The following is a 58,828-nucleotide window of genomic DNA, read 5'->3' on the forward strand; positions in this document are numbered from 1 at the left end:
ACCCACCCAATCAACCCCACCCCCAAAATTACTCTAGGAGGGATTTTTTGGTGGTTTCTCCATGGCACTGTCATACCACTTAGCACACACTACTGGAGGGTCTTTCTAGACTTGGGGACCTTCCAAATGCACTATCTATGAACTTCTAAACCATCTTCCTAATCATCACTGTTCGTGTTAGATCTCCTTCCAAAACTCATTAAAACACCAGATTCTTCATCCTCACCGTCCATATCCATTGGTTTTAGTTCTGATTCAACAGTCTCCACTTAGATGGTCCACAACTGTCTTCTACTCACATTATAGGTTCTTGGACCTACAATACATGTTTCAGGTTAGGATTCCAGGGGGATTTCACGGGTTTTGGTTGGATCTTCTTTTGGTTCCAAGTAAACCAAGTTCTTCACCAACAATATTTAGATCCATGGGCTTTGGGGCCAAAACATGGGCCTCAATCCGGATAGCTCACAACTTCTTTTTGCTAGAGCTTTAGGTATTCGAACCTACAATACGGATTTTGGGTTAGGATTGTGGGGGTTATTACTAGTTGGTGGGGTGTGACATTTAGTGTGCTAGAAATAGGTGGTTGAACTTACAAGTTATAATTGACCATACTAAGCAACCCCCCCCCTTCCATAGATACCCCCATTAACATAGACTGACCCCCCCCCTTTTGAATAGTAAGCTATCCTATATTCCTAAAGGTGTCAACATAGTAGTAGACACTCTAGCACATAAGGCCCTATGTAATTTTGAAGCTTTGGGGCTCCTTCATTGAATGAATTCATGTTAACTCAAAAAAAAAAAAGGAAAAAAGGAACATCAACACAAGATGGACTCCTATTTATTTGGTAGACTTCATAGATAGATATGATTGGGGCTAATACCAATGCAATCAAAACCAAATTGCGAAGAGACAATCGATCTCATTCTCAGCCTAATAACTGCCCCCATACTCCACTCTTCATCTTTTTGTTTGTGGTATTAGAAGCCTTTTGGCTTTTCTATATCTACTACGAGCTTTTAATGCAATTGCATATACTTTGGTTGGGAAGGTCTTGTTACTTATGTGTGCATATACTTTCTTTTAAGATAAGCCACAACAAAGCTATTATAGCACTAAACAAGTTAGTTTGAACTTGTGATGCGCAAAAAGAATCCAAATTATTTTTCCACATATTCACTAAAGTAAAAGAAAAGGAACATCTAATTCATTCAAAACTAAAACAGGAAGAACATGTACTAATAAACAAAGATAAACCATACGAAAATGTTATTAGTGTAGAAATATCCAGTCTCTAGCGAAAGAATAAAAGAGCTAAGTTATGAGAAGTCAAACCTAATCCTTCTTAAACCAAAAAAAAAAAAAAAACCAAACCTAAATCCTTCAAAGAGAAACTAGGCAAGAGAAAAAGAGAAAGGGCCTCATCTGTAAATTTAAGGAATAAGACGAATTAGATATAGAATTCAGATAAAATCTTACCCAAAAAAATATTCAGATAAAATATTTTTACCATTGGATCAATTATGTCGGCTGTCCCGATACGTCTATCGGGCTACCGCAAAAAAGTCAAAGTCCAAGAAAGTAAGAAACTATGGCCGTTACCGCTTCACCGTATCGAACAATGACAATTTCCTCCAAAACATCTATATGTTGTTTACTGTAGTTTTCTATTTCTACCAGATTCGAGGAAAAGAAAACAAAATTTGAGAATTTCTTCTTCTTAATGCGTGGCAGTTAATTGTCCTGGTTCTCCCAAAAATTCTTATGAGCGCCTGGTTTATTTTCCCTTTTAAATTTTCCATTTCGACGCAACGAGAAGAACGAAGTTTATAGCTTACTATGTAATGACTGTAGACGGGGTTAGAGATTCAGTTATATTTCTATCTTCAATTTCTTCCATGGTTACGACAGAGTTCGAGTTTGCAAAGTTCCTGATGGGTTAATGCTATCTCCTTAGGGTTTCTATTTTTATACCTCTACTGGAAGTTGTCAACAGGGTTTCCAGAGATGGGGATCTCTTTCAAAGTAGCAAAGACTGGTACGCGGTTTCGACCAAAACCTCTTCCCGAGATTCTTCCTGATGACGGAGGTGATAATTCGAAGGAAAATTCCCGGGCTTTCGTCTGTAATGATTCGAATTCGATTACCAATCGAAGGACAGAGGTAATAAGAGCAGCTGTGCTGTTCTTAACTTACTGTCAAGTTTACTTTTTATGTGTTGCTTTTATAATATTTTTCCTGACGGTTTATCACGGGTTGGAGCTCCGGGAAGTAATCGTAATTCTTCTTTTAGCTGCTTCATGGTGTGGAGTATTAAAGCTTGAAATCATATTCTTCAATTTGTTGGGAAATTTGGCTCTCCTGTGATGCAAAATCCCAAGCAACCCACCTTTGCTTTTACTATATAATTTTTTGAAGTGGAACAGCCTATCTTGGGTTTAAAACTTATTCATTTTCCTCTCTGACACCATTTTCCTTCTAGGTTGAAACCACCATTGAAGCGACCGAGGAAGATGTCTGTGTATCTGGTTCATCCATGAGTTCCAGAGGAGGTCTAAGTTCACCAGGTTCCTCCTCAGCTGCCTCAGCTGCCCTTGCCACCCAAAAGTGATAGGATCAGCTTTAACGGACATATAGGAAGGTCTTGTATGGTATTAATCAAATATTCCCTTTTGTCGCAGGTGAAGAAGTATCCTTCACATTGAACCTCTATCGAGATGGATACTCTATTGCAAAACCCTCGGAAGTATGCTGGCATGATGTTTAATTTTATGTTGAGATAGAGAAACAAGTTATTTTAATCAATGAATTAAGCTTAATGATCTGAGTGTTTTCTGAATTTTTGAAGGGGACAATGATTCCAGCTTCACTGCAAGATACTACCAAGTTGTTGCATCCATATGACAGGACATCTGAGTCTCTCTTCTCTGTAAGTTATGGATTTTTTCCCTGAAATTTAGTTGATATGTATTGTTGATGCGACAAAGCATAGACCAACACTTAACGAGTAATCAAGCTTGGGACGATAGGAAAACTCTGATGAGTCAATAAGGGCTCATGGTTATCTACCACAGGCAGTTAATGTAGCCTTGAATGAGGGCTTCAAACAGGAGCCATGTTGCCAGGAAAATGGGAAAGCAGGACCAAACAAGGGACTTCCGAATAGGGTCTGGAAAAGCTGTTTTAGGATATCTAGGGTTCAGCTTGTGTGTGATCTTAAGGATAAAAACTGAAGTTGTATGAAATATTGGTGAAGTTTTAGCCTTGAACTGTTGTGCCGCTGCAGCTAGTTTGGTAATCATCTCAGCCAACTCCCTATTAGTTGGTTCAGCCATAGCTTTGATAACATACTGATGTAACCTTGAATGAGGGCTTCAAACAAGGGCCTATGCTGCTACGAAACTAGGAACAGAACCAAATTAGGGACTTAGGAGTAGGGCTTAAAAGGCTTATCTAGGGTTCCAATGGTGCAGTGGCTCTAAGATGAGGGCTGCGTGGGCTACTATAGGACTGATATGAATTTGGGCTCCAATGGCAAACTCCTAAAATTTAGGAGTCAATTAAGCAGTTGATCCAAGGTAGTAATCATATTGGCTGCAATTTGGATCAAATGATGGGGCTTATAGAGAGTGTGTTCCTCAAAGGGAGGGCTGAAACTAAGTGAATCTCCCTCCCCCCCCAAAAAAAAGAAAAAGAAAAGGGGAAACAAATAAAAAATAAAAAAATACTGCAGTTGCAGGTTTCTCGATGTTGAAGCTTTTTAATGATTTTTATGGGTTGTGATGGCATGTAACAACAACAATAAGCGTTGTCCCAACTAAATGGGTCTGACACAAATCATTGCCTTTCAATCAGTTCTATTGGAGGCCATACTAAATACAAGGCTTGAGCTATGCAAATAGAGAACATTCGTGGAGATCTTTTTTTGATTCCATGAGGTTGTAACCTTTCCAATGGAGTCCAACATATATTACTAGCACAAGTAATTTTTATGATATTTTAATTTTAATTTCTTACCAACTATTTTTTTAAATTTAAAATTTCAAAAAATAACTGAAAAATAATTTTGTCTCCATGAAAGTGTAGGTCGGACAAAGATGTGCAACATATATATAATCCATGTTCAAACGCCTAATGTAGAACATGTTTTTTTGGGGGAAAAAATGAAATTTAAGAACATTCTCCTTGCTTGAGGGATTTTGGCTTCAAATCACTGGATCCTTGTTGATTAGTTGTTTTAAACGAGCTAAATGAAGCGTTGATGCAGCCTAAGGGGAGATCTGAGCACTTTTCCACTGGGAATTCTAGTTGAAGGATGAAAAACAGCAAAGTGGGTAGTGTTAAGTCAAGAGAAGTGAGACAATCGAGTTATCTCCTCTTGACACAAGATTTAGCATTAAAGAGGTGGTTGAACCAAGATCTCGACTTGAGATCTCGGCCGAGATTTAGCATTCATTAGATCTCTTTTCAAGTCTTCTCTCGAGGTCTCACGAGATTGAGATCTTGCCGAGATCTCGTGAGACCTTGAACCGTGGAAGCAGGTGGAGATCTAGGCTGTGGTTCTAGAGAGGATTCTTGTAATGGTAAGGGAACACTAGTAGTGGTTTTTGTCAATGTTTGCGAACGCATGACATTTGTCAGGTACCTCTACTAGTAGCCTATGGCTCTCCCTCACTATCTATGTCAGGTTGATCTATTGATGGTTGTTAGGATGGTAACTGTTGTGTATGTCATGTAGGCTGCTCTGGTTGCTGTTCCATCTCATCTTCAATTATTAGGAAGACTCCAGATTGGTTACCGCATCTTCACTAAAAATATTCTCCCCCTAAAGAGGTGTGGAGGTATAATAGGATGAAGCTTCATAAGAGACAACATTCATGGAAACAAAGTATTTATGCGATGGAGGATTATAGCAGCAGTAGCCCTATTGAAGGAGAATAGCTCACAAAGATACCTCTAATGCTTTGTGAGTTTAGCTTGCTAGGACATTGATGATTGCGGACATAACAAACACAATGGTACACCCTTGGAGGTACAAAAAAGGGTTCTTTCCAAGAAGTACAGCTATAGTGCATTGGAAATCAAGAATGCGAGAAGGCATATGGTTGATCGGATAGGCAACAACGAGAATAACATCACTCTAATATTGGATGGAACATTATTTGCAAGCATCAGAGCACGAGCAACTTCTAACAAGTATTGCCATGCCATTCTGAGTATGGGTAGCAAAATAGATATTCTAAAGGGGTGTATAATGATTTTCCAAGCATTCTTGAAAAGTGTGTATCCATATAGTCTTTCTCTGCCATTATTAGTGTGAAGTGCTTTTGATGTGAACCAAGGTGACCTGCATTGGCCGAAACCCTGGCTTGGCCCCCAAGGTCCCAATAAGATGGTTGCATTTAGGGCTGGCTGAATCCTAAAAGGGGTAATTTGGTCAATTTCAGCCCTAATTATTTGCTGGAATTTAATTTTCAGAGTCTAATCTTATCTAAAAGTCTTAGTTGATTTGTTAGTTGAGTTTTCACTCAGCTCCTTGTTGTTTGAAGAAATCCTCCACTTCAATTGGTCTTTTTTCCCCCCACAAAAAGCAGACATGAGATAACAAACCCAGTGTTTCGCTAAGACTTCGAATAGTTGTCCCGAATTCAAGTTGATTATGTTTCGCTTCTTTTAGGAGAAAGACAATCTAACAATTCCCAATCATGATCCATTTTACCGTCTGATTGTCCCCAATTTTTAATTCTTGCTGACTGGGTCATACAGGAATCATCAAATCTATAGCAATAAGCCCCGTAGGAGTCTTTCTATAAAGTAGGACTCCTATACATAAGTTAGTCTTTTATTTCAAGAAGAGTTCCTTTAGTTTGTGTGGTTATTATTTAGTTTTAAACAGGGTATGCTAAGTTATAATGGAAACCCTAATTAAGTTGATCTCAAAGTCTTATTGAGGCAAGATAGTCTCCCAGTTAAGAGTAAAGTTTTTTCTTTTGATGTAAGGGTATAAATAAGCCAATCTGTGGTTGTAGATTTTTGTCTGAATTGAATAAAAGTTGAATATTGTTTGTGGGAAACAGGTTGCGGTTGTCTTTGGAGGGCCACAGCATATTCCGAGGGTCTGGATTCAGTTTGCAGCAACCATTCTTCAGCAAATCAGCAAGCAATCATCCATTACAGAGTATCCCCTACCTTGCTATTCAGTAAGAAACCCCTTCTACCCCCTGCGATCTTCCCTATAGCCCTTCCCTACCCCTGCGTCAGAACCCCCATCTCCCTTAACCCGTTTGGCACCCCCTCCCCCTTCTTTTCTCCCTTGGCCCCCTTTCTTTCCCTTTCTGAGTCTTGCAGCAGATCTAAAAACCAGAAAGAAAAGAAAGAAAAGGGAAGAAAGAAAAGAAAGAAGAGAAGAAAGAAAAAAAGATCAAGAAAGATTGCCCAAGAACTTACCAAGTAACTTCCCTTCTCTTTATCCATCCCTTTTTCATCATCCCTAAATCCTCCCACACCCAACTGTAGACTTCCTAGGAATCCTTAACACATCCTATTTTTCTTTGATACAACCATACTGATTTTGGAACATCTCTAGATCATCCCACAAGGATATGTTTAAACCCTAATCCTTCCCGTACCAGCCCTTATATTTTGATAAACCAAATCCAAAATCCTAAAATCTCCTTTATCTTTTTTCCATTTTAAGAATCCACCAATTTTTTAACCAAACCTTTCCTCATAAAACCCCTCCTCTCAGCTCTATGGTAATTTTGGGAATCTCAAACCAGTCCATATAGATTTTGTTAAAACCCTAACAACCTTGAGGATCCCAATTTTGTTGCCTAATTTTTCTCTCCAATTTCCATCTAGATCAGAACAACCCATACTTCCCTAAGAGTTTCCCACAACTTTCCTATCAATCTATATCACTCCTAAGAGATACCCATAGGCATCCCTTATTCTTTATAATTTATTGCTTGAAGATTATGGGCTGACCCTTAATTTTAGGGAATCCATTGTAGAAACCCTATCCCCAAAATTGGGTTTCCATCAACTTTTATCTTGATGTCGAATGGTGTTTGTATCATCTTGTTGAATACTTGGAAGCACTGGAAGACTTCATCTTGTGGGGTATTAGATATACCCAAGTGAATGAGTGTGATAGCGAATGAAGGTTACAAACTACCGGTGACTAGAAATAGAATTACTACCAGTAGGACTCCATGTATCAGAATGAATTAAATCAAAGGGAGGATCTCTTTTCTTATACGATGGGGAACAAGTACGAATTTGTTTAACAAAATTACATGTTTCACCCAAAAAAAAAATTCATCTTTATTCCAATGCTTAACTAAATCTGGAAAAGGAGAAAATAGGGTTAATAGGAGGATGACCAAGTCTTTGATGGAGAAGGTGAATATCTTAGGAGACTGAATGAACTCTGTGGTGTTAGTGAAGAAGTTGCTGCAGTGGAGGAGCCACATTGTCGAGCAAGTACAGAATTTAATAACATTTTCGATTTTTGGAAGTTTCATTGTCCAACTGTTGACCAAGGTCAAGGATGCAGATGGGTTTAGGGACAAGGATAGGGCCATGGGCAAGAATAAGAATATAACCAATCAGGGATTGGGATAAGGCCAGTAAGGGACAATGACAAGGACAGGGCAAGAATTTTAGGCCCTAAATTAGGATTAAGGCAGGAATGGGCTTAGCTAAGAGTATGAAGGGCTAGGATTGGGCTTTGTGAAGCCCGGCCTTGCCCATTCTTGCTGCAACCTTAGGACAGGCAGTGGTAGATGTAGTAGTGGATCTCGTGGTAGTGGGGGCAGCTTGTATTAACTGACGAAGAGCTTGGGGTTTCTTATTGGAGAGATTGGAGAGCGTGTCAGTAGAAGATGCAAAGTCAGCTTCAGTTTGGCTGGCCCGAGTCTTTCTCTTATTCTTTCCACGACTAGCCTTTCTTTTTGCTTCAAATTCTGCAGGTTTCTCATCCAGCTTCCAATATTTTGTTTTGTATGCCAGGGTTTACCCCATTGTTCACACTTGAGGATTTCCTTTGGTGTTTATGTACTATTTCCGGTCTAGGTTTGGAGGGATGACCTGTTTGGTGTAGAGGATGGAAGCATTGCAACATGGTGTCAATCTTTGGTGTGAACAAAGGCTTATATTCCTCCAAAGTGTGGAAGGGATCATGGCTGAGAATCTGTAGCCAAATAGGATGAGGTTCTAGATTAAGTCTAGCTAGGAAATCATTATCAAGGTGTTTGCAGTGGGTTGCAATGTTTTTTTTTGGATGAATAAATAAATGTATTAAAAAAAGAAAAGAACATGGCCTATAAGCAGAAGGCCGAAAAGAAGAACTAAGCCCCAAGGAGACAACAATGAGCCTGTTCCTTGGGGTATCATCAACTGGGGGATGGGGAATAGCTGCAATTTAGAGGAAACATAAAAATAGATGGCATTCCAAATCCTGTCTATGGAGCGGGATTTGGAGGTCCATCTTCTAAGATTGTGCTCCCACCATAGGTGATGAATGGAAGTACAAAACACTAGCTTACCAATCCGATCGCAAATGGACATGCCTGAAAAGTTTCTCAAAATCCAAGACCAATCCTGAGTAAACCCAAAAGATGCCTTGAACGGGGCCAAATGGATGTCAAGGCTTTTCCCCAGATGGATCTGGAGAAAGAGCAAGAAAAGAAAAAGGTGCTTAAGGTCTTCTAAACCATTCTAGCAGAGGGTGCAGTTGGGGTTTGTGGGGATGTGTTGACCAATAAGGAAGGATTGGGTGGGGAGAGCAAAGTGAAGGGCTCTCCAAAGGGTAAGGGAGTGTCGGGGATGAAGCCTTTGAACCAAACCAAAGGGGGCTTAGGGTTGAGGGGTCTAAGGAGGTTCCAAGCTGATGATGTGGAGAAGGTTTTGGTGGGGGATGGAAGCCAAATAGTAAGGTCACGGACATCAGAGGAGCAAGAGAAGGGGGTGGGGGAGATTCCCAATCTGTGTGAGAATTGGGAGGGGAACACGGGTCCAAGTGCCATTAGAGATGAAAGAGGATAAGGGGGTGGCTTTGGGGATATGGGTATCATAGACAGTGCGGGGATTGAAGAGGTAGAGAATGCCCATTGGATGCCACGGGTCAAGCCATAAGGAGGTGGAAGAGCCGGTGGAGATGGAGGTAGAAATAACAGGGATGGAGTGGGGCGCAATAAGAGGATTTTCCTCCAAACCAAGAAGGGTTGGAGGGCATAGGAGCAGTCCAAAAGAATTCCTAACGGAGAAGGTAAGAGTAGACCCACTTAACACAGATGGAATCATGCTTCGAGGAAATTTTCCAGATGAGTTTGAGAAGGCAAGCTAAGTTAACATCTAAGATCTAACGAATACCCAGGCCTCCTTCAGAAGTAGGACGGCAGATGGAAGACCAATTGACCGGGTGGATGAAGCAAGAGTTTTCCTGTCCATTCCAGAGGAAGACACAAAACAAGGATTCCATAACATGGATGGTCAATTTGGGAATGGAAAATATTCCGCCCCAATAGAGATAGGAAGATTGAAACACAGAACGAATGAGAACCACTCTGCCTGCAAAAGACAGAAGCTTGCCCTTCTAAAGCTGGAGCTTCTTATGAATATGATCTAGTATTCGGAGGCAGTGGTGGCGGGTAAGCTTTCCAGGAATGAGCGGAAGACCAAGATAGACCATAGGAAAGAAACCAGGCTTAAAGCCCGAGAGCTGGAGGAGGGAGCTGTGAAGTTGATTAGAGACTCCAAAGAGAAAGATGGTAGATTTGTCAAGGTTTACTCGAAGACTAGAGAGACTCAAATTGTGAGAAAGCTGAAAGGATGGAAGATATGGATAGGTGATCCGCTATAGAGAAGATCATGAGATCATCAGCAAAAGCAAGATGAGTGAGATTTAGGGACTTGCACTTGGGGATGAGGGAGATTAGGAGATGATTCGTTTTGGATTGGAGGATGGGGTAGGGGGAGAGAGGGCATCCTTGGTGAATGCCAATCCAGGAAGGGAAAAAACCCGCCGGGGAGCTGTTAGCGATGATGGAGAAGCGGGGAGACAAGACGTATCTCAATCCAGTGGATGAAGGGAGAGGGAAGCCCATAGAGGAGAGGACATCGCTAATGAAATCCCAAAGGATAGAGTCAAAGGCTTTATGGAGATCGACCTTCAGGAGCACAGCCGGGGAGTGAGCGGATCTATCAAAACCGCGGACAATTTTCGCACAAAGGAGAATGTTGTCAACAATGCTCCAGCTCGAAATAAAAGCCAATTGATTCGAACTCACAAGAGAAGGTAAAGCCATTTTGAGCCTATTCGCTAGGACCTTAGCGATGAATTTGTAGAGGAGGTTACAGAGGGAGATGGGACTGAAGTCAGAGAGAGCAAAGGCTCCATACTTCTTGGGGATGAGGTAGAGGAAAGTTTGGTTGATAGAAGAGAGCTGAGAAAGGTTGAAGAAGAAGCTACAGATGGCATGAACAAGATCATTCTCAATAAAGTCCCAAGAGGCAAGGAAGAAACCCATACTGAAACCATCAGGACCCGATGCCTTGTTAGGCTTTTGGGATCGGATGGCAAGAAGGATCTCATCCGAGGAGGGGATCACACAAAGAGAGGAGATGATGGAAGGGTCAATGAATTTATTAATGAGGTTGGAGGGGAGGGGGGGGTGCGGCCAGGAAGACAAGGAGGATAGAGGAGATTGGAGAAGAAGGAGACGATCTTCGCCTTGATGCGAGTAGGGTCAGAAATGCAGGTACCATTATTAGTAATAAGGGAGGGGATGGAATTGAAATTATTCCGAGCTTTGAGGGATCATTGGAAATAGGCGGAATTGGAGTCTCCGAGCTCAAGCCACTTAATTCTAGCTTTCTGACGGAGAAAACTCTCCTCAAAGGAGAGTAGGGAGGAAAGGGATTTTTTGGCTTCAGCAAGGAAGGGCTGCAATGTTATCAACATTATTTGGCTAAAATGTATTGCAATGGTGAATCTTTTGTCATAATGTGCATTATGCGCTAAGGGTGTTGTGGTGCTGAGAGAGTGTCATCTCCTCCTGTTTGATTTCAGGAAAGTTTGATGTAATTTTAGTTTTGTAAATCTAATTAGGAATGCTATCAGAGAATCATGTGCAAGCCATGATCTTGAGCTAATCCAGGGTTTTTGTTGTTGTGGTAATACCTGCTGTGTGTCCTAGAAGTACTTGATTAGTGATAGTAATATAGGCAGATCTCGACCACATTAATTACTTCGAACCATCTAGGTTTGTAAGTGGAGAACCAAGGGGTTGCTAGTCTTTCTTATCATGATTTTCAGCTGTTGTAGTTGATCCTGATGTAGTCATCTTCTTCACAATTTTAGGGTTCCAGACCTAGAAGTATATGGGTAACAACTAGGGCAGATTACTAGTTTAGGGTAATAAACTAGGGCAAAAAAGAGAAAAAAATTACACTGTTAATAAACCTTAATTGTTTACTTAACTTGTCCAGAATACTGCCATAAAAAGAGATTGCTTAAATAAAGAGAAAAATACAGTCACGGTCCTGAACTGTTGTTGGATACAGCCCTAAAAACAGATTGCAAAGGAGGCAAAACACTGTCACATGAGGACGTCACACGTCCACCCAACGTTCACTATTACCAAAGATAGAGGTGAACCTCGGAATCTTTCGGTTTGGTTCGGCAAGTCATATGAGGAGATCTACTAGTAGAGGGTCACCTTGGCCCTTAGGACCATGGTCCACACTTTTTTTTTTTGGGGGGGGGGTTTACATTAGTTCATGTTTTGGGTTTTATTTTATTTTATTTTAACGGGAGTATTGGAAATTTTCCTTTATTTCATTAAGGTCATTTTAGGATTGGAATTCTCTTTATTTACTAGCATCTAAAGCACCAAAGGGGATTCAAAATTTTGGAAAGAAAGATTGCAGATTCAGTCTTGGAATTTCTGGCTGAACTCTCCCCTCTCTTTCACTGGTAAGCTCTCTTCTCCCTTCTCTTGATCTCTTTGCATCTGAAAATTCCTGCATTCTTCTCTCTATCCAGTGCGGGCAAATCTCCTTGCCTGATTCTCCTCCTTTATTCTGCTTTCTTTCTTCTCTTCTTCTAATCTTCTCCCAGATCCTCACGGCAGAACTTTATTTTCTGCCGATAGTCCTCTACTTGGTTTCCTGGTAGACTGAAAATTTCCTCCACTACTTCATCTCTTCAGTTTGGATTCTACTTGCCTGTCGTCTCCTTCTCCTATCCTTATGGCAGTCCCTGTTTCTGCCGATATTAATTATTATTATATGTTTTTTCTCTGCTTCTTTCTTCTTCTATCCTGCTTACCTTGCGACAGTCCTGCTGTCCTTTATTTCCTCGTTTCTTCTACCAGTCGATAGCCCCATCTGTCTCTTCTTTGCTTCTCCTTTTCTTTCTTCTTCTATCCTTTCCCCATCCACATCCTTGCGGCAGTACTGTTTTCTGCTGCTTCTGCTTGCTGTTTCTCTTCACTTTCTCCCCTTCCCCTTTTCTGTTTGTTTGATTATTGTTTTGAGACTGCTGTACCATTATTACATAATTAATTCCTGCTTGTTGCTTGGATAGATGCTACTGTAGGTTTGGTATTGGTATTGAACATTGTCTATTTATGTTATTTCTTATTGAATGGAATATCATTGCATCTAAATTGTTGCTGTAATTTATTTTAGCCGTTTTGAATGCAATGCCCTATTCCCCCCTTGTCTAGCTATATGTAATGATTGAGTAAATCTGATTTTACACCCCCACCCCCGAACCCAAAAAAAATAAAAATTTAAAGGTAAATCTGATTTGTTCTTCCATAAGCCTTTGAATTTTATTTATGCATGTTATTATATTTTTCATTGCTGAATTTATATTCCATAGTGTTTCTTCTATTGTGGGTCTAAGTATGTGTTGTGCAAACCCCTCCCCTAACCCCATCTGGTATCCTAGTTAGCCTGGATCCTGTTTCCTTGTAGAACACTCTACTTCATAGGAATGTCCTACATCACACTGCTACAGTACAACAACAACAACAATAAGCCTTGTCCCAACTAAATGGGGTCGGCTACATGGATTCTTGCCCTCCAATCAGTTCTGTTCGAGGCCATGCTAGATACAAGGCCTAAGCTATACATATCCTTTCTCACCACTTCTCCTAAGGTTATCTTAGGTCTACCCCTAGCTCTTCTAGTTCCTTCAATATGGATTATATCACTTCTCCGAACAGGAGCATTTATAGGTCTCCGTTGAACGTGGCCGTGCCACCTCAAACGACTTTCTCTAAGCTTATCACTTATGGGAGCAACTCCCAGACCAACTCTAATATTATCATTTCTTATCTTATCCATCCTAGTTTTGCCACTCATCCATCTTAGCATCCTCATTTCTGCTACACTGAGTTTATCTATATGATTCTTTTTAACAGCGCAACACTCTGCACCGTACATCATAGCTGGTCGAACAACGGTCCTATAAAATTTTCCTTTAAGCTTTAATGGAATGCGCCGATCACATAAGACCCCGAACGCACCTCTCCACTTCATCCACCCTATTTTAATTCTTTGGGAAACCTCATCCTCTAAATCACCTCTTTTACTTATGATTGAACCTAAGTACCTAAAACAATCACTCTGAGGAATCTCTTTATCGTCAAGTATCACCACCTCATCATCTGCCCGATCATGACTAAAGTTACAAACTAGATATTCTGTCTTCGATCTACTAAGTTTAAAGCCTTTTGATTCCAAAGCTACTCTCCATGATTCTAATTTGATATTAATCCCCACTTGGGTTTCATCAATCAACACAATATCATCCGCAAAAAGCATACACCGGGGGACCTCATCTTGAATGTCTTTGGTTAATTCATCCAGTAACAGTGCAAATAGATATGGGCTTAAAGTTGATCCTTGATGTAACCCAACTGTTATCGGGAATTCATTACTTTGTCCCCCCACTGTTCTAACACTAGTCACCGAACCATCATACATATCCTTAACTATATTTACATATTTACTTGCAACACTTCTTTTTTCTAGTACTTGCCAAATTAACGCTCTAGGGACTCTATCATAAGTTTTTTTTAGGTCAATAAATACCATATGAAGGTCTTTCCTACATTCTCTATACCTTTCCATAATTCTCCTAATTAAGTAAATAGCCTCCGTTGTAGATCTTCCCAGCATAAACCCAAATTGGTTCTCCATAACTGTAGTTAAGTGTCTCAAACGGGTTTCAATTATTCTCTCCCATAATTTCATCGTATGGCTCATCAATTTAATGCCTCTATAGTTGTTACAATTTTGAATATCTCCTTTATATTTGTAAATTGGAACCACAACACTTCTCCTCCAATCATCTGGCATTTTCCCTGTGCTCATAATCTTATTAAACAACTTAGTCAACCAAACTAGTCCATGGGTTCCTAAGCTCTTCCATACCTCAATTGGGATTTCATCAGGACCTTGTGTCTTGCCGAGTTTCATCCTCCTTAAAGCTTCTTTTACTTCGAACATCGAAATTCTACGTATATAAGTTCGGACATTGGTGCCTTGGTGAAAAGTGTAATCGTTCGAAACAAAAGTGCTTGAAGAATGCTCATTTAGTAAACTAGAGAAAAGATGAGATTTTTCAAATCAAAAAATTTCCGTGTATGGCAAGAAAGCTCCAGGGCTGGAACTGGTTTAGGTGTATTTAATTTTAGACCATGGAAACAGAAGTAATAGAGCATTGATATTGATCCATTGATTTCCCTTTGGTAATTCCGAAGATTAGGTAAGACAAGGCTGCGGCTGGGTTTAAATCTCCAAAAAAACTATAATGATTTACTTGGTAATCGAATGGCAGAAGTGGCTTTCAGTCTTCAAGTGAGTTGAAGAAGACCAGGCAGCAACAAGGAGCCAATTCAGAGGACTGCCTGCGATTGGGTTTTGAGAAGATAGCGTGTGATCTAGGGTTTGAGGAGAATCTGACTACTAGCAATTCAGCACCATACCTTTAGCAATAGAGATCTAAATTGGAGCCTTTCCTCTGATGCCATGTTATAGAATAGAGGGATAACTGCTCTGAGCATGTCAATTTATTCATTGCTCCGATGGGAAATTTATAGGTTTACAAGATACAAGTAAGAACTAACTCAGAGAAGGCTGAGGAGTGCAAGACTCAATAAGATTCCAATTTAGGATATTTTAGAAACTAAAAAAGACTTGAAAATGATTAAAAGGAAGTCCTAATCCAATTAGGAGTTCCCCAGATCGAGAGGAGTCCCATCTCTCACAACAAAAACACCTAGGTTCTCTAGGGACCCAAGGCCAAGGTCCTCAAGGAGTTTGGATGCCATGGCATCATCTTGATATTTCAATGTACTAATGCATCTAGGTTCCCCACGGACTCAAGGTCGAGGAGTTTGGATGCCATGGCATCATCTTGATATTTCAATGCACTAATGTTAATGTTGAAAGATTGTTAAATACCATCTTACTTTCTGGACTAAAGGCTTCAACATGTGTGCCTTCACTGTCTTTCCATTTCTATGTTTTGATTATCATACTGTGGTTTACTTTGATGTGTCTATGACTTGTAGGCAATTGAGTCGGGCCAGTTGCCTGGGGATATTCTGGATGACATACCAAGCAAATATTTTGATGGGACACTTGTTTGTGAGGTGAGACAGGAATATGAGTTTTAGCTTCTTATCTATTTTTTTATTTTTTTGTTTGATGTGTATACAGTTATATCGTGTACATAAAAGAATGGAAACTTGGGGTGTGTAGTCGACTTGAAGGCGTTCTAAACAGTTGTCCATTCTGGTGGATCATAGCAGATGATCTTCAGGCAATCAATAACCTGACTAATTAATGAAACCATTATACATGAACTTTCATTGTTTTTTGTTTTTTTTTGACTGTCCAAAAGGTTTCTGCAGTCCAAATTATTGCAACTTCGGTAGTTATCATTTCATGATATTCTAATTTGGTGTTTTGGCAGGTACGGGACCATCGGAGCTGCGTATCTGAGCCTGGAAGTAATGTTTCTTCTGTTGATAGATCACCTGTTGTTAATAAAGTACGCCTGAGGATGTCTTTGGAGAATGTCGTGAAGGATATTCCGCTGATCTCAGATGATTCTTGGACATATAGCGATCTGATGGTCCTTATTTCTACTTCTATTATCACTCATCCTGGAATTATTTCATTCCTCAGGAACAAAGTCATGTATGAATGTTTTCATTTTGTAGGAGGTAGAGTCTCGGATATTGAAAGCTTTGCAACCGCAACTTTGTTTACATCCTACTCCGATGTTAGATAGACTTTGTACCAACCCAGTTCCAACTACCGTATGGACTCTAATTCTTGCCTATATGAGCTTAGTAGGATTGAAATTTGTCTCTACTATTGCGAACTTTTTCATTGATCAGTGACTATTGTCTAACTTCATCTGTAGCTCAATTTGGGTCTATCTGGTGCACGGAAGAGGAGATTGAGGCAGATGCCTGATGTGACTGTTTTATCAAATAATCAAACTCATGGGAAGAAAGTCTGCATTGATAGAGTACCTGAAAGCTCAAATTTTAGGTCTGGAGACTCTGAACTGGCAACAGTTGAAGGAAACTCACAGCAAATTAATGGCCAAGCTACTGGCCAAAATATGGTTGCAAACAATGTATTAGGCTTCAGACATAAAAGCTTTGGAACTGAGGCTTCTGCTTTACCTAAATATCAAGGGGGGATTGGGTACCCTAGAACCATGCAAGATTGTGGGGCAGGGACAATTATGACTTCATCAGGTGCATCATCTACTGGACAGGACTTGATTTCATACTCTGATTCTATGAACTCAAGTATTTCATCTTATCATGGAAAGCGGCAAAATGAGAATACCCAACAGATGCCCTTATCCAATGTCAATAAGAGAGCTAGGCAAACACCAGCTGTTCCTGAAGGCATTCAGCAGCAGCAATTGGGTCAACAGTTTGATGGTGTCCACGGAACAGATACACACTGGAAGAGCACGTTATTGCACCAACAGTCAGAGGCACGAGGTATACCGTATGCCAGTAGTGGGCCTCAAAAGTATCCTGCTCCAGTGCTTGATGGAATTCCAAATAACGAAGCCATGGTATCACCATTCTATTTGGAGCAACCTGGAATGAGATTGGGTGTCAAAGAAGAGCGGATTGAGACGGATAAATTGCCAAAGCCAGAGCTTGATAGGAATAAAAATGATCCCTACATGGTGGAAACAGAGGCTAGCCAACTGGAGTCACAGCCGTTGCGACTTCAACAAAGGCTTCCACAACATCCCTTTATTAGGTCCCCCTTCCCTCAGGGTCAGTGGCATAATCAGCCTATTGAGAAAGATCCTAGAAAGGAAGATCAACTTCAGAAAAGGAAAACAGCACAAAGTCCTAGGGCTTCCGGAGGACCTCTTTCTCAATCTCCGGCATCCTCTAGGTCTGGGGAATTTTCAAGCGGTTCCTTAGGACCCCAATTTGGTGTAGTTGCCACAGCTGCTACTCTTGGTTCTCTAACGAAGGAGAAAATGACCACCATTTCAGGTGTCACAGTGGGGGGAGCTCCCTCTGCTACTTCAAGCCCAAATGATCCCATGCAACAGCAACATCAAGCACCTGTGAAGCGAAGGTCAAATTCACTTCCCAAAACACCAGCCATGAGCGGGGTTGCTTCTCCTGCTAGTGTGAGTAATGTTAACGTTCAATTGAATGAGAAAAGCCCTTCAGTTGGAACCCCTCTACTTCAAATTATTGAGAGGTTCTCAAAGATCGAAGCTTTGACCTTGAGGTATCATGCACCTACATTAGTCTTCTTCGTACACTTTATATTGGTACAGTTATCCTTTCTAATGGAAATGGAATTTTTATTATTATTACTATTTTATTTTTTTTGTTGGGGGTTGGGGAAGGTTTGGAGGCTGGGGTTTGTGGGGTTGAGGGTGGAAAATGCCAATTCATCCCTTTGGTGGTGGTACTTCTATCTTTTCTTTGGGTCTTGGCAAAAACACTATGTGCAAAGTCAAATGATCAGAGTGGTCTTCCAACTTCTACTTTGTTTTTTTGGTATATGCGACTGGGTTTTTTTTTTTTTTGTGGGGGGGGGGGGGGTTGTCCTCGGAGATGTCTTGGCACGTACCAACCACCTTGCAGTTATCATGATTCATGCGTTCCATATGGACCACCTAGGTGTTCTTTGTTCCATTCTTTCAAACTTGCCTCATTTTTTTTTCCTTTGAAAAGCTAGAACCTTTTGCGACACCACTTATTTCATCTTAAGCATTGGCTTGTTGTTCCAGGTTTCAACTCAGCTGCAAAAAGAATAAGGTAGATGACTACCCGGCAGTAAAGAAACCAATGGTGCATTCAGTTCAGGAGCTTTCATTAGCTCTCTCAAATGTAAATAATGAGGATCCCAAGGATGCAGCATGGGAGAGATCATTATCGAAGTCATTTGTAGGTGGGAACATGAATTTGTGCAAAACACGTTTCCTGACTTTCTTGCAGGCAGAGCGTAAATTCCAAGGTTTGTGTTTTGAAGTGCCAGCTTCATTTTCCATCTACTTCACCTTTAGTGCCTGATGGTTTTGCTTTTTTCCATACAGGAAATGTTGTTCCCAAGGCACGTATGCGATTAATCATGTCCGAGAAGTCTAATGGTGGTACAGTAGCAATGTGTTACGGAGATATAGATGATGTTGATCATCTGGCTGCTGAGGATTATCTGCCTACCTTGCCAAATACTGTGAGTTCCTATCACTCAGGTTGGAAATATTATGTCAGTTTGCTCAGTACTGTATTACTTGCATGCTTTCCCATATTTGTGGTTTGTTGTGTGGTTTTTCATCTTATTGAAAACTTCAACATGTGAACTAAAATCCAACCAACTAATGACACATAATCTGTGGATGGTGACATTTTGAGCTGCTAAGGATTCACCAGCAGTCAGGAAAGAATGAGCACATTGGCTGGTACATCTTATGTCAACTATAGTGTTGCATATGAGTGATCAGCTAATGGGAGGAGCTCATTACATTATTACATGGCCTGGGGAGCATGGCAAAGGGGATCTCATTTTCCCCATATTACAGAAGGATCTTTTCTCTGTATTTAGTCCCTCTGTTTTTTCCACTACTTTATTGATCCTGTGGTTTCAACACTTGACTGATATTATCTCTCATGGATTCGTTATCAGCATTATGCAGATTTGCTTGCTTCACAATTTTTTTCACTGGTAAGCTTTCTCAATGCAAGTTTGGAATTCAGATAATTTTCCGAGTAATTGCAATTGTCTTATTATAGCTAACTTTAATGCTCTCTTACATAGATGATTCATGATGGTTATCAAGTTGCTGAGGATCAAGTCAGACCAAAACCAACTCATATAATTTCTCCCAATGGTCAATCTACTGCTAGTGGAAATCCCGAAGGTGCTGCTGCTGAGATGCAGCAATATGCAGAACAAGTTTCTGGTCAGCCATCCAATGCAGTTGGCACACCATCTAATAATGCGACTGGCACTTTGAATTCTTCTCAGAATGTAGTAACCAGTACACGGATGCTTCCACCTGGAAACACTCATGCCTTACCGTTCTCTCAGGGATTTTTGCCAGGGGTTGCAGTGCCTGCTAGACCACAGCAGTTGGATCCACAACAACCGCTTCAACAGCAGCAAAATCAGCACCCCCTCATGCAACAACAGCATGCCCAATTCCAGAGACCAGGATTGATGCTTTCAACAAATTCACACTCGCACCTCAATGCAATTGGGCAAAATTCAAACATGCAGATGCCAAGCCAAATGGTTAACAAGTCTTCCCCTTTCTCACTTCAGGTGTTACAGCAGCAGTCACAGCAGCAGCAGCTCCAACAACAGCAGCAGTCACAGCAGCAGCTACAGCAACAGCAACAGCAGCCGCAGCAACAGATGCAGAGAAAAATAATGGGACTGGGGTCAGCTATAGGAATGGGGAACATGGGGAATAACATGAGCAACCTTGGAGGCCTAGCCAATGTCATGAGCATGGGTGGTGTTAGGGGAATGGGTGGTTCTGCTATTTCATCTCCAATGGGTGCCATGTCTGGCATGGGCAACATGGGGCAAAATCCAATTTCCAATATCAGCAATGCTATACAACAGCAAGTCCGTTCTGGTAAGCTATCTCAGGCACAAGCTGTTGCCATGGCAGCAAACCTTAGGAGAGCAGGCATGTTGGCAGGAAGCCCTCAGTCAGGCATTACTGGGATTTCTGGAACCGGGCAAATGCATCCTGGATCTACTGGGTTTTCAGTGATGGGCCAGACACTGAATAGAGCAAGTATGACCTCTTTGCAGCGTAATCCAATGGCATCAATGGGGCCACCAAAGATGATTCCCGGGATGAATTTTTACCAGCAGCAACAGCAGCAGCAGCAACAACAATTGCAGTTGCAACAGCAGCAACTTCAACACCAATTACAACAACAAATTAGTTCCCCACTTCAAGCAGTTGTTTCACCACCACAGGTAGGTTCTCCAGTAGCAATGGCAATTCAACAGATGAATCAATCGCCACAACCACAGATAAGCTCACAACAAATGAACCAGCAAACTCCAATGAGCCCGCACTCAGTGGCACTGCAGCCAATGAGTGCTGGCAATGCAGGGGCTGCTCCGGCAAGCCCACAGTTGAGTTCTCAGACTCTTGGTTCAGTTGGTAGCATTACAAGCTCCCCTATGGAACTGCAAGGTGTGAATAAGAGCAATTCTGTCGGTAACGTATAGAAGGTTCAAATGATTAGGGTGAAGTCTTGTGGGCTGGACCGTATTACTCTTGGTGGTCTCTGCATCAGGTACTTCCAATGGTCGAGCAGAAATAAGAGGCAGCAATTCAGTAACCCTCTGCCGTAGTGTTGATAGAGTTTCATCAATGTTCTTCACTGTTCTGATCCAATGTAAAGATCCCGGAGCATTAATGCTTACTGAATTGGTCAATAAACCACACAATGTGTGGGAGCTTAACCCACATAATACTTGATTAGTAGACCAATTTATCCAACGTTCTTCACTCCTGTACCTAGACATTACCGCTCTGCCCCCTTTTTGGGTGTGCTGTCCTCGTGTTTGGCTTCAGTGCTGCACGACCATCTTCGCTGTCTTCTTCTGGTCTTTTGTTTTCTTGCTTCCGGTAATCGTCTTTTTGTAATCTTGAAACCTGTATATTTACATCTACATTTTTCATTGAATTGGTTCATAATTTTATGGGCAAGAGAATGCTGCCTGGGCCATACGTGTGTATTGGCTAACGGGAGCAAATGTTTAAAATTGAAAAAAGAAAAAGGGTGGAGGAGCCCTAATGCTGGATCGGCTTGCCATTCTACATTAGATTGACTAAAATAGAGATTCACCAAATCCAAGAGACAAGTTCCATATTAAAAGATTTTCAAATAAAAGGTGTGAAGTTCACATTAAGTCACACATATAACAAAACCCCATCTAAATATAAAGATCGGCCGCAAGACATCAACTATGTCTTTAAGTCTTTGACCTTGCAAAAAATTTACGGTTACAACCTTAGAGCTATTTATCTCACAAACAAATGTATTCAACTTGGAACTGGCTATGCTGATCGGTAAGAAAACAACCAAAGGCCAAGAGTGGTCCTTCCAACAACTTGAATTCACATCCATTATTAGTCCATCAACCATCCCTTCAAACGTAGCACTAAACGCTGTTGGCAACGGGTAGCTCATACAAACTCGTGGACCAGCAGATGCATTAGCTAATGGCTAGGCTATTAGCTCGTGAAACCGGATGATCTGCAACTTCAGGATAAGGTCCGGATAGACAACTGAAAAATTATTCCACATTCATGTTTCACTTGCAGCCTTTCTTCCTTTTCGACATACCTTTCTGTTTTTGATCTCTCTTCCTTTTCTTGGCTTGCATCTGGAATGATCTTCCAACCAAAGAGGGTTGTTCTTTTAATCCAAAACTCCTTGCTACATGTCCTAGGTGTAATTTCTTCACTACAAATATCTTCTTTAGGTCACCACGGTGTGCTGTATAAGCACGGATCCAGGAGCAAAACGCATCCTTCGCCAGCTTCTTCAAATTTGACTGAAACAACCAACATAAACAGAATGCCAAGATTAAAACAACTTGAATAACCGATGTCATGGTTTGAAAGCATATCCAAGTTGAAGTTTCACACAAGACAATAACCACGTTTTGACAGCATATTCAGTACACAGCGCATCCAGTTTTTTCCTCAACCCCACCCCCTGTTTTTCTTACCCACTTTTTCATCTCTCCCTTTCTGTCTAATGGAACTTCAATTACAACATTAAGAGGCAGAAACACCTGACGAGATGGACTTACCAAAGACCTAATTATTCATCTCATTCAGAATGTCAAACCTGTTTAAAGACTTCCCACCAGGAAGATGTTATTATACTATAATTACGAAGATCACTTAACAGGAGCCTCACCTTGAGAAGCTTTTGCGCACATAAAAGAGGGGTGGGGTGGGGCGGGGGGGAAGGCAAACGGAAAGACAGCTTCAATAACTCTTAAGGCAGAAAAGAATTGAAGACAAAAAAAAAGTTCAATATAAATTGTAAACTGAAAATGAAAAGTTGGGTAGTTATCCATGTAAGAATCCGAAATTCACAAGATAAATTGAAGACAATTATTATTATTATTTTCTTTTTTCTTAAAAAAGAAAAAAATTCTAAACTCTACTCTCACTCAGTGGACGGGCTTTGGTGCAAGGCAAAGGTTGCTCCATTATGAACATTGGTCAGGGTTTGAGACAGCCTCCTCTTTGCTGAAGCACGGGTAAGGCTGCATGTGTAAAGACCCTTCCTAGACTCACCAGTGGCAAAAGCGCCATGCACTCCCTACTCTTTTCATGCTTGGGCGAGAGTCCAAGTTAATTTGCGTAGTATAGGCTGGTACACATGCATGGATGTACACCAGATGCGTGCAATGAAATGGACATATCATCTTGTCTGTGGTAGACTAGATGCTTTAACATTTGGAAAAATGATACACCTTTGTGATATTGATAATTAGCCTTAGGATACACAACTTAAGAGGGGGTTTTTGAAGGTCGTATCATCATAAACTGGTGATCCTCAGCAAAGCATACAAAATTTCTAACACACACTACCTTAAGACCCCAACAGTACCCTATCCTACATATCAAAGAATTTATCAAATAAATAGAACAGAAAGGAAAATACTTCTCTATGCAGTAAGTCAAGGGTGTCGGGATCAAAATCTGAGACAACCAATGTCAACAAATCAATAAATAAAATAGAATATGAAGACTGAGAAAAAAAAATATGAATTACATTTACTATTAAAAGAAGAGTCACATCCATGTGGTTCACTTGATAGATTGCCTCATCTTCAGTAATTGAGCATATCTTAATTGGTCATGGAGTCAAGGATAGACTAAATTAACTAATTGGTAGATCTGCTAAATGACTACCCAAAAGGCACTAATAATCTCATGGACTGAGATGTGACTGACTGATGGATAGCCACAACAGTCAGAGAGTGACACAAGTGGTTGGAGGTGAGGCCCGGGGCAGAAAAGGCCAAGGCCAAGGAGTGGGAGGAAAGGGAAGATTGGCAAGTGAGGAACAGGGGTTCACAGATGCACAAACCCAAATACATGGGCAGCTGGGCCATAATGGTAAATTGGAAAACAAAAGTTTTAGACAAATGAGGAACCCCCAACATCATATTTGAAAACATGAGGTACCTCAAAATATAATTTCCCTGAACGTTAGTCGGGTACATGAGATATACAACCACCACTACGCTAACCTTGAACCCACCATACAGCGTTGGCTTCTTGGATTTTAAAGTTTAGAGTAATAGAGAGGAGAAATAAAGGAGTCAAAATAGAAATGAAGAAAGAAGAAAACAATGGAAGTCAAAGTTCTAGTAATTGCAGCACCCTAGGAACATCCATCTACAGGGGGATCCATTAAACAGGTCTTTGTCTTCCGAACAACTCTATCTACAGTCATACTAGGACGAAGCCCTACCACTTAAACATCCTTTCTTACCATTTCTCCAACGATCACAAGATATAATTCATCCTACAAGTACTAGATAAATGAGATATAATTCACCCTAAAAATGACTTTATACCTAAAACTAGAGATTAATGAACTATAAACAAATCAATTCTACTAAATTCCAAAATCTTACTAGTTCTCATTTTTGGAGAAGGATATTCCAACAAAGTACATAATTGGGTATAACCTTCCTGCTATGGACTTAGGTTACTGGTCATTGATCTACAAAAAATGTTCTCAAAAAGGAAACATTCTGTCAGCCACAGACCTTTAATCACTTTGTAGTCCCTGGAGCCCTGTATTTCTTTCACAGAAGTGAGAGGGAGAGAATTCCACACTTTCCTTGCTTTTCTTCTATATTCTCTTTCTATTCCACCCCCTCCCACCTCCTCTGTTGTTGGTGGTCTACATCCTCAGGAAACCTCTCTATGTACTCTGCAGGGGCTGAGGTCCCCTCTTACCCCACCCATCAAGCACTCCCCAAAAGAATTCATTCTTAACTATTATTTAATTCCACATAATATCCATGTAAAAACAAAATTTCTACTAAAAATCAATAGAACTGAGAAATCACCAACAAATTTTCTTTAGCATACTTTTAAGTTAGAAAAAAAAAGGCAGTCTCGGTAAAATTGTTCATCACTCTTATCCCTTTTTCAATTTGATTTGGGGAGTTCAGTTGGACTGAATTTTCAATTTTTGTAAGGAAAAAGAGCAGCAGATAAAAAGGAGGTGTCTTCTCTCTTCTTCTTCTTTTTTTTTTTTTTTTTTTTTTGGGGGGGGGGGGGGGTGGGGTGTTTACAGTTACGGTCAGGTTTGAAGGGAAAAAAAGAAGGGACATATTACCGGTTTAATTTTAAAATGAAGAGGAGACATTTTGTATCTACAAGTGTATTGTGTAACAAAAAAGCAGGTGTCATAAAGAGTAAAATCCAGTTTATGATTGACACTCAAATTACACTAAGTAGATGTTAACCAACACCCACCAATGGCAGAAGCATCATGCACTGGGTAGTCTCTTTTTAGACATCAACGGAGCGTAAGAACTAATAGAAATGATAAAAGATAGTTATACCTCTGTTGAGACGAAGGATTCAAGTGCCCTCTGCAGGGACAGCACCCATGGGTGCATCTCCAAAGAAACAAACTTCTTGACATGGTGCTTCTGGTCATGCAAGGGAAAACTGTCCAGCACCTTGAGCAGGGGATACTCCTTCAGTGACACACCATGCTGCTCGAGATTCTGCAAATAATCCATTTCAACAGGTTGTAGGAATACCAATGAATCTCCTCTTTCCCCCAGCCGAGCTGATCTACCAACCCTGCAACATATAACTACTTAAGCAACACTATCCAAGAAGAATAAGTTCATGAAAAGCACAGGATTGTGTGGATAAGGCCACAGACCAGCAGGCCCTACTGAGTAGTGTTACCTAGTTGCTCATAAATGTCCCAAGTTTAAGATGAAGTAAGAGCAGGAAAGGAGAAAGAAAAAGAAAAAAAAAAAGGGGGTGGGGGGTGGGGGGTGGGGAGCCATTTGCTAAAGCTTGGGTTTGTTGGCATAGTCTGAAGTTAAGATATTCCCCAAGTCCATCACATGATTGGCATCATAGCCCCTTTCAAGGGAACATGGACTGGACAGAGAGAAAAATTCATGGCAAGTGGAGTAATAAAATAAAGTCGATGCAAATAAGCTGAAAGGGGACAATTAGGAATGAATGACCAGCGCCACAATAGGTATTGAGCAACCCAGATCCAATGTTTTGAAACCTGCCACATCCATTGACCTGTTAATCAAGCCCGATCACAGAGACATCATTTTGATCACTGGGCTGGAGCTGGCCAAAGCAGCTTGTTTGTGAGACAAGAGAAAATTATTGTATACAATAATGCAAGTCATAAATTTAAATGCGAGAAAGTGCATGTTGCTAGCCAGTCAAGTAAAAGTGAAAAGGTGCATTCAAAACATTTTAAGAGAGCTTCATAGCTTCATATATCAGTCTATCTATCTATCTCTATCTAACATAACTAACTATATATATAAAAGACAAAACATGATCATGTTAGACAACAAGAGGCAAATTTGCACAGCTCCCAGTCCATTATAACCTGAGAAGTCATTGGCCCGATAGACATCTCTTTCAAGTAGTGGAGGGTTGATATAGATCAAAGCATGAAAAGAAAAAGAATGAAAACACTGTTCATGCAGCTATGAGATATTGTTCACATGAACAATGGTGTGGCCCCCACTGAAGACGTTTAATGGAAGAAGACATTCTTTGCAAAATGTAAGAGGGCTATGTTGCAAGAAAACAACACTAAATTCTTACATAAAACAGGATCCCAATGAACACAACACACAGCATATAGGAACAGCAGGATGAGGCAGGGGGAACTCAAGGGACTATGGGTCCCACGAGGGCTGGTTAGGCATCCTCTAAGTGGGGACATTGTCCTAAGTTAAAGACAGAACAAGAGTAGGGCAGAAGCATATAATTGACAAACATGCATGTTAGACAAGGTAAACAAGGATCAAGATAATCCTAAGTTACTATGCAAGATTAAACAAGAATCTAAAAAGGGAAAAACAGGGTGGAGATCATGGTAACATAACACATAACCAAGTGCAAGTCTATTAAAAGTTGTGAAAACATAAATGCTAGCCTAGTTCCTTAAACATGCAACTAGCAATAGGTAACAACAAAAACGATGAAGAAATATCCAAGCATTGAAGTGGGAAAAAAATCCTACAGTAGAGAGAAGCATAAACTGAGTTAACAGAAAAAATGAGTTAAAATTCTAGGCAACAGCATTCTCAATAATATAAATGAAGAACCAAAGTTATTCAGCAAAATAGAAAAATTAATAACCTGGCATATTTCATATGTATATAGGAGTTAACTTGAGAGACAAAACAAAAAGGTAGAAGACTACTATACAAAAAAGAGAAGGGGGGTGTTTCACGCAAGAGAGAAGAAATAGATTTACCATGAGGGAGAAAAAGCTTCAATGCCAAGAAAGAAGGAGAGTCTAGCAAAACCCTTTCTACTAAAAGAAAGAGTATTCCTACTATAATCCTAATAACTAAGGGGAACTTTGGAGGTTCAAAGGTATGACGAACATGAAAACTATGCGTTGGCTGATTATGACACATGGGTCAAACTAAATACCAATTAAAGTCAAATAACTCACTAGGCTGTACTAAATGAAGTCCTCCACTAAACCCACCAAGCACTCTGCCCATCTATGCAAGAGTAACGCACAAAATCCATGATCCATGTAGAAATACATCCATCCACCATCCAAAAGAGTCATGAGTTATGCTGCTAAATTGCAGAAATGCCATGGTGCATTCATTGGAGTTTATGGGTGGGCTAATAGCAACTCAAAAGCAAAAATTTTGATCCCAAGGTTGCATCAGATGTTAATTCTGTAAACTGTTAGCTCTATGCCTATATCAGAATTGGCCTTGAATCTATTTGATCATGGTAGGATCACCTTGTCACCTAGGGGCCTACTTCACTCTTGCCTTTCTTTTCTTCCCCCCCCCCCCCCCCAAAAAAAAAAAAAAAAAAAAGACCCCTTCTCGCTTGGATGTCCTGAAAACCATGATTTGATTAAAAATATATTCTGCTCTGAAGGCATATCAATTAGCCTATCAGTTAGAAGCTTTTGACACTAACCTATGCACGTAATCAGTAGCTTCCCCTGGAGAGTCATACTGAATAATATATCTAACTTTTGGGAAATCCAAGCCTCTTGCAGCAACATCTGTGCACAAAAGAAGAGCCGATTTTTCTGATTTGAATTCCTGAAATATGGTCCTTCGACTCTCATGTTCCATATTTCCATGTAGCTGGAAAGTTCGGAACTTGACAAATAGCTGCTTCTGGACAACACCTGATTCTGAATCAGTTGGCCACCGGAACTGGCTAAAGAGTGAGTAGTGAAAATCTACCGCATCACATGTTGAGAAGAACACCACAATCTGTAAAATATTCTCATAAGTAAATTTGACCATTACATCAAGAAGTTTTTCAAACTGAAAATTGAACAGCACAAAGTGGACAGGCAGAACAAGTTAAGATCTTATAGTAGTCCAAGTAAAAATACAAAAGTTTCCAGAGGATGGCTGATACCCTTAATTGTCAATGTCATTGTGGGAGTAAGTATTTTTTTATGAAGCATGTATCTCATGGGGCATAGAATATGAAAAATCATACGTCAGAACAGCAGCAAATGGCTTAAAAGGTCACCTTCTGGGAAGCTTCTCTTTCAAAAATACTTTTAAGAATGGATAGAAGTATTACTAGCCGAGAACCACAAGGCACTGCAAATGAGGGAAAGTAATTAGAAAAATGCCCAAAAAGAAAAATTAGTGCATCACAAGTTCTATCAACAAACTGTACCTTTCACATATCTCTGAACTAACTGAGATGGAAGGTTATAGTTTCCACCAGGACCATTCAATAGTAAGCCTTCCGATAGGCCTTTTTTTTGGGTAGAAGGTTCTGATAGACTATCCACAGCAGATACGGATCCAAGTGACGGGTTTCCTTGCTCAAAAGTGCTCTTCTTATTAAGACCAATCATAACAGGGTCATCCAAACTGATCTTGGCTAGATGATTAACTTTTTCATTCAAAGTTGCTGATAATAGCAAGTTCTGCCTCTGAAATTCAGAAAACCTAGAGCTTTCATTCTCTTTCCTAACATATCCTTGCCTTGAACCCAAATAATTAAGTATTTCTTCTATTTCTTTCCCAAAACCCAAATCCAGAATCCTGTCCAATTGAAAAGGGTGAGTATATGGAATTATAAGAATGTTAGCAAACTTATCATGACAAAATTGGATGAGCGACATCGCACTGATGCCTAAATTGCAGCAAGCAACTGTTTTTAATGTACCTATCTGCTTCATCAAAGACTATCCAACGCAAATTCATGAACACGAATGATGATGTATTTTTAAGGTGATCCAAAAGGCGTCCAGGAGTTGCAACAAGGATGGATATTCCTACAAATGATCACTTGTCAGAAAATTTTGAGTATCAATAGATAGCAACACTTTCCTTACTATATCTACTTGCAAAACTAACAGCAAAAATGTGGCACACATGTTGACAAGCCAAGTAAATAGATCTTTTCGTGGTATCAATGCAGGGTCAAAGTCAACAATACAAACTTCAACAATCATAGTTGTCAAGGTGACTAAGTGATCCAAATCAGTGGAGTGACTTAATTGTAGTAGTTACCTAATATGTGAAAACTAGCATATAATATAGAAAGGACAAGGTATATAAAAAACATACTCATGAATATGAAAACAAGAATTTCAATCAAATTCATATAATGGAAAATAAAAATAAAAGCCAAACCATACAATAACTCATACTAACAGGTAACAAGGTGGCCCAAGGCAACTTCCAGGCTATGCGCCCAGGTGACCAGGCTGTCACAGTAAAACTGATGCAGATCCAGGTGGGGTTACCCCTTACTGGTTACTTACAGGCCCAACCAACTATTAGATATCTCAATTCACAAGCACAAGTGGGAACGGAGAATATCTGGAAGTGTGGATAACCAGGCAGATGTAAATCAACAAAAGTTTTAACTAGAAATAGCAACACTGTAATTAATATGAAGTTGTAAATGGTGGCAAAATAAATTATCAGATTGTGTACAGGATTCAACATGTCGGTTGAGCCATAGTTTGGAACTGAAACACACAATGGGGATAATCAGAATAACAACAATAAAATAGGGGATTTTCTCCACATAAGCAAACTGTCCTTGCTCGCAAATTCAAATATTTTTACCTTCTTCAACCTTTAATAGAATAAGACCAAAAATTCTAAGATGGAAAACCAGGAAACCTTTGAACAACACAACTGTCTGAAGAAGGCAGGAATCAGTCCGGGCTCTTAAGATAAGCTTATTCAGACTCCATGTAGTAGGTAGACTTTCTTTGACCCAAATTGCAGAGCCAATCAACAGCGATAAACAAAATGCAGGCTCCCTCTTGGTTCTAATCTGCTGCAGGCTTTACGCTAGAACAAGTTATGAATGAGGAAAATAGGACACAGAAGAATGGTAAAGAAAAAAAAGAAGAATATGAAGAGGAAACCCTCGAGGGGAAAGAGGTACACACAGCTCTTGCAGCAGCATTAAACAACTTCAGTGAGTTTCCCAAAGTCAAAACTATTCTCCAAGGATGGGAGTACATGCCCTGCCTGATGAAAAAGAGAGCATATTCTCAATTCGAAACTGAATCTATTTAGACTCAATCACTAAAACACTACTTCAAAAGCCTACATACATTCTTTTTTGGTGAAATCCTAATTCCTATGCATAACTGCATCACTAGCTGTTGGCATGACCATGATACATGAGGAGGCATGTGTAGGCAAACATCATGGCTCAATGATGGTTTTGTTATTGGAATGTCGTAACGCTGCAGATAACAATAGCAGCAAATGACCCATTAAAAAAATAACACTAGTTGAATGGCTAGGAATGCACAGAGATAGCAATGGTCTGCAGATTAGAGTAATCCTGGTTCTGGTTCACAATATAGGAGTGAAAAGTGCCTTCCCCATGAACACCAGTGAAAAGCTTGATTGTAAACAATACCAACGGAAAGAACCTTTCCAACCGAGAGATCAATGGATACACAAAAAAGAGAGGCCCGTGAAAAGAAAATCAGTTTCTACCATCAAGTGGATCAACAATCCATGTTGGTTAATCAGTCACTTCTGTAGTACCACATGCAGCATCTGGTTCTTTTTATATGAATTTCTGTTCCAGGCAAAGAGATGCTCATAAGCTTAGTTGTTTCACTGACCAAGTCCATTTGACCATTATGCTCAAACACACTTCGTCTCATAAAGAAAAACCCTTCAAGTTAGCTCTCCACTTCCCCTTAATGCATCAACCATAAGGGAAAGAAACTCTAGGAGATAATTGTTTTCACCATAGTGTGACAACGACAAGCCTTGTCCCAACTAAATGGAATCGGCTACACAGGTTCTTGCCTTCCAAGCAGCTCTGTTTGATGCCATACTAGATACAAGGCATAAGCCACGCATATCCTTTCTCTCCACTTCTCTTAAGGTTATCTTAGGTCTGCCCCTAGTACTTCTAATTCTTTCAATATGGATTAAATAGCTTCTCCGTATGGGGGCATTTATAGGCCTCTGTTGTACATAGTCGTACCAAATCAGTCATTCTCACCACAATAAACAACAAAAATAAAAGGGAACAATCAAAAAGGAGGAAGAAAAAATAACAGGTAAGAATCAGATTTTATTTCTTTCTTTATTGCTCTCATACCATAAGACAAAGCCCAAACTCAATAATGAAAACTTTTGAAGCATGGTTGTCAAGGCGACAAGGCAATCGAGGGCAATGAAAACCAAGGCAACACCAAGCAAGGCGACATCAGATTGCACATCTAGGCAGACACTTTGACAACCATGCTAATGCTGTGAAGAGAAGAGAAGAACAACAGAGATGATGGTTATGGAGAATATAATAGAGGGTAGTATAATATATGCTTCTGTTAAGAACAATCTCTTTCTTAGGTTGATCAAGCAATCGTATTCTTAGTCGGAAGCATACAAAGAGTCTATTACAATCAGTGGCTAACCTAAACTACAATTCAACTTATGCTTCTCCCACTCTTAACACAGACTCCTGCCCTCATGGTACAATATTCAATGCAGAAATACATTGAGAGCAACATTGCAGATCAACAAAAGCCACATGCCTGTATGTACTTGGTGGTTTTCATGTCTTCTCAAGTTGCAAGCTATTCCATGCTTTCTATAATCTGGAAGGAGCAGATATGCCTACAGCACATTTTAAAGCTGTAATTTGTGAAACGTATGTTTCATATAATTACACAGTTCAGTTTTCTAAATGAGTGAGATCTACAGTGAACTCTAGAGAATTGTGTGCTTATGCATAGAGGGAAAACAAGAAAAGAAAAGGGCCACAGCCTAGTGTATGAGTCCCAGCTTTCTGGGTACCAAGAGAGTTGGCCTGACAATCAATCCTAAACTTTGGTGTTTTTCTTGAAGAGCCTTTAAAGTTGAACCTACATTTTGACAGCAGCAGACCAAGTTTTTAACAGCAAACCAAGAAACAGCCTATGTGCTTCAAGCAAAGGTAGAAAGTACAAATTTGAGGTCAAAGAAAAAAAAAGTTTGTATTTTATACCTTTGCGCAACCTGGCTTTCTCCTTTGACCTGTTCTCCCCGCCCATTATGTAACCTGGGACAATCCAGTGAAAACGGTGCAGTAACTTTTGCAGGATTTCATAAACCTGCATACACAACTCACGCGTTGGTACAAGCACCAACGCTGTTCCCAAATTTTCAATTCATGAATCCATGTCTCTCTTTCATCCAAAGGTAATAATAAGATAGTAGAAAAATGACAAATCAATATGTCATCACCCAGTAAAAATAAATAAATGTAACTGTGTATGAAAAAGAATGCCATCAAGGGCTTTTTTATGTTTATTGGATAGTGTTAGACTGGATGATTCAGTTGAAAGAAGGGTAATAATCAGAAAGAAGAGAAGAACACTGATAAACTTAAATGTAGTGAAAGGAAATTCACATACAGCTTTGCTTATTTATCCGGGGAAAAAAGAAAAAAAAAAAAAAAAAAACAAAACCTAATAACCATGAGCTGCATATTCATCTGATTTTACATTATGGAATGCCTTCTATCTTCCTTTTTCTTTTTCTTCCCCTTTTCCACATGTCTATCTAACATGATCTAACATGATCTAACGTAAGTGTTGCCCCAATGGTTACCCGCATAGTTGTCAAGGAGTTGCTTGTTCGTTTCAATTTATGTCTAGGCCCCTTTCAACAACTTGGATTGCCTAGGCACTCTGAGAACTATATTAAGTGCACTGTGCGCAACAACAGCTGAGATAAGTGACCAGTATATCAAAGTTATGGACTTGCAAGAGAAGCGAAAGTCAACCACATAACCAAAGTTATTGCTTGGGGAAAACAGTAAAAGAGATGCTTTACTTCGAAAGACCACTTACCAAAAGTTCCATCGGCTCTTTCAATGCGAGGGTCATACATCTGAAGGTGATGAATGATAGGAGCAAGATAAGCAATAGTCTTCCCAGTGCCTGTAGCCGCATTAACCAGTCTAATAGAATAACGTCAAAGTATAAACAAGACAATCAAATGCGCAAAGTAAAAGAGAACACAGACCAATTGAAAACGATAACAAACTTCAAAAACCCGAAACAAAGAGGATACATATGTCGACCGGAGAGAATAACAGGAATCGCTTGAGCTTGAACAAGCGTCGGAACTCCAAATCCAAGTCTCTCTGTGACGAATTACAGTAAAGGACCATTTAGATGAATGGCAATAACAAAAGTATACAGAGAATGAGAAGATTTTAGGTCGATTATAAAATTCGTGGCACACTCCCTACTTGATTCGATCTAGAAAAACATAACAAGAAGTGAGAGTAAAACCTCGGAGCTGTTCGCACACTTTTGAATCAAGCCCGGTAGAGGAAAAAGAGCAAGAAGCGAAGATTTCGTTCCCGTCATGACTCTTCGTCATTTTAGTTTCTTCTGCTTCTGTGAGCGAAAAGCTCAAACTTGCTGCTAAACCACTGGAAAAGCTCTTTATTAGGGTTTTAGAACTTGCGCGGGAAATAAGCCTTATGGCCGTTATCCGTTTCCTCCTTCGGTTCGGTTCGACTGCCAAATTGTGAATCTGTGGTAGCTATTTAGAAAAACCAGGGACTGGGACGATGTGCGCCTGTGCCGTTCTCGCTGCCGTGCAGCACAGCACCAAATTATAAAAATGCTAAATTGACTGCTGTTTTGAATTTTTTTTTTTTTCATTTAAAAAAAAAATTTTGTTATATCTTAATTCCATAAATAAAAAAAAAAAAAAGGGTTGAAAAAATTATTTTAATTTTGGTGACAATTGAAATATAAATTGGAATTTAGAGAAATTTTAGCTTTAAGAAACACTTTTGGTGCATTGTCTTTGTCAAGAATTGTCAACGCAAAGCTGTTTTAGTGGTGAAACCAACACCTCTTAGTGAAGAGATCGTGGGTTCGACTACTGTTAAGGCATATTAATATTCCCATCTCCTGGCTTAAGCCCATTTGTCCCAAAAAAAAAATTGGTAAAAAATTTAAAGAAGAGGAATCCGACATTCTAAACATAAGAACTCTATTTAAACCCTGATAGCATTTTTGCTTCCAAAAGTAAAGTTTATTGAATGAAATTTTTGCTTTAAGAAACACTTTTGATGGCATTGTTTGTGTCAACTTTTTGAAGTTAAAAGTTGGTAAAGAATTTAGAGAAGATGAATCTAGTATTCTAAACATAAAAACTCTGTTAAAATCCTGTTGGTAGCATTTTTGCTTCCAAAAACAAGTTTTATTGAACGCGTAAAAAGGTATTCTACTTTCAGAAATAATTAAAACAATTAATGATATTTTTTTAAGCATAAACACTTGGTGGGTTCTTACCAAAAAAAAAACACTTGGTAGGTTATTAAATGTGTCCTACATTCTTCAAGCTTATTATGCATCAAGTAAATTACATAACATTATTTGGCTGACCCATCGGATAAAACTATTTGGAAACCCTTCATTTCTTGATTCTTATACTTAACCATTCAATCTCTTGATTTTCCTTATTCAACCGTTCTTCCGTCTATGAATTTCCCCCTTTGTTGTACTCAACTCACTTTTAATTGTGCTTTTGCTTTCTTGAGATTGACATAAAGATATACAAAATGTCTATCATTCCTGGAGAATGCTTGAGAAAGCAAGAGATGGGAGGAGTTTGGAACCTCTCCATGGAGAAGTTCACCCAATGAATTTCAAGATTTCGTCACGTGTAATATTTTAATCCAAAAGCTAAGATAAATCCGACAAACGCCCTTGAATTGCAATATTACTCATGGATGAATCCTACAAGTCATTGAACACTCATTGGAAGATTACCTTCAAGAAGAGGAGCCAAACATGAGATGGAAGAAGCTGGAACAAAAGAAAATGAAAGAGAGCAGTTAAATATGGATAGTTAAAAACCCTGTATATTTGTTGTTTCCCTCCTGCGGAAAGACAAAACGATACATGAAACAGAGTGCTCTTCTGGGAAGTCTTATGAATCTTTATTTGCATCATATCTGTGTACAACATCAGCACAAAACGAAGTTGCACACTTCTATTGCATTCACTGTTCACACAGGGAGCTGATATGCCATAAATGCCCCTCCCCTATAATCAGATTTTAGAAGGGATCCCTCATTTGCCTCAAATTGCACTTGAGCAATGTAGGGAGAGTCCCATGACAATACAAATGACATCAAAATAGAAGTATAGTAAACAAAAACTACAATACATCCACATTACATCTCAAATTCTCAGCACCTCTCCCTATCCACGCCCACAGACTAGATCGATTTATTTTTATTTTACTTGAATAGAACTACTGAACAAGTTCAGTGATCAAGCGACATTGTTTTATTCTGTCATGCATTGTCTTAAAGCATAGCTCGGAACCGATCACGATCTGTGCTTACACAGCTCCTAGTAATATCCTTCACATTACAGCAACCAGCAAGAGTCATGGTAAGTTCTAGCTCATCCTTGAGCATGTCCAAGACCCGTTTCACTCCTTGTTCCCCTTTTGCTGCCAGTCCATAAACTATAGGCCTTCCAACCTAAACAAATAAAGGAATACAGCCAACAATGTTAGAGAAACTGTGGGTTGAGAATGACAGAGAAACAGGTCATAACATAGATTAAGCTTTTAATTTGATATAAATTCCCTACAAAAAAAGCCGGTGTTTGTCTTGAACCATAGAAAAGATGAGGGAGACTTTGAGGTGTTTAGTTCTTAGGGGACTTTATTACAATCCTTGGTAAAGAATTGGAATCAGTTCCAACACTGGCAAGAGCAAGAGTTTTGAAGGAATAAGTACCCGACCATCAATAAAACCAGCATTATGTACTTCATATGTAGCAGTTTATAATACAGAAGAGTATAAAATTATTTCTAAAGAATCACATGAACATCTTAAAGGGACCAGATAAATTAATTCTAGATAAAGACACGAACATTTTAAAGGAACATTTCCAGAGAAGCTATGACCAAAAACCTGCCTAACCAATTCTGATCCGATAGAACCCAATTGCACTGTCTTGATATTCTTTGTGATATTGCCTTAAATTTTCTATTTTCTCAACCCTTTACCATATTTATACCAATTAGTTAAATCTCACTACTCTTTCTGACAACCATCTGGCTCTACAATTTCATGCAAGCCATTTTGAACTAAAGGTTCAACCTTAGGGACACCCAGCCTTATTATATTCACTAGAAGTTGAGTCTAGCCAATGTGGAAGGGAAGATTTGATTGTTGTTGGCAACTCGAGCATACAACTCGCAGGCATAACTTTATAACATAACAATAGTTGATCCAGTCTGAATAATGAAAATTAGCAGATCCTTTAAAGTGGATATGCTGTACTTCATGGACCCTTGAAGACCCTGTTCAGCATAGATTAGGTAGGATTTTCCGGACCTTGCAGAAAAATGTCAGTGGGTCTGGCTTTTGGTTTGGCATTGGCATGATAAGTTGCACCACCTACTTTCTCTTAGTGGGTAGGCAGGGTTTGGATAGGATGTAGTTGACCAAATTAGTCATTGATCTTGTCACTGAAACTTTGGATAAAGGATTTCAACAAGAATCAATAGAATGGAAGATTTGAATAGAAAGTCCAGTGCAATACATGATAAAGTCAGCACATGATATGAAAACTCTTAATAGATCAAATGGCACAGGAACACTGCCAGGTTACATGGCCTCTGCACCAGCACGGGGGCCAATGAGAGTGCACAAGGACCATCCAACAGTGGTGAAGATTTTCATTTCATCAGGGCCAGATAGTCACTTCTCCCTTCTGTGTAGGGGTGCAGGTGCCGTGCAGCCAAGCATCCTTTGTCACCCTCGACGCCAGGTTAAATAACTGATGAGGTCAACTTATGAATTATATATATAAATGTAAGTGTCTATGCCCTAACCCACATTCTTCTGATTAACCGGAGTTCAGTTTTCCGAGCATAATGGCTGCTGTGAATTCAGGAGCTGCTTGAAAAGGATTCTCAAGTCAGTGGTGAAATCTAAAGTAGGCAGATCATCTCCTTTGTCCGCCCATTCGGCTTTTCTATATTCTAGTTTGTCATCTTACTCTTCCAGTCCTGCTCTCTAAATTCTAGTTATAGTCCATACAGGTGATGTCCTTTGAGATATTGACCCTAACCATATGAGATTACCACCCTCACTGGATATAGCTCAACACCAATTTGATGGAAAATCTCATCTGTTCAGTCATAACAGAAAAGGAATGAAGGGACTGGATCTGCTAGATGCATCAAACAATACAGAACAAATAGTACAGAATAAATCAGAGAACCAGAAAACAAAATCAGAATGGAAGACCCATGTGAGAAAATCAATAACTCAAACGGTACTCTTCAAATGGTCCTGACTTTCAAGTCCAGTGACCTTGGCAGTGAATTTATCAGCTGAAAAATTACTGCAGAGCTCTAAAGTTGAAACCAGGGGTAATGACACAATGCTACCTCTACTAGGAAAAAAGTGCATATGGATTAGAGCAGAGAATGTATCCCCCCCCCCCCCTTCAAAAAAAAAAGAACTAAGGTATTGGATATTAAGATATTATGATAGAAAGAAGTAATCCACAAAATTTCAGATCAATCTCATTGGATTTGAGAGAGCCCTGATATAAACCAGAATAGGAAAAGCAGCTTTAAAAACAGGTATGGCCAACCATGATTTAGAAAATGGATTAAAAGAACAATAACAGAAGCTCAAGGGGGAAAATAAAAAGTAAAAATGCTGAATAGGAGAGCACATAAGAAATCCACTTACTAATAGATGTTTGGTCACCTATTCTATTGGTGAACTCAAGGACACAGTATAGTATGACACTCTCCTTCTGAATGTCTATCATATTCTTCTTGGTCTACCATGCTATTTGATAAGAAGGTCCAAGGTTGTAAGTATGTGAATACCTACCCTTTCAAGAGTGAGAACAAAGCCTCCAAGTTTCTTCCAAGGACCTAAGTAGCATTAAGCTCAATAATGTAGCAGGATCATCCTTCTCCCGTTGATTGTTTCATATGGTCTCCTCAATCCTTTTCCAAACTTGACATAGTCGAGTTCTTTCAGAAGAGGAGATCTGCTGTAGGTAGAGTGGACTGGTTGGAAGTAATGATTCTTTTGGAAACCTAAAGCCCAAAAAAGAACCCGTCGAAGAGCTTTCTGTCCAAAATGGCTGGAATTAGTTTAATAATAAGTTATTTACTTCATTTTTAATGGTTTTTGAGTAAATTATGTGAGATCACCTCTGTAGTTTTTCTTTCTTAGCGTCTAGTTTGCTAGTTTCTTATTTCAGTTGGTTTCTATTCCGATGCAAGGCCGTTTCCTATTTATCCATTGTAAACATAGAGTAAACTCAGACTAAAGATATGGACTAATGAGATTGTTAGTAAATCTAAGTGTGAACATGAATTCCAGCTCCTCCTTTCTTCTTCCCATTCTTCTAGTATTCTCTAGGTAGCCCACAATAGCAAATCATACCCCCCCCCCAGGGGGATATGCACCACAATTGAGGATGAAGGAACATTACAGCATCCTTCATTTACCATTCCTCATAAAATACACAAAAACTGCTCATAAAAAGTCCGTCTTATGAAATTTTTGTGGGAGATGACTGCATAGTTAACAGAAAGAAGCTTACAAGAACTGCTTGAGCGCCAAGAGCTAGGGCTTTAAAGACATCTGTTCCACGCCGGATTCCACCATCAAAGAAAACAGGAACTTTTCCTCCTACAGCTTGAACAACCTACAATTTCCAGAATCAGAAGAAGAAAAGGATCAATTGCCTCCACTTGCCAGAGCTAAGGCTTTCCAAAATAAGGTATTATTAACAATGAATATGGCCCTAAATAAACTTAGTGCTAAGAAGCATCATGTAGACAAACTCAATGCAGTGGAAATGAGGATGCTAAGATGGATGAGTGGCAAAACTAAGGATAAGATAAGGAATGATCATAGTAGAGCTGGTTTGAAGTAGCTCCGCTAAGTGATGAGCAACGAGAAAGTCATTTGAGGGGGCACAATCCTGTTGAATGGAGGCCTGTAAATGCCCCTGTACGGAGAAGTGATTTAATTCAGTTTGAAGGAATTGAATGAGCTAAGGGCAGACCAAAGATGACCTCAAGAGAAGTGGTCAAAAAGGATATGCATAGCTTAGGCCTTGTATCTATATGGCCTCAAACAGGGCTGATTGGAAGGCAAGAATCCATGTTGCCGAACCCATTTAGTTGGGACAAGGCTTCTTCTTGTTGTTGAATATGGCCCTAAATAAATTATGGAGTCAAGTTGCAGAACAGAATTCATGTGCTAACTGCATTAAATTGGGAAAAAATATTAGTTCAATTGTGTAGATTTTACAAGTAGGATCTAAGGTTACCCCTTCAAGAGCATTAATTGTGGCGGGGACATAATCAAGCTGGCGTGCACCGTGGTTGGATACAATCACCCCAGCAACTCCTGCTTGCACAGCTTTTATGGCTGCAAACATGAACACATCAAGTTATCAAAAATCCATTAAAAAAACATGAAACAAAGAAAAGAATCCTATCCTGTGATAAGATCGTTTCAAATATTTATCAAATGGAACTCAATGGAGATTAAATCAAGCCCATTCAACAAAACTTGGACAAGGGGGAATAATCATCATAAATAAGAAAGAAGGGAAAGAACACATAAAAGAGGAGCAACTGTTCTGTGTAATTTTTGGAATGAAGTAGTTTTGACTGGGAAAAACAGAGCCGTCTACAAATTTTGAGAAATTTTTATTTGCCTAGTGGCGTAAGGATGAATCTTAATTTAAAAAGAGAGCCCATTCTGGGCTACAACTTCAGCTGCTACACATCAAAGCTGTGTAGCAAAGCATTCTTAATCAGTTCTTACCAACAGCATGCTTTAGCACAAACCCTCTCCAACTATCCAGTTCATGTGTCTATAGAGAAAAGCATAAGATAAACAGAGATTTCAGAAGTCATGAGCTTACCATCATCTGCAGTGAGCAAGCCCTTGACCAAAATTGGTAAGGTGGTTATAGATTTCAACCAAGCAATGTCCTACAATGATGGTGATGTCTCATAAGTCAAACGGAACACAAAAACAGGATTTCATGTAATGATGTTATGCTTAATAAATTGATAATGAAGATCTCTCTACTTCACATGTCATACCACAATAAGATGGTCTACAAACAAAAGAAGAGTAATTACTAACTGCATAACTTAAACAATACAAAAGGTAATACTAGCAGACTTCAGTAACGTTAGCCTGTAGGACAAAGATTCTTAAGTACCTTCTACAGCAGAATCCAGAACTATGATTGAACAACTAAAAATCAAGTTTTTTTTTGGATATACTGCCACAAGAATGAAGATGCAGTATGTGGTTCATTTATAGTTGAAGACAAGGAACCTCTGGATTTAGTTTTCACTTGTTGACAAAGTTCAAAAAAAAATCCAAAACATAAATACTTGCACCACTGTGGTACAATTTTGCTGACTCATTTTATGCAGTTTATCATGAGTCAGCCAACCTGTTCCTGGCAATACTTCCTACCTGGTTGGCAAAAGAAAAGGAACCTGATTATCCTACTCATGTAAAGACAATCAACATAACATCTCTTTTGAAGTAAAAAGTTTACTGGAACTATGATAATCAATAAGATAATCATTGAGGTAGTGTTTTTCTGGATGAATGAAAGAATTCATTAAGGCTGCGTTTGTTTGCAAAGGTGGGGTGGGGGGAAAAAAATGTGGGCCCCATGTGTAGTGGGGTAAGGGAGAAGGAAAGGAAAGGAAGGGATTTTGTGGAAGTGTTAATTGTATGTCCCACTTTTTACTTTTCCACATTTTGTGGGGTTTTGAAAATGCTTGGGGTGGGAAAGTTGGCTTGCCACCTCACCAGACAAGTTTCCTTAAATTAAATAAACTTGTCTCTGACTTTCCCACCCCAAGCAACCAAACAAACTACATTTTTAGGATTTAAAGGAAAAGTTTGCTTTTTCAAGAATTTTCCCACCCCACCTTAAATCCAGCAAACAAACGCAGCCTAACCAAAAGGGGAAAGAGGGGAGGGGGAGATATAAGAAACAGGGCAGAGACCAACTGAGCCAAGCAGACCAAAGCAAAGCAGCTCAAGAAAAACCAAAAGACAAGCAACACCTGAGCCCTAAGCCTGAGGCAAAGAAAAAACCAATCTCACGTTTTTTATTCTTCTTCTTCTTTTTCTTATAAGGACGGAGCTTCACCACAAAGTCTGGTCTAAATTGTGACAACCTCTAGTAGACCAGCTACTTCGCCTACAATTCCAAAGATGGGGAGAAGGGGTCTCAAAGGAGGAAGAGTCCTCGTGCTCGAACAGAGGGGAGGAGGAAGGGATGGTCGGATAGGCATCAAGAGAGGGGGAATGAGGGAGATGGAGGGGCGTAGGTGGGCCAGGGGAGGGAGGAAGGTTGTAGTTGTTGGGGCTGGGGGGGGGGATAATATGGGTTGGGCCAAACTGGGCTGGGAGGGGGACCTGGGAGCAGGGGCATTGGCCGCAGGGCCTAGTGAAGGGCCCGCAGGCCCTGAGAAGCAAATGGGCAAGGATGGGGCCTTGGGAGGGTTCACCTGGTGCATTGTGAATCTTAACTTTTTCCCCTGTTTCTTCTGTCACTACCAAATGTCTCACATGCTTATAGCCATTTAAATTGATCTATAAATAACTAAAGATATATATGTATAACTAATGGAATCTCATCAGAATAAGACAAAGCTGTGACCTTATAGGAAAACATATTGCACCTGATATTGTCAATGTAATGTTTTCTCTCTTTCACCCCCCCCCCCCGGCTTAATATTTCTTTGTGCTGTTTTTATTCCCCTGCGAATCCAAATGGAATGTAAAGGGTTTAGGCATTCCAAAAATTGGTTGGTTCCTACCTTCCAACTCAGAGATTGATCAAAAATTTCAGCAGCAACAGCTTGAAGATTAGAACCCTCTTTCTGCAAAGGACAAAAAAATATTAGCAGATAAAACAAACTAATATCTTATTTATTTTCTTTAATATTTGATTTGCTGTACACAAGCATTACACTCACACTTGAAGATGCAGTAGATAAGAGACCTTCAAGATTCTTTGCCTGAAGCGATATCATTCTGCAGAAGGTATTACCATATGGTCCACATGAGAGCAGCATTTTAGGTTATGTACATATGGCTACAAAATCTCATACCATGAAAATTAACTTTTTATAATCAAATATATGAGGAGACGAAAAATGGAAGGAGAGGAATCATGTGAAAATAAAGGAAACAAACAGATTGAAGTCCCACTTGTTTTTTATATCTGCCTCCCGTCTACCAATCTTTGGTGTATCAGCTGTCAGGACAATAGCCTTATATCCATTTCTTTCAGCTCTCTGCACTAGATTTACCGTAATATCCCGTCTTTTAGTTACCTATTCATGATCAAAGATCAAAATCAAAGATCAAACTATTAGAGAAGTCCATGGTAACTAACATATCCATAAATATTAGAAATTTGACAATAAAACATGGAGGATGTAACTGGCATAATTTAAACAAAACTTCTGAAGGATAGCGTACATATAACTGAAAGAACCGAATAGCATTACAGCTGGCTGCAACCTCCTCCATACTGCAGGTAGACATAAAGGATAGCACCTACAACTGTACAACTTCAGCATTCATGTATTTGAAATAAGTAATTGAGGTTGAAGAATAGGTTATTTTAATACCATGATAGTGTTACATGCTGCAGTAGCTCTCGCTGTTGCAACCTCTCCTGAAATGAACATAAAATCTCAAATTGATTCAGAGCTACAAATGCACCTCATATAATAATAATAATAATTAAAAAAAGGGAAAGCTTATCACGCACGACCATGTATATACACAGTCGTACTTCAACCAGTGGGTGTACATGACCATATATAGTACACCCCTTCTCATTCCCATCGAATGCCTGATGATCATGCACCACTTGCACTGAACCTTTGCATGCCTTCCCCCCCCCCCCCCCCAACCTCCCCATAAAAATAAAAAATAAAAAATAAAAAATAAAGAATAAAGAAGAAGAAGATTTAAACCTTCAGGATTAGCTAATTTATGCTTTGCTGTGGGGGCAACAATAATGGGTGATGCAATCTTGTGACCTAGTACTGTAGTTGCAAGATTAATTCTGCTCACATCCACAAGAGCCCTTGGAAGTATCCTGAGAACACATAAAATCTGAGTAAAATGGTGAAACCCATTGACTACATTACCAGTTAATAAGTCAGAGATATTACGTAATTTTACGATATGCTTCCACATTCTCCCTCAGTGTGTACTCATCCTCAGCACCTGAAGTATAGAAGTCATAGTACATCTTTGGAAGAGCTTCCTTGGCCAATGCTTGGAATTCATTCACATTAACAGGTTCAGCAGCCATTTCTCCTGGAACATGACCATTATATCAGTAGGAGTATGTCCTTCCAACTAGTGCAGTGAGATAGGAGGTCACACAACTTTCAACCAAGCAATCATTCCATTTTAGAACACAATAGTTGAACTAAAATGGAATATCTTATTCTACTTCCTCCTTCCAATAATACATTTAATTTGGAATTGGGAAAATATCACGATGAATTTCAACAATAAAAATTCACCAACAACAACAACTATTCAAACTCATCCCAACTAAATGTGGTGGACTACATGGATCCTTGCCTCCAATCAAGCTCTATTGGAGGCAACAATTAAAATTCCCCATAGCAACCTAAGATAATCCACCTCACAAATTATTATTTACAATTTGGTTTGAATTGACTATTCAAAGGAATACTCTGCAAGACCACAATGAATTCATCGGAAGTAATAGGCATAGCCAATACACAAGGCTTTCACCAGTGCAAGGGTCATAATATACACAGAACAAACCCCCACTTCATTGAGAGGCTGTTTCTTGACTTGAGCCAAGGACCACTAGGTTGCAGTGGAGCAATACGGTCGTCTCAACAACTGCCCTTTCATTAGGGAGAAAAAAAGAAAAAAAATAACAGTATACAATGAAAAACCATCATTGCTAAACTGCCAGTCAGCTGGAGAGTAGCCAAATGTATGTTCATCTATATTAATATGCATTTTCAGGGGAAAGAAAAAGTATTTTTAGCAACATTTGGCAGTTGACTGAAACAAGACATCTCCCACACTACCAGAAAAGGAATCAAACTCACGCTAGAGAACAAACTTCAGAAAGAAACAAGTCTTTTATTTGCAAACTCTTTAACTCTGGGTATTTGTCCTTTAATTTTCTGCCTCAAAATCTTAGATTTAAAACCTGAATGCAACAAGACCCAATGCAAAGGAAGGTATTGTTTCTTAATTTGATTTCTAGTATCCCTAAATTTAAGGAAATATCCGTGTACATAAGGAAATAGAATCTCTGGCCCTTGCCAATTGAATGTAATTTCTCAAGGAGAAATGTGAGGACACATTTCATTGCATTCTCTGGTCAGTCCTACCTTTAGGTTGAATCTTTTATCCACAAATAAATTTACAGAGGCATGCAGATGCAGCATTTAGGCATTAGCAACAGTGCCAAGAGAAGAATAAGAACTTGAGGCTAAAAGTATTTCAGAATTTCTAGTCTGACAAGGAATTCTATTCTTACTCTACTATTACAGTTTTATTTAGGTAGAGAATCCTAAATAAACAAAGAATACTGGAAGGTACCCAAATACTAAAGAAAATAGATGCAAAAGTTCTGCACAACATATCAAACCATGTGGTTATCAGAAATTTATCTTGGGAATCTAATCTAAAAAACCAAAGAAAAGCAGGTTTCGTCATACACGGAATCATTCACTGAAAGCATATATACTGAAACAGGACACGACTAGGCAGAATTTTTAATAAAGAACCATCAAATTTGATATCTAGAACGTGAAGCCAAACTTGAAATAATTAGCAAGGTTCCTGTTCCTGAAGATCTAGCAACTAGGACATTAAGAAGACGAAAAAACAAAGCCCCAGAAATCGCTAAGGATTGAAAAACACCGAATTATAGTAACAGAAACAGCAAACATATTCAAAACAGGGAGACTGTAGTATTCTTCCTTTTATCCCCTTACTTAAATGGCTTCTGACTTTAGGATAGGAAAAGAAAAACAAGAGAGAGAGCTTAACGAAGACAAAGAAGAAGCATACCTGATCAGAATAACTGGTAAGATCTATTCAGAAGAAAGACCACTGAGACTTCCAGTTAGTGTTATGAGACAAATACACAGCGGAAAGCCATATATATAAATATATAAACTCCAAAATAGTGATGACGAGTCACGACAATAACCAGGCAATGACGCAGGGAGTGTATTTCTGCATAGTGCCAAGGCCCATGGCGACTTGCAGATCAAATGCGAGTTTTTCACTTCATTTTCACATTTTGCCACTTTTTCTGTGGCAATATTGCGCTTCTGAAGAATCTCTGATCTTGAAATCTTAAAACTCCAAAAAGTTGGAGTGATCATGACTATTCACTCTGCCATGCTATGCTGCATGCGGTGCCTGGGGCCGCCATAATGCATTGCTGATTGCATGCGAAAAGACGTTTGTTTCTTCCCGAATGCGGAGGTCATCCTTCTTGAGGCCCTCCCTCTAACCTCTGTGTGTCTCTCTCTGTCTGGCCGCGGGGCAGTGCACCTCTGCAACGCTGGTTGACTGCTTCGTGGGCCTCCACTGTTTTTGCAGTTAGCACTGTGGAAGATATTATACTTTGGATCATTTCCTCTGCTCCCGGACGCATCTTAGCCACAAAATTGGTAGAGCCCACAAGTAAAAGAAATTAAGAAATTCGAAAGGAATGGGACCACAGTAGTATCTGAGGTCCCCAATATTTTGTGGCCAGAAAGCGTCGGGAGAGCATATCATCCATCCAGACTCAATATTAGAAGCCTTCAAACCTCCTTTGATTCTAACGTTTCTTCTTGTATTTCTTGTAATTGTTGATGCTCTACCATTGCAATTTCACCACACACAGCAAAAAAAATGATTTTGTAAGGGATCTTGCTTGGATGTCGTGTAATTAATGGGTAACATACCTTCAATCTCGACCGCTTATTTCGCACAAATGTAAAAAAATAAATTTTGTGAAACGAAAGGTCAAGATCGAAATCTCGATCCTAGTTTCGATATCCACCATATGCTATGCAGTATTCGCATTTAACACGCAACACCCAAGCAATTTTCTTAGCAAAGAGAGCCTTGTCCTTAGCAAGTAGGACAATCTCTAGGCAACTTTCGATCCTTGGCTCCAGAACTTGTATAATCAGGATACATGTCTTTCTTGCCCTCCTTTTGAATGAAATTTATTTTTGTAAAAAAAATTAACATAAAAATCATTAAATAGGTAAAAAAAAATGACAAAAATCCCTTAATTGTATTATTCTATATCTTATAATATAAAACAACAAATAAAGAAGTAAGACGAAACTCGTGGATGAATAAATAATGTGAAATTTGTCAATGTAGGGTTGGTAGAATGGTAAGATCCACAATTCTCAGTGAAGAAGTCATGGGTTCGACCCTTGCAGACAACAAAGTTCACTCTAAGGATGTGATCAAGGTACTTGCAAACTGGCCTGGATGAATCTCAGACACCAAAAAAAAATGTGAAATTTGGGATTCTATTTTACTAAGGACTACATTATAAAGTCATCATGGACTAAAGGTAATATAGGAATTATATAATCATGACTTAATAGAATTGGTTAATGAAGCGTATTATTATGTAAATTTAAGAGACATTTGAGACAGGACTCATTGCCAATTTGAAATACTTATGGGGTATCGGTAATTTTTGCTAGTTACCTTTACGATGTACTTGAAATTTTCACTTAAATGTATGGCAGAGGAGTGTGATGGACTGACGGATGCATAATTCTTTACCTTCACCTCAGGGGTAGATGATCCAACTATTATTAATATATTTTTGGATTTGCCTTTAGATTCGAATCCTTAACCTTATAGTCTTAAATATCGTTATTTATATGATAAAAAGATATGTAATTGCCTTCTTACATTTATCATGCCAAATGCCACTATTGAGTCGTGAGTAATCATCTTTCTTGTTAATGTTGACACTTGTTTTTTTATTTTATAGAAAATATATTTACTAAGAGATTCGAGAAAAGCTTCAGTCGAGAGAAGAACAAACAGTGACACTAGAAAATGTTGACACATTACTTGGAATGAATGATTAATCTATCTCTTCAATTAACCAAAAAGTCTATCCCTTCGGTCTTATTTGAAAAGGTTTAGTCAATAAAATATAGCTTACCTTCAATCAAAAGAAGGAAGAGTCATGCCCAACTCATCTTCTTAAGTTTTGGCATCAATAATTCATGAGAGAAGATGGACATCATGGTACTTATGGGACTTCATTTTCAAATCGGGGTCATCTCCCCATCAGGGAAGCATATGACGGCTTCCCAATCACAAAAAACGGGGAACCGGGAGAGGGGCGGGGCGGGCATCAGAGCTCACCGAGGTGCTTCAAGGAGCAAGCTCTAGGCAAAAAGATTATTTTAAATTTTTGGGGTTCGAGAGATTGAGAGATCGATGTTTGCAACTTACAAGTTCTAACAACACCCGGGACAAACACAAATGGGTTGCAAATTTCTTTTCTCCTCCGGAGACTACAGCTGGTCTTTTAATAAGGTATGATCGAATAAAGAACCCACTGGGGAGGTTTGGTAGGTTCAAGAACAAAGAGTAGTGCAGGATATTCTACTTTTGTTTGTGAATGGTCCATTTCCGGTGGGGCTCACGGGAAAAAAGATTAAATTTTTTTGAAGAAGTGTTTTTCTCCAAAATTTTTTTCATCCTCAAACAACGTCGTAGGTTCAGGAAAAAAAGGGCGAAACTTGTGTAGGTCCATTTCCGCCACCTTATTTTCATCCTAAGCCAACGGAGTGGGTAAGCAAATAGCAAATAGGCTGCCGTTGAGAAAATCTCATGCCAAAGGTTACGCCTTACAAAAATACAGTGGGCCCATAGGTGAAATTTGAAAATTTTTACCGTGGACCCCACTGTTTTGTGTGGTCGAGAAGCCGTCGGAGGAGCTGATCTCATCTCTTCATTTTCTTGTCGGAATTTGACTAGATAAATTTCCAATACTTATGTGTCTTTCTCTCATTTCTCTTTTTCTCAAAAAAAAATAAAAAAATTGGGTAAAGATTGAAATGACTGGTTTTCCTCTTAAAAGAAATAAGAGAGAGACAGATAATCCAATAGTGTATAATGTACATTTATATCTAATGCTTTCTTTAATTATATCTTGATTTATTATTATTTATTTATTTTAATTACAGTTCATTTATTTTTAATAATTCTGTTGCTGTAAAAGCAAGGAATTGAAACAGACCTAAAAACACCCCTAAGATGTAATCCAGTGTATATAAGTTGACTTGAACAAACCATAGCTCTAAAAAGAAATTCTATTATCATATACATGTTAGAGTGTAGATGAGTGAATAGAGCCCAAAAACAACTTATTTCATCATAAAATAATTTATTTATTTTTAATTGCTCAAAATATGATTTGATAAAATAAAAAATCAGCCAAAATATATGTGTAAACCATTCTTCAAATTAGTGTTAATTATCTATAGGAAAAGGAAGTACTCAACACCATCCTAGGTTCTTGCACAATTCCTCTTTAATTTACAACCAATTTAAGGGAGGTAGATGGAATTTTTATTTTTTTTGGTAATTGATGTTAGATGGTATTTTAGTTTAAATAATATAATTAAAATTTAGAGCAAGATCCTTTTTTCAAATTATATTATATATTTACATGATTATTTGTGGTGTCTATGCTGCAAGCACCCTTCAATGAATTTTAGAACTTAAATTTATATTGTAAAATAATTCATTTTACCATGATGCAAATTTTAATGGAATTAGGGACAAAAAATCAATATCTCAAGAGGTAATTCATTCACAAACTTGCTTGATCTGAGTCTTCATCACATTTTAAATGAAGGCGACAGATACTCTTTCAAATCCAAAATTGATTCTAAAATATAAGATTTCAATGATGTGATTGGCATTCAATATAATTTCTATAAATGAGGTTAATGTCATCATTTTTACTTCTTAATTTTCATGAAGGGCAAAATAGATATTAAATGTTAATAACCACTTAATACCGTTAAAAGTGAAGGGGGCAATAGTAATTTCATAAATAAAAAGGTTTGATTATTAATAAAACCAAAATAGAGGAGGACAATAGTAATTATGCAAAAAAAATGAGACATTACTGAATTTTTCACCAAGCTGCGTTTGTTTGCTGGAATAAAAGTGGGGTGGGAAAAAAGGGGTGGGAAAATTCTTGAAAAATGTGTAAATTTCTTACTTTTCCTTTAAATCCTAAAATGGTAGAGTGTTTGGTTGCTTGGGGTGGGAAAGTGGGAGACAAGGTTCCTTGAATCAAGGAACCTTGTTTGCTGATGTGGCAGTTCAACTTTCCCACCCCATGCTATTTTAAAACCCCACATATTTTGTGGGATTTTGTGGGAAAGTTGGGAAAAATAAAAAAGTGGGACCCACCCGATCACTTTTCCACAAAACCCTTTCCTTTCCTTTTCTTCTCCCTCACCCCACTACATGTGGGACCCATATGTTTTTTTTTCCCACCCCTTTTTTCCCACTCCACCTTTGCAAACAAACGCAACCAAAAGAAACTCTTGATGATATCGTTGGGCCTTTTCAAGCCCAACCCATATGATCAATTCATAAACCCAATAGCTACTTATTTGGTTGAACTAAACCTGATGACCCGATCAAGAAGCCCAAGGGTAACAATTAACTCACGGAGTGCAGGGTCAAATCCTGTGTCATTGATCTATGTATTCTTTGGTTTATTAAAGGAATAATTAGGCTTGCCCTCTATATTATAGCTTAATTATTATTTTATCATTTTATTTTATAAAATTATTAATCTAACTTTAGACTTTACTTGTAATTACTTTACTCCCTACGTGGGAACGCTCTTCAAAGCACACGGGGAGAAGCTGCATCTTATGGGAGCCTCACAGGCAATTTCATCGCTGTAGAAACAACTTTTTATTTTGTTTTTTTTGCAGCCCATTATTATGGAATTTGATGCGATTAGGTACGCCCTTATTAGTATTTTGGATCTTAGAATCAATCAGGTTGTGATATTTTTTGATTGACTTCCTGCTATTAAGGCCTTAAATAGCCAAGTGCAATTCATGGATTGGGCAAGCAATGGCAGCAATATCCTAGACATTTTAAAGATTTCAATTGCTTTCTCTTTTATTAAGTTCAACTATGTCAGCAGGTCCCTCAATGCTCAGGCAGACTTCTTTGCCAGGGAAGGGTCTTTAAGCTTAGTAAGTTTTGGAGGTTGTCCCATTCTGCTAGCATTGTAAACCCTTATTTGCTTGCCTTGGGTCTTCGACTTGAGAATCTAATATAACTTCAGCTTTGTTCATAAAATATATATATATATATATATATTATGTTCTCATTAACGTTTGATAGTTAAGTAATGACATGACATATTTGATTTATTCAGCAACACAAAATAACCCTAAAACTTTAGTTATTTATTTACACATTTTATTAAATTGCATTATTGCCTTTATGAATCTGGAAAAATTAACCATAAATCAAAAGTATCAAATGATCTTTTACTTTTATCATAAAAAAAGGAACTCGTCTTTTTCTCTCATAAAGGAAAAAGAACGTTTTTCTCTCTCCCATTTGATCTTTTTGTTCTTTTGGGTAGTCCGAATTTCATCTTATAATTAAGGATCTGATTTTTTTGAATCTAAAATTACAATAATGGAAGGATAAAATTGATATTTTCGACAGGATTGTCTTTTAGCTTATTAATTCTAAAATGATAAGACAACCATTAAACATCCAACAATAATAGTTTTTTTTTTTTTTGGTAAACTGCATTTCAATTAGAAAGAAGAAAGAAAAAGCCAAGACATTCTGATTACAGACTTCAAGAAGCACTTGCTGAATATATATGGGAATACCTGAGGGGCCATAAAAGCTAGAGTCCTAATCTTTGCTTGATTATTTAGTAGCTGAATGTCAGTGTTACTTTCAAAGGCTTGCGCATCTCCAACTTGTTACATTGTGTTGAAATTGTTGAGATGCTCAAATATTTGATGGCGAGCATCCATCTCGGATTTGAATTGGTAAAACACTGTTAAGGGTTCAGAACAGTTGTGTAAGGTTTGGTCTAAGTTGAAGCATAGTGAAGCCACAACACTTTGGGTGTTAGAGAGCTCATCAAAACGCATTCTTTTGAGCAGGTTGAGTCCAGGATCTAATGTATACAAATACGGTCTTCAGCCCTAGGCAATGGATTATTGTGCTGCTGTCCCTCATGCTCCTCAACGCCATCAGTCTTCTTTCCTTCACTGTTTTTTCCTTCATCAGCCTTGTTATCATTCTCCCCAGTTGCAGTAGAAGCAAGCCTTTTCTCTATGCAATCGACTTTTTCTAATAGCTTCAGCAAAACCGAGTTGCTAACCTCTTGATCCTTCAACATCTTTTCCTCATTTTTTTTTTCAACTGCTCTTCAATGTGGCTTCTGAGAATCCCTTCCACTTCATTTTGTCTATCATGTAGGAGCTGTAAGATCAAGTGATTGCCTTCTCCATCTTCCATCAACACTTGCTTACCTTTTTTAACTTCTAGCTTCCTATTTTCTTCATCTATATTCTGAGGAAAGCAACAAATGGCAGGCTGAGGAAAACACTAGATAACACTTGCTGAACTTTCTCTGGAACATCTTCTAGCTTCTGTTATTTCTTCTCGATTCAAACTGCTTGTGATGCGTCCAAAATCTGCTCAGCCCTTGGATCTCCACGTGATGTCCTGCAAAACGAAAGCGTCAGATGTGGCCCGGCCGCTGGGGTCGGGAGTCCACCTCCGAAGGCTAAGTCAGTTGATGAACTTAATCACAAACGGCTCGCTAGAAGCACGAGCTAAGGAATGAAGAACTGGGAAAGGTGATCTAGATAGCAGATCGTTGATAGTTTAGGTCTATCAGTATGTATCTGAACTTGAGTCTCAGATAGTATTCTTTTCGATCGATCGATCCGTCCCTCACCTTGTATGGTAGTGAGGTTTATATAGAGTGTACCTTCGAATCGCCTTCGTTGGATGCACTTGAGCCTTCTTCGGGTAGTCGTTGGATCTTATCCGTTAGATCCGTTGAGCGATAGACTTCTACTAGTTTGGGCTAGTAGAGGACTCCTGAGATAACCTTTAGGTTATGCGATGGTTATCCCTTCGATAATGATTATCCGCAGCCGTCAGTTTGAGTCTGCCATCATTAGGGTGATTACCCTAATCCATAAGTAAGATTAGGGCACGCTTGCAGCCGAATAAGCTTTCTTCTTCAGCAAGCCATCTTCCGGATCCGGTTCGCTCGGGAGCGATTCGGTTTTATCCGTCTCGACCGGGGTCGAGGGTCGGACCAGGTATGAACCCGGTCTGATCAAAAACTCTCCATATCAGCTTGTCTTTTATATTCTTTTTCCTTAATTTTCAGTAATGTCTGCATTGGTCTCGGTCTGTTTTTTCAGCATTCTTCTTCTGGTAGGCTCGATGGCAAGCTGAGGGAAACCGCCTGGGGGCCATGGAGCTGGGAGTAGCAATCAAAACCAGGTAAAGGCTGAATGTCGGTGAGCTTGTTTAAAGGCCTGGGAGGACAGGCAATGGCATCTACTCTTTATGATTTGGTATTATACAGTTAATGGGTCATCTACCCCTCTTTGATCATTTAATGGCCCCTATTGTGAAAGGCACACAATTTCTCTGCAGAAAATTAAGCTACCCAGTTACACATCCCCACTCCCTGACTACCCATTTCACCTACCTACTGAAACATCCTTGCTCGGTCCTTGTCTCAAAAAAGGGGGTAAGTCTTATTTCAAGCTGGGTTTACAAAGAAATCATCGTATCAGGCTTTTGTGGATGCTGATCTCTGAAGCGTAACCCAGTGGTCACTGTTACCAAAAGTGGAAAGTATTGTGCTGCTTGAACTCCTAATAAGTTAACGCTGTTTCTAAAAAATTGATTACATTGCTGTGATCGTTTCTCTTCTCCCATTGCTGTTAGGATGAGCAGACATAATGGACGTGTAAACCAGAATTACCCTCCATTACGTTCTCCTCATTCTCTTGGTCCCCACTTAGCTGGAGCCTACCATCACCTTCCCAGATCAATGGAGGGTAGAAAAGGTGTGGAGACTGATTCTTGGAAGCATGTAGAATCTTCTGTATATCAGCCACGACTACAAGTGCAACAATGTGATATTCTTACTTCTAGCTGCATTCTCTTTGGGTATGCACTTGGCTTCCCAAGGGAACTCAGCTCCATCACTAGGAACAAGATCACGGACCTCTGGTCTCCTTTGGGAGCCACCTCCGTTACATTCACGGGAAGGGAAAACTTCAAAGTTCTTTTTGTCTCAGAGGAGCATCGAAATCAGGTGATGTCTATGTCCCCTTGGTGGACTGGCAACTTTATTTTGCATTTAGCTTTAGATCCCTTACCTGAATGCAAGAAAAATGCACTCCTACCTCCAATTGTTATCTGGATCCAGCTCTTAGCCTCTTGAGCTGATCACATAACATATGAAGGAATCCTCTTAGCTGCTACCAAGGTGGGGATAATTCTAGAGGTACAGCTGAACCCCAGAGATGTTGGTTTGCCAAGTAATACAGCAAGAATTAGGATTGTGTTTGATATTAATAAGAAGGTGCCAACAAAAACAACCTTCAGAAACTTTAAAAATGAATGGGTTACTTTTGATGTGAGGTATGAAGTCAAAGTTATATGCCTTAGATGTGGGAGACTCTCCCACCAATCGGGATTCTGCAGAAAGTATGAGATTGAGAGCTCCTCTCTCCCTCCAAATGATGTAGTACAATCAAAAGCTTTTGAAGGGCTGTTGGTTGAACCTTTGGCTCGGGGTTTTTCAAAGATTTTGTCTACCAAAAGTATTAGAATGATGATGGCAACACCAAAGGACTCTACAGCAGCTGAAAATGTTGAAGAGGAAGATGATTTTGAAGGGATACAACTGGTACCCGAAGTGCCTAATGCTGAGTATCTAAACTTGGCCTCAGATGGGGATTGTTCAGCAAATAGCCACAAAATAGGCAATGTGGCAAAGAAGGGGAAAGGGAAGACTTCTAAGCAGGGTTACAAACAACAAGGAACCACAGGGGAAGGAGGTTTATTAGCTGAAGATACTGGATCAGCTTTAGGTGCTGTATTTTTGAAAAAAAGCAATCAGAATAGATGAAGAAAATAGGAAGCTAGAAGTTAAAAAAGGTAAGCAAGTGTTGATGGAAGATGGAGAAGGCAATCACTTGATCTTACAGCTCCTACAGGATAGACAAAATGAAGTGGAAGGGATTCTCAGAAGCCACATTGAAGAGCAGTTGAAAAAAAAATGAGGAAAAGATGTTGAAGGATCAAAAGGTTAGCAACTCGGTTTTGCTGAAGCTATTAGAAAAAGTCGATTGCATAGAGAAAAGGTTTGCTTCTATTGCAACTGGGGAGAATGATAACAGGGCTGATGAAGGAAAAAACAGTGAAGGAAAGAAGACTGATGGCGTTGAGGAGCATGAGGGACAGCAGCACAATAATCCACTGTCTGGGGCTGAAGATCGTATTTTGTATACATCAGATCCTGGACCCAATCTGCTCAAAAGAATGTGTTTTGATAAGCTCTCTAACACCCAAAGTGTTGTGGCTTCACTATGCTTCAACTTAGACCAAACCTTACACAACGTTTCGAATCCTTAACCAGTGTTTTACCAATTCAAATCCGAGATGGATGCTCGCCATCAAACCTTTGAGCATCTCAACAACTTCAACACTATGTCTCAACCTAGACAAGCTGGAGATGCGCAAGCCTTTGGAAGTAACACTGACATTCAGCCACTAAATAATCAGGCAGAGATTAGGACTCCAGCTTTTATGGCCCCTCAGGTATTCCCATATCACCTTTTTGCTGAATTTCTTGACAAGTACATAGTTTACTTTATGCTGTTAATTGCTGTCACTCTTAGTTGGTTTAGAATATAACTATTTCCACTCTACTATAGTTGATAATTTGCTTCACCTTCAGTTTCTCTTTCCTTTAGGTTTACGAAATGATGTAATAATTTCTTAATACTTTTAAACATACACTTGTATGCTGTATTTTGCCGTATGCTTGTTGCTCTGTTGATAAGTATTCCATAATTAATTGCTTTCTAGTTGCCTTCTACTATCCTCGGCCTTGTAGTTAAGACTAATTGCAAAGGCCGATCTAATTGCTTGCTCTTCTTGGTTAGAATTGAATATTCTAATTCAAATAACACTATTCTTTCCTTATCTAATCTCCTAGTTCATATTCCTAGAGGACCTAATACTAGCTTTGGTTTTAATCCATTGGATGTTCTAAATTTGAAAAGTGCTGGTGCTATCTGTGTGGAGCCTCTCAGGTCATCAAAATGCAAATATTATCTTGGAATGTTAGGGGTTTAAATGGAAATTTTACTGGTCAATGCCTATCCAAACTTCTCAAGAAATACCACCCAAAACTGGTCTTTTTGTGTGAAACTAAATGTGGAGATCATATGAGTCTCATGGAGAGGAAGAGGAAGATATTCAAGGATTATTCGTCTATTGGTTTCATCAACAACGAAAGGGTGAAAGGTCTGAAAGGGGGTCTTTGGGTTATTCAAAAGAAAGGTACTGGTTGCACACTCTTCAAACATGATGAATCTTTTTTGGCCCTCAATTGTAATTTTGAAGGAAAAGAGTGGATCACAATTTTCATTTATGCCCCACCCACCTATGCAACCCGTAAAGTGTTTTGGATAAAAATCCTAGCCTTCATCCAATCCCTGAACAAACCCTTCCTCATCATGGGAGACTACAATGAAGTCATGATTCAGGACGACAAATTTGGAAATGTGTTCAAACCGGCTCCGCTCTACCGGCTCTTGCAAGACTTAATCTATAGTTTTGATCTGCGTGAAATCCTATTCCCAGGTTTACCCTTCACTTGGTCAAATAAGCAAAAGCCACCCAACTTAACTAAAGAAAAGCTCGACAGTTGTTGGGCTTCACCTTCTTGGATTGCTCTGTTTAATGAGGCCAGCCTCAAAAAATTGCCGGCTACTGGCTCCGACCATAACCCAATCTTTCTCTGTTTGGCTAAGACTAAAAATCAGTGAAAGAAATTGTTCCATTACCAGATGGCATGGCATTGTCATCCACTCTTTGAAAAAGCAATTGAAAAGGCATGGGTAAGTGCAGGTAATTCCCCTCTTAACTGTAAACTTGCCAATTTATCTCGTTTTCTAATGCACTGGAATAAGGATGTTTTCGGAAACATCGACAATCTCTTCCACAACATTTCTGAGGAAATTGAGGTACTTGAGAGTATGCCTGCACCAGACTGGGAAGCGATCAATATGAAAAGACAGGCCCTTTCATTGGCACTTAAAGCTGAGGAACAGTTCTGGTTCCAGAAGTCAAGAAGCAATTATATCAGGGATGGGAATAGGAACACAAGGTATTACCATCTTTCCTCCAAGCTTTACCGCCATAAGGGAAAGATTGAAAATCTGGAGCACAATGGTAAACGGGTAAGTGCCCCCTTTGAAATTGCAGAAGCTTTCTCTTCACATATGCAAAATTTGTTTTTGTCTTCAAACCCTTTTGACCCCTCATTTATTGAAGGCTTATTCCCTAATGTGGCCAATCAGGTCAATCTCGAAGGAATTTCGGGATTACCCTCAATAGAGGAAATTAAGACAACTGTCTTCTCTTTGGACCCCTTTAAAGCCCCTTGGGATGGATGTGTTTAATGCTTTCTTTTGTCAAAAAAATTGGGATATAATCAAGCAGGATCTTTGTGATCTGGTCTTAAATTTTTTTCCCCACTCCACACTCGCATTTGGTGTAAATCACACCCTTCTGTTTTTCATCCCCAAGAAAAACCCGGCAACGTCTATGGCAGACTTCAGAGCAATTAGTCTATGCAATGTGTGTTACAAAAGTATTGCAAAACTATTGGCCCGAAGACTAAAACCACTGTTGAAAAACTTCATCTCTCCATGTCAAGGGGCTTTTGTGGAAAATAGACAAATCTCGGATAATATTTTGATAGCCCAAGAAATCTTCCACTTCTTAAGTAAAACAAAAGGAAAATAGGGGTTTGTGGCCCTCAAACTTGATATGTCTAAAGCCTATGATAGGGTGGAATGGAATGTGTTACTTAGCATCTTCAATTTTTGGGATTGCGAGAAGAGCCCCTGAGATTTCCCATCTCTTTTTTGCGGACGACACCTTCCTTTTCTGTCGAGCAGAGAAGGAAGATGCGTTGGCCCTCAAAGCGGTGCTAGAACTTTTCTCAGACATTACTGGCCAAGAAATTAACTTTGAAAAAAGCGGTGCTTACTTTAGCAGAAATGTGGCTGCTAATGAGAAAAGAGTGATATTATCAACTCTTGGCATCAATGAAATGAAAAAGGATGCAGTTTATCTAGGATCCCAGTTGTTACATGGTCGAGCCAATAAGAAGAACCTCATGTTTGTAACCAACAACATGAAGAAAAAATTGGCAATGTGGAAAACGACAAGTCTTTCGTTTGCAGGAAGAGGGGTGTTGCTACAATCAGTTCTCCCAGCACAACCTCTGTTTCATATGCAAAGCTTCAAGTTCCCAAGAACGCTATGCAAAGAACTGGATTCACTATGTCAAAAATTCTGGCTAGGGAACCCAACAAAGGAGAGACAGCTTACACTTATCTCATGGGATAGATGTTGTCAGCAGAAGGAGAAAGGAGGATTGGGATTTCAGAAAATGGAAGATATCAATAAGGCATTGCTACTAAAACAAGGATGGAGAATGCTACAAAACACTGAAGCTTTGTGGGTACAGACACTGAAGGCGAAATACTTCCCAAACACTTCGCCCTATGATCCCAAGGTATTGAAGAAAAATGGCTCTTGGACTTGGAACGACATTTATGGAATTTTACCTATCCTTGAAAAAATGGTATGGAGGAAGGTAGGAAATGGAAGGACCACATCTCTCTGGTTTGACCCATGGATAAAAGAACCGAGCGATCGATCTTACCTATTACCAAACACAAAGCTGTGGGCGAGGACTTCATCAGTTGAACAAGTGGCAGTCAACAATATAAACAGGGAGTGTTTCTTCCCTCAACCTTCCCAAGTTTATGGCATTTTAAATCTTTCTCTGGAATATGGAACAGATATGTGGATATCTCTTATTTATAGTAACGGTGAGTTCTCTGCCAAATTGGCGAGAAATACCTTATTACAAATAAGAAATATACCAACTTCCAACCCACTTAAAAGATGGTGGGACTTCTTTTGGAAACTACCCCTTCACCCCAAATTTAAATTATTTTTTTGGCGCCTTTTAAACGAAGGGCTACCAGTGAAAGAAAATCTCAATAAATGGATGCCAC

The 58,828-nt window shown here is 39.3% G+C and overlaps 3 protein-coding genes across 3 annotated transcripts; 1 reads left to right on the forward strand and 2 right to left on the reverse strand.

Moving 5' to 3' along the window:
- Nucleotides 1-1,592: 1,592 nt before the first annotated feature.
- LOC149011989 (nuclear receptor coactivator) lies at nucleotides 1,593-21,436 on the forward strand. Its single transcript, XM_089163461.1, has 12 exons — nucleotides 1,593-2,167; nucleotides 2,487-2,571; nucleotides 2,686-2,750; nucleotides 2,853-2,933; nucleotides 15,598-15,678; nucleotides 16,002-16,163; nucleotides 16,252-16,350; nucleotides 16,458-17,815; nucleotides 18,324-18,550; nucleotides 18,630-18,769; nucleotides 19,220-19,258; nucleotides 19,352-21,436. The coding sequence occupies exons 1-12, from the start codon at nucleotides 2,012-2,014 to the stop codon at nucleotides 20,786-20,788; spliced, it is 3,930 nt and encodes a 1,309-aa protein (XP_089019587.1). The 5' UTR covers nucleotides 1,593-2,011; the 3' UTR covers nucleotides 20,789-21,436.
- A 30-nt stretch (nucleotides 21,437-21,466) lies between these two features.
- On the reverse strand, nucleotides 21,467-33,893 carry LOC149011990 (P-loop containing nucleoside triphosphate hydrolases superfamily protein). Its single transcript, XM_089163463.1, has 10 exons — nucleotides 33,613-33,893; nucleotides 33,389-33,461; nucleotides 33,166-33,275; nucleotides 32,319-32,462; nucleotides 29,007-29,115; nucleotides 28,509-28,882; nucleotides 28,356-28,429; nucleotides 27,783-28,087; nucleotides 25,175-25,421; nucleotides 21,467-22,123 (listed from the first exon to the last, which is right to left on the reverse strand). The coding sequence occupies exons 1-10, from the start codon at nucleotides 33,701-33,703 to the stop codon at nucleotides 21,881-21,883; spliced, it is 1,770 nt and encodes a 589-aa protein (XP_089019589.1). The 5' UTR covers nucleotides 33,704-33,893; the 3' UTR covers nucleotides 21,467-21,880.
- A 1,298-nt stretch (nucleotides 33,894-35,191) lies between these two features.
- LOC149011991 (peroxisomal (S)-2-hydroxyacid oxidase GLO4-like) lies at nucleotides 35,192-45,817 on the reverse strand. Its single transcript, XM_089162324.1, has 12 exons — nucleotides 45,480-45,817; nucleotides 43,580-43,727; nucleotides 43,379-43,503; nucleotides 43,028-43,074; nucleotides 42,876-42,953; nucleotides 42,603-42,727; nucleotides 42,368-42,425; nucleotides 42,209-42,271; nucleotides 40,276-40,345; nucleotides 39,673-39,773; nucleotides 38,938-39,042; nucleotides 35,192-35,831 (listed from the first exon to the last, which is right to left on the reverse strand). Exons 2-12 carry the CDS (start codon nucleotides 43,720-43,722, stop codon nucleotides 35,652-35,654), a joined length of 1,095 nt encoding a protein of 364 aa, XP_089018450.1. The 5' UTR covers nucleotides 43,723-43,727; nucleotides 45,480-45,817; the 3' UTR covers nucleotides 35,192-35,651.
- Nucleotides 45,818-58,828: the final 13,011 nt, after the last annotated feature.

Source organism: Hakea prostrata, chromosome 7 (assembly GCF_041222555.1).
Source record: "Hakea prostrata isolate BN-2017 chromosome 7, UWA_Hpros_2, whole genome shotgun sequence".
Taxonomy (NCBI): domain Eukaryota; kingdom Viridiplantae; phylum Streptophyta; class Magnoliopsida; order Proteales; family Proteaceae; genus Hakea; species Hakea prostrata.

Excerpts from the sequence above, each read along its gene's own strand:
- LOC149011989 (XM_089163461.1), top strand. The coding sequence starts at position 2,012 with ATGGGGATCTCTTTCAAAGTAGCAAAGACTGGTACGCGGTTTCGACCA. Across the intron at positions 16,351-16,457 it reads CCAACCCAGTTCCAACTACC|CTCAATTTGGGTCTATCTGG; the intron begins GTATGGACTCTA and ends CTTCATCTGTAG. Across the intron at positions 18,551-18,629 it reads GGCAGAGCGTAAATTCCAAG|GAAATGTTGTTCCCAAGGCA; the intron begins GTTTGTGTTTTG and ends TTTTCCATACAG.
- LOC149011990 (XM_089163463.1), bottom strand. The coding sequence starts at position 33,703 with ATGACGAAGAGTCATGACGGGAACGAAATCTTCGCTTCTTGCTCTTTT. Across the intron at positions 28,883-29,006 it reads GTCTTTGATGAAGCAGATAG|GATTCTGGATTTGGGTTTTG; the intron begins GTACATTAAAAA and ends TCAATTGGACAG. Across the intron at positions 25,422-27,782 it reads GCTACTGATTACGTGCATAG|GGTTGGTAGATCAGCTCGGC; the intron begins GTTAGTGTCAAA and ends TATATGTTGCAG.
- LOC149011991 (XM_089162324.1), bottom strand. The coding sequence starts at position 43,722 with ATGGCTGCTGAACCTGTTAATGTGAATGAATTCCAAGCATTGGCCAAG. Across the intron at positions 42,272-42,367 it reads TATCTACTGCATCTTCAAGT|AAAGAGGGTTCTAATCTTCA; the intron begins GTGAGTGTAATG and ends TGTCCTTTGCAG. Across the intron at positions 39,043-39,672 it reads CAATTAATGCTCTTGAAGGG|GTTGTTCAAGCTGTAGGAGG; the intron begins GTAACCTTAGAT and ends TGGAAATTGTAG.